The 66,301-nt window shown below is 40.1% G+C and overlaps 2 long non-coding RNA genes across 8 annotated transcripts; one reads left to right on the top strand and one right to left on the bottom strand.

Moving 5' to 3' along the window:
- The first annotated feature begins 14,450 nt into the window (after positions 1-14,450).
- Positions 14,451-55,059, top strand: LOC139005301 (uncharacterized). The gene is made up of 4 exons (XR_011470666.1): positions 14,451-14,563; positions 52,053-52,191; positions 52,650-52,715; positions 54,128-55,059. It is a non-coding gene; the product is annotated as an uncharacterized lncRNA (long non-coding RNA).
- Positions 40,977-49,870, bottom strand: LOC139005300 (uncharacterized). Of its 7 annotated transcripts, none has more exons than XR_011470661.1 (4): positions 49,818-49,870; positions 49,299-49,409; positions 48,490-48,669; positions 40,977-44,414 (listed from the first exon to the last, which is right to left on the bottom strand). It is a non-coding gene; the product is annotated as an uncharacterized lncRNA (long non-coding RNA). The 7 variants fall into 7 exon arrangements; XR_011470660.1 differs by lacking the exon at positions 49,818-49,870 and having other exon boundaries at positions 40,977-41,829; positions 41,920-44,414; positions 49,299-49,456; XR_011470663.1 differs by lacking the exon at positions 49,818-49,870 and having other exon boundaries at positions 40,977-41,829; positions 41,938-44,414; positions 49,299-49,456.
- Positions 55,060-66,301: the final 11,242 nt, after the last annotated feature.

The raw sequence follows: 66,301 nt of genomic DNA, 5'->3' as shown, positions 1-66,301 counted from the left end.
TTGCAAGAGGGATGTCCAATGGCCAGTTTAGGCCCAATCCCACTGGCAATCGAACAACCCCCGAGGGGTCCTGGATTGGAGAGGGTGCAGGCTGCGCTGAGGGACCCCAACCCCCGTGCACAAATTTATATATATACTAGAGACCCAGTGCACGAAAATTCGTGCACTGTAAGGGGAGGTCCCTCAGTCCAGCCTTGGCCCTCTCACAGTCCAGGAGCCCTGAGGGGTGGGAGGGGACCTGGCAATCAGGGGAAGGCGACGCCCATCACACCTCTGCTGCTGCCACTGCTGCAGCGCAAGCCTTGGCCAGCCCTGGTTACCTGAGCCTCAGGCAGCCCTGGGTGGCTGGGTAGCCAATGTCGGAGGCTTGCCTGCGCCTCAGGCTGGCCCTGAGTGGCTGGGGGCTGAGGGGACTGGGGGACTCTGGAGGCAGGACTACCTGCGGGGACTGAGCGCCACCATCTTGTGGCTGTGGATGCACCATCTTTGAGGGTGGAGCAGTCAATTAGCATATCCCCTCCTTATTGGCTGTGGGCACCACCATCTTTGAGGGTGGGGTAGTCAATTAGCATATTTCTACTTTATTAGATAGGATATATATATATATAACAATTTTCAGATGTTGGCCCAGAGATAATACAAGACAGTGATCCACCAAATAAGTAAAGTAACAATATGATTACAAGTGACCAACCATCCCAGTTTGCATGGGACTTGGGCATTTCCAAAAATTGCAACTTTCAGTGCTGAAACTGAAATAGTCCTGGATAAACCTGGGAAAGTTTTTCATCCTAAAAGACCTGTGATTTCACCAGCTGACTGCTTGTAGAAAGTTTCCATGCTGTAGCACAGGAATATATGCAAAAATCTCCAAATATTTGGAAATTGACCCATGAATCAAAGAAGAAATCATGAAAGATATTAGAAAATATTTTAATCAGAATGAAAATAAAAACACAATATATCAAAATCTGTGGAATGCAATTAAAACACTACTTAGAAATTTATAACATCAAATGGTTACATTAGAAAAACAAAACATTTTATATATCAACTAGAGGCCCAGTGCATGAATTCATGCATGGGTGGGGTCCCTAGGCCTGGCTGGTGATCGGGGCTGATGTGGGGGGAGCAGGTAGGGGGAGGGAGTGTGGGAGGTTGGCCAACATGGGGGAGGAACCACAGGAGGTTGGCCGGCTGGCTGGGGGGAAGGACCGTGGGAGGTTGGCCAGCTGTCCCCCCAATCGGGGCTGATCAGGAGGGCTGGCTGGCCAGGAGGAAGGACTGCGGGAGGCTGGCCAGCCAGCTGTGGGGAGGGACCACGGGAGGTTGGCCAGTTGTGGGAGGTTGGCTGTGGGAGCACACTGACCATCAGGTGGAAGCTCCTATATTGAGCGTCTGCCCCCTGGTGGGCAGTGCATGTCATAGTAACCAGTCATTTGGTCATTTGGTTGTTTGGTCGTTTGGTCACTTAGACTTTTATACACACACACACACACACACACACACACACACACAAACATATATGTATGTAGATAGATAGATAGATAGATAGATAAATAGATAGATGATTTCAACTTCCATTTTAGAAAACTAGAAAAAGAAGAGGAAATTAAAGCCAATGTAAGAAAATAAGTAAATAAAAGCTACCCTAATCAAACACTTACTCTGACCCAAGCATTGTATTAAATGCTTTAAGCCAGCATATTTTCTAATCTGATCGCTACCTTATAAGTTTGTCATGAATATTATCCCACTTTCTTTTTTTAAATTTATTTATCAATTATAGTTGACATTCAATATTACATTCATTTCAGGTGTACAGCATAGTGGTTACACATTTATATAACTTGTATAATGGTCTCCTCAATAAGTCTAGTACCCCCTTAACACCTTACATAGCTATTACAACATTATTGGCTATATTCCCTATGCTGTATTTTATATCCCCATAACTATTCTATAACTGCCAGTTTATACCTCTTACTCCATTCCCCTTATCCTGTTTTCAAATAAGGAACTTGAACCTTGCTGGGGCTCACTAATTTCCCAAGTTCATGTAGTTAGTTAAGAGTTGTGAATAGAACTCACAACTCCAGGCAATATCCTGCAGATTTAATTGAGCATATTTATGCCATTTAGCATATTTTATCTTCAAGTTTGATTTTTCTCTATTTTAAATATACATATATGTATACAATATGAGACATATCAAACTTTATATGTATGTATTTTATGCTAGAGGCCTGGCGCACAAACTTTGTGCGTGGGTATGGTCCCTAGGCCTGGCCTGCAATCAGGGCCATCTTCCCTGGCTGTTGTCACCCAGACCCACCCCCTGCTGCCACCCACCCCCGGCTTCCCATTTGTCATCAGGTGATCGGAGCCTGTCGGCCAGGGGGAGGGGCTGAGAGGTTGGCCAGTAGCTCCTGATTGGGTGATTAGCTCCTGTGTTGAGTATCTGCCTCCAGGAGATCAGTGTGCATCATAGCAACGGTTCATTCTGCCATTCAGTCAATTTGCATATTACCCTTTTATTATATAGGATATGTCATGTATATATACAATATGTTATATATACAATAGAAAAATATCAAAAGGTATATGTATGTACTTATATGTATGTATTTATGTACATATAATATAAAATGTATGTATACAACATATATGTGTGTATATAATGTGTATATACATATATGTGTATACACACATACACACTGATTCTTTATTAATCTCGAATCAGAAGGCCTCATTCTCCTAGCATGTGGGAGAACAGTTCAGAACAGTTCAGAGCATTGCTATCATCATCTCTGAAAATTGCTCTATCAATGAAATGATCTACCATGAAGGACATCTGTGGAAACAGTCTGTGACTAGAGCCCATGAATAATTTCCATTTGTTCCTGCCAGTCTTTCAAGCTATCTGCTCTTGAGTCACAGAGTCATGGATGGGAAGCTGAGAAAGTCACAGTGTACTCCATGGTCATCAATACTCACTCCAGTGTCAATATCTGCTCACTAGGATAAATCTAGCCTCTCCAAAATATCAGGCAATCAAAGTTGTGTTCTTTCCATGAAAAGCCAAATGCATCTCTCCAAGCACAAAGTATTAAAGAGCACTGGGTTCCTTGATTCCTACTTCTGGGACTGGTACACAATTACTGTGTCATCTTTGGCAAGTCACTTGGGATTCTCTGTTTTCTCCCTTAATATCCTCAGGACTTTTTTGTTTTGCTTTTATTGTTTTTGCAGTTGTAAAATGGAGGAAAGGAAGCATCTTCTATATCTTCTCACTGTCGATCATTTTCTATCCCTCTTTCCTACACAGTTGATAACCGACTCCCTTCTCAGTATGACTCTTGGATGATCAGTAGCCTCCATGAAAGTCAGATCATAATGTTCACCTCTACCAAATCCTCTGATGGCTTTCCATTTCTCTAGAATAAAATCTAAGTCCTTACAATGATCTTTCAAAGGCCCCACGGAATAATTTTCCCCGTCCTCCCTGCCCAAACTCCTCTGTTGCTTCCCTGACTTTATTTACTACTCTTCCCCCTGCATTCGTTGGTTAGGGCCACCATCACAAAATACCACAGCATGGGTGACTTCATGTTTCCTCTTCTTAGAAGGATGCCAGTAAAATAACATTAGGGCACAATCTAATGGCCTCATTTTAACTTAATCATCCCTTAAAAGGCCCTATATCCAAATATAGCCATGTCCTGATGTGCTGGGAGTTAGAGCCTCAACCCCAATATGAAATTTGGGAAACACAAATCAATCCATAACACCTTCACTCTTCTCCAGTGAATCTGGCCTTATGTATGTTTTTCAAACCCTCGCCTTTGTGCTCAAACTCTGCAAAGTACATAGTGTCTACTGCAATCTTGTAACTTCAAAGATGCCTCCACAACCTAATGAACATGTCAACCCTTGGCTAGAACACTATGTAAGATTTATCCAAAACTTCTTTTAGTCTGCTTGCTTCTAACTCCTTTCCAATCGGTTCCCTTTTGTCTCCTTAACTTCATATGTTTTTTTAGTTTGGCTTCCCTTGTTTCATTCAACCCAGTCAATGTATGATTTTTATCACTTTTATCACTTCACTTCTGGCATAGTTGCCATATTAGATTGTATTAATCCATTCATATTTAAAAAATGAATGTACCAGTTCATGTGCCAGTCACTGTCAGAATCTGGATATACAGAGAAAAATATTAAGATTAGGATGAATCAGGATTAATGAATATGGAAGTAGTATACATAGGCCACTGTCAGAACCATGAGAAAGGACATTTAAATAAATAGGCATCAGGAAATCTTCTGGAAAGAGATGGCAATAGAGCTGAGGTTTGAAGAATGAATAACAGTTAACCAAGCATTTAATGGGAAAAGAATCGTCTAGGCAGTGTTAGCATCATGTGTGAAATTGTGGATGCATGAAACAGCATGATAAGGACAGAATAAAGGGCATGCTGAGAAGTGTGGGATAATGAGGCTTGGTTGACATGGGGCTGGAGAATAAAAATCTTATGTGCTAAGATATTGAAACTTGGAAGCTCTAGGGAGCATGAACAAATTCTTAACAAGGGAATGATTTGGTCAGATCTCACACTTAGGAAGTTTAGTCTGCCATCACTGAAGAGGATGATTTATAAAAGCTAGTTCCAGACAAAGGAGACCAGTTAGGAAGTTACTGTAGTAATTCTGCTAGAGAAAAAGTAAGGGCCAGAATCAAGGCAGAGGCAGCAGAAATAGAATGGAATGTATGGCTGTACAATAAATTAAGGAAATTCAATCTGCAGGATGGGTATTGAGCGTAGACATGGGAGTTAAACAAGGTTTCTGGGTTTGGCAATGAAAGAGATAATGAGAAGGAAGAGAAACAAATTCAGCTGCAGACACATTGAGTGTCTGTGAGACATCCAAAAAGAATAGTTGCCTTTACCATTTTTTATAACACCAAAGTGTTTACAGAGTGTATGTTTGGACAAAAGACAACCTCAATTGGTTGTAAAGTTGAGGAAAGGAAACATCTTCACTATCAAGGCCTACCTAGTGGCCTTGTTCTACTTGTAAGAGTTCTATTTTTCTAATTACACCTTAAAATCTTAAGCAAAAGGAAGAATGCTAGAGTTGCCTTTTATATGAGACCAAGTGTAACTAAAAAGATATAGTATATCCACATCCCCTCCCCATCACTGCAGCATCCCCTATGGGGCAGATGTCTCGTGGATCCCAAAAATGTGGGTGGTGACTCAATGTGACAAGGCAAAAATATTGACCACACTACAGTGACCACATAATTATCTCGTGATCCCAACTATAACACAAAACATAGTTACTAATGCAAAGTATAGTAATTTCCAAATAACAAAGCACTTTCTTTTGACCTCAAAAATCTAGTGAGGCAAAGGGACAATATTTTTTGGTTTTCATTTTACTGATGAGGCAGCAGTTTCCTAAAGAGATTTAAGTGACTTCTCCAAGGTCATACTGAGTCTGTGGTGAATAAGACTGCTCTTTCCACGACATCACTCAGGTTCCCCCAAAGAGCACACTTACAAAGGATATATAATCTGTTCCCCATCACAGTTTAACAGTAATAGCAATTTAATCTTCTAAGTAATCAACCCAGGCTTTTCCACTTACCAGATGAAATTGCCGGTGGAAACTATAGAACTTGAAACTCTACCTTGCACATTTCTGTATTGATCCCATTTGATGGTTAGTGATATTAAGGGACTACATGGTATCATCTAATGTTTCACAGCCAAGCCCTTTAAAGCAGAGTAACCCACAACACAGAAAGCGCTAAGTTCTCTTCTTGGCTCTAAGCCAGTGGTTCTCAACCTTGGCTGCACATTAGAAACACTTGGGAATCTTTTTAAAATCCTGATTTCTGGGCCTCATTCCGGAAATTCTGTTTCTTTGTTACCAATGTTGTGGCCCCACCCCATAACAAAGAAACAGAATTTCCGGAGGATGAGGCCCATAAATCAGGATTTTAAAAAGATTCCCAGGTGGTTCTAACGTGCAGCCAAGGTTGAGAACCACTGTTCTAAGGGGTCATTAAATCCTGTTTTCTCTTTTCTGTCCAGAATTTTAGGACTAACCAGCTTTCATTCTAATCATTATGATCATCATTATTTTTTAATAGTTTTATTAAAAATTCCCTAAATTTAAATCTGGTCCAGAATACCTGGTGAGATCATATTCTTATTATAGTGTCATAAATTATCATCTGCAAGACACTTTCAGAAGTCATAGTTTTCTATCAAGTTCACTATTGTAGCATCATAAGTTGCTACATTGCATGACTTTTTAGAAAGTTAAATATATAACATATATATGACAAATCCTTCATTAATTACTTTCTTTTGATTTCTGTGGTTTCTCAGGAATGCAATATGCAAGGTTGACATAAATGTTTTTATTTAGTGTGATAAATTAAAACATGAATCTTTTGTAAAAGAGAGAAAGGAGAGTAATTTGATTCTCTACAGAGATAGCAATGTATTGGAGACAGTTTGAAATGTTTTATCTTACTCCTCAAAATTCCAGGCTGAAAAGAATAAAATTACCTCCTCCCTCTAAATGGTTTTATCCTAAGTAGCATTATATAAATGTCCACAAAAGGGGTGCCATGTTACACAGTCATTGCCTTTCCCTTAGCTGGAGATTTCAAAGATAAATAGATGAGAAATGGTGCCCCTCAAAAGAAATATCAAAAATTTATCTTGCCCTAACAGGTTTGGCTCAGTCGATAGAGCATCAGCCTGTGGACTGAAGGGTCCCAGGTTCGATTCCGGTCAAGGGCATGTACCTTGGTTGCTGGCGCATACCCAGTGAGGGGTGTGGAGGAGGCAGCTGATCAATGTTTCTCTCTCATCGATGTTTTTCTCTATCCCTCTCCCTTCCTCTCTGTAAAAAAATCGATAAAATATATTTTTTGAAAAATTCATCTTGACAAACTTCCTTATATTTAATAAATACAAGTTATATATTTTATTTTATATATACCCTTAACTTCCTTCTCTCTCTCTTGACATGGCTCGGGAAGCCCTTCATGCATTCTCTAACCTCACCTCCTTCCATTTTTTCCAGCCACACTGCCATCTCTTCAGTTCACTGAACACCATAAGCTCACTTATCATGCCTCAGGGCCTTTGCACATCCACATACTTCTTCCTGCCTACCCTCCACAACCACTATGGTCTATTTGAAACGGTATCTACTATTTCTTCTCTATCATTTTACCGTGTTTATTTAAGTACTTGTCAAACTTTTCAAAATCATTTTAAGAGTTACATTTTATCTGTCGCCCCAGCTCCATCTGTGCTGCAACAACTCTGTTTGGACATCATGTACAACCAGTGGCTAGTACTGTGCCTGGAGTGTCACGGATGCTCAAATATTACTTGTCGATTGAATGAATGACAGGAATTCCTACTCAAATTTTTGGTTGTTTTCTTATATACCTACAACTTCATATTATACCTACATATGCTAAACTCAAATATATTTCTATGAGTAAAGGAAACTTCACCCACAGCAACAGTCCACGCAGGCTATAAATAGGGGAATAATAACTGAGTTTCTTGAAACTTAGAATGCACTTTCTAATAACTTTCACATATGGTATTAAAATGGAGGATGAGGCAATGGAGGAAACCATCAATGTGACATGGTTCACAAATACAATCATGGAATGTGCTGACTATCAGAGCCCTGTCCTTGGTAGAATGAAATGTAGTTTCTGTACCACTGCTCTGCCTTCCTCAGATGATTTATTCCTTACGTTACAGAAAAGGAATTCTACAGAAAAGAAAAAACTACAATTTAAACTAAAAAAAAAAATAATTAGCTTTTCAATTTAAGTAGCATCAAATTTAATAAATAATTCTTTTGTTTGGTTTTCACTTATAATGAAGGATAGCCCAAACTTTCTCTTTAAATACAAAATTCATTCCTGAATTTTAGAAACCATTTTATAAAAGTTATTAAATCTGAGCTCTCAATAGCTTAAATTTTATCATCCTAACTTTTAAAAAATCCCTCTAAATAAGCATGGTCATGTTTTATGATGTATAAGACCTGCTAAAAAAAAGTTAATGCAACCCAAAATGTGTTAGGGGACAGAGCAGGGTCAGGGTGCTGGCAGGGAGAGCACTCACTGCACCCACAACCTCATGGGTGCTGATTCCACACAAGCTCAGTAGTGAGGATCCTCATTGCCTTCTCCTTCAACCACACACACCTGACTCGCTATCTTAGCTGGGCCCATGTTATGAGAAGCTGAGAGAAAATACAGTCATTATATTAAATGTAGGGTTGACAAGCTTTTCCTGTTAAGGACAAGATAGTAAACATTTTAGACTGTGAGTCACGCAGTCTTCATCACGACTACATAGGTGATACATAAACAAATACAAATAGGTGTGCTATAATAAAACTTTATTTACGAAAACAGGCTGGGGGCTAGAAATGTCCTGCGGCTGTTGTTTGCCATGTCTGTATTGAATGACCACCGCATAGATGGCTTTGTAAGAGGGGAGCCAGCGCACATCTAGTAAACACCTACGGAATGACAAGGTTGTCAGATGGTGTCATAACTAAGCTCCTCAAGTGACCTCAGTTTGGTCGCTGTGAAAACCAGAACGGCCTGCAATGAAGATTCGTGGCCACTGATCCATTCTCTTCTTCCAGGACGTAGGACCATGGACTCAAACAATCGGAGTTTGAATCTTGCCTCAGTTATTCACCAGCTGTGAGCTCTATGGAAAATTACTCAACCTTTGTGTGTCTCGGAGTCCTCACCTCCCTCAAGTGGTTAAGAAACAAACCACAATGGTGCCTAGAACGGTGTGCTGTGCTTCATGCATGTGGCCAGCTTCAAATGCAGTTCTGTAGACACGTAAGGTCCCAGAGAGTTCTTTCAAAGGTTCCACAAATATTTGATTCAAACAATTGCTGTTAAAATTTTTTTCACTATTTAAAGCATTTTAACAGAAAACAACATGTATGCAATGTATACCAAATGTAACCTGTTTTCTTCCTCTGTGTATGAACTGTGCTGTTAGTTAATCTTTCTGTGCTCAGACACTGGAGCAAAGTGTTTCCCATTCTTTCTGTTTATTTAAAGATTTTGCAGAGAATTTGAGATAAGGTGATAAAAATAATTATTACCATCTTTAACTACTTATCCATGGGAATCAGAATTGTCTTGACACTTGGCAACTAAAGCGAAAAATAATTGGAGGTTGAAGTGGATGTAAGATTCTCGTTTCTAATTTTGTGTTAATCAGAAAAATCATTATTCCCAGTGACTGAGTTCATAATAAGTAAATATTATAAGTTACATAAAAACCTTTATACTAAAAATGACTCACTATTGTTTTCTTTTATGTATTGAAGGCTTATGTAATTGTTCACTTGGAACGAGAAAAGACATTACCCTGCAAGAACATTTAACTAACACTTGACTAGACCGGAGCTGCTCCCTAGATCAAGGTTTTTTAGATTAAGTCTTGAAATTTTTAGCAAGAGAATGATGCTTATGCATTTTTTTTAAATCCCACCCTGATAATTAGGACAAAGCAAACAGTTACCAAGTGAAGGTCTTCATTCTCCTCCACTGTCCCACCATCATCATTAGTGCCTCATGGTCCTCATCTATATTTTTATATTTTTCCCTTTGAAGCTCCTGACAATCCTCTGAGTTTGCCAGGCAGGTAGTATTAGTCTTGCTTATGTAAATGAAGAAGCTGAATGAGACTTAAAGAGTATAAGTGATTTTCCAAGATCATACTACTAAGCATGATCTGGATTTGAGTCGAGACTCAAATAGGAGACTTAATACTACTGGTCCAGAGGTTTTTCCCACCAGTCTGGACACGGAAAAGATGGCTGGGATTTTGGGGTGGGACTTTGGGAGTTCAGAGGTCAACCTTGCCATCTCCGAGGCTGATGGAGATGCAGGCTCATCATGCATATCTTACTGCTTGGTTGTTCTCCTACATGCTGACTGAGTTCTCTAAGGATAAATGGGCAGCCTACACACTTGTTTTTAATATATTTTTCTGGACTCTGTCTCACTTTCTGTCGGTCGTTTGACATAACATTTTGCTAAAAACAGAAATCCACATATAGGTCTCAAACTCAATCCTGATTATGATCTCCTAGACTTTATGAGGGCAGGGGCAATAATTTAGTATTTATATCTACAGCACATGGATATATCAAAATCATACTTGTGAATAAATGCTTGATGGAGTCAAGCACTAATCTACATTCATTTTCTTTAGATCTCTCTCTCTCTCTCTCTCTCTCTCTCTCTCTCTCTCCTGCTATCAGTACTTGTGGGTTATTTATGCAGGAATGTTGTGAAAAGTTTCCAAGTGATTTTTTGAAATTTTGATCCTACCTCCCTCAGATTGTTTTCTGAATATCACCATCAGTGTAATCTCAAAGCTTCAACTAGATTTCTCCAGTGCCTCTCGAAACAAAACAAGATTCTCTTCGTAGGATTCAAGATCTCCACATTACAGGCATGTCTCATTAATATCTCTCTTGCATCCTCTCTGTTCCAGTCTTGCCATCCTCCCCACAGTCCTTCAGATGCAGGCACGTTCACCGCTGCTTTGTGTCTTGGTGGTTGATTGTCTGACTGCCAGGTTTCATTTCTCTCCATAAATCCAAATCCTACTCATAATTTCAGACCTAATCCAATCTTCATTTTCCATGAACTCTTCTCCAGTTATTTTAGTACTTTAGAACTTTCATAGCACAAATTTAGTACTTGATGACACATATTACTGTATGAGTTATTTCCATCTCAATGGAAACTGTAGGCAACCATGTAAATTATACCCACATTTCCCTACCTCCCTCACTGTAGATACCCACTAAATTAGAGTAAATGCTTAATAAAATAACTCATAGATTTATTAAATTGGAATCATCCTAAAGCGCAGATATTTTTTAAAAAAATCATATTTCTGAGACATGTCCCACCCATGGTCCATGCTTACCTCAAGGTAATTTTTCACTGTGTTTTTAATAAAAAAGAAAATTAAATTATAATTTTATAGTGTGTTTGTCTCCTTGAGCATTGCCATTGTTATTGATATTTATAAATAAAATCTGCCACTGAAGCATATATAAACACCCAAGAATGAATCATAGCAATATTTAACAATGGACTGCCTTCCAATTGATTAGACAAAATGAGTGATTCAATAGCTAGTCAAACTCCTTTTATCTGGAAAAATCTCTATCGATTTTCTTTAGCGCTACCAAGATTTGGTAAAGTCTAATGGTATTTCAAAAGATTTTAATGAGTGGGACAACATTCTACCATTTACATATACTGACTAGAAAGAAAAACTAAATACAAAAAAATATTCTCAAGTAAAATTCTCTGTGATTCTTCAATGCTTATGTATTTTTTAAATGACATTATGAATGAAAGAGATATTTTATTTGTATTTAAAAAATGAGAAAAAAAGGAGTTGCAGGTTTTTAATATCAGGGGACATTTTGTACCTATTCTGGAAGATGAATATGCATTTTTGTCTTGGAGCCAGTCTGCAAGTCAAGTTCCTTCAAAACAGGCAGAGGCTAGACTGGTCTGGCTGCAGCCCATGTGGAGGAGGAAAGGGTAAGGAAGAGGAGTCCACCACGGGAATAAAGCTTTATCCATTCTTAGATGCATGCATTCTTTTTCCACCTGAAGTTGATGTCACGGTAATTGGAAAACAAGAACTTGGTTGACTCAGCAGAGGCATGCTGTTGTATTCTGTCCTCTGAACCCAGAAATAATCAAAGACCTATTTCATCTCCTGGCTGACCTAACTTTTGAGTGGAAAATGAACTAGGAATCTAAGATAATTGGATAATTTAAGCATGTTAAAAAATCAGCATGCTCTTGAAATTGGTCAGACTTAGCTGATATTTTTTTGTTCTCTTTACTAGTAACTTGGATTTTTTTTCTTCTGTGTTCCAGACTACTCTGTCGCTGTGGGATTTAAACTATTGGATAAGAGTAAATGACTTAAACTGTAATCATATTTGCCAAAAGCACAGAAAAGATATTAAGGCCATAAACAACGTAGAATTATGCCCTAGGGTAGGAATTGGCTAGGCGAATTGGGACAGAACTATGAAAATTTAAATGTTTTCCTTGAATTCCTAATTGGAAATTGCTACTATGTGTGTTGTTGCTCATTAGTCATTTTTAAGCCTTGGTCCTGTAACTCTAAGACTACTCCTCTCTTGGGGCATGGAGGAAAATGTTGAGTGCACATGCTGTGTAGGGAAAAGGCACTGAACTGGGTGGAAGTTCAACGGCCTGGGTTCCAGTCTCAGCACATGCCTGTATAACAGGATGAGCATCTTCTCCTCTCTGGTCTATCATCTAGGCCAGGGGTCAGCAAACTCATTAGTCAACAGAGCCAAATATCAATAGTACAACGATTGGAATTTCTTTTGAGAGCCAAATTTTTCAAACTTAAACTATGTAAGTAGGTACATTGTTATTAACTTAATTGGGGTACTCCTAAGCTGGCCTTTGCTAAAAACATCCTCAATCTGATTGAGATACGTTCGCTGAGGTCGACCCCTTCCAACTCTCCCATCCACACTCGTCTTGTATACTTGTTTCGTCTATCTCCTTTCCAAAAATCGACTTCTGCGCATGGGCCACGAAGTTTCAATCGCACTGTACGTGTGCGCCTGCATGTGGTATTTTGTGGAAGAGCCACACTCAAGGGGCCAAAGAGCCGCATGTGGCTCGCGAGTTTGCCGACCACTGATCTAGGGTAAACAGAAGAGATTGACCTAGGATAGAATTCCAAACGGTGCTCAGTTAGTGTGTGTGGTGGCTAAGAGCAAAGCCTGCTTCAGATGTTCACACTCGCTAGAATGTTCACCATGCGCAACTCTACCCACCCCCTGATCTGCGCATGGCCCATTCCTTCCCATCATTTAGTTCTCTGCTGTAATGTCCATTGAGACAGACAGTTCTAATACTTCCTTTCCCAATTACTTCCTATCCCTTACCCTGCTTCACTTTTCTTCTTATCATTTATCGCTACTTAAAAATATATACATTTTGCCCTAGCTAGTTTGGCTTAGTGGCTAGAGCATCGGCCTGCCAGGTTCGATTCCAGTCAAGGGCACATGCCTGGGTTGCGAACTTGATCCCCAGTAGGGGGTGTGCAGGAGGCAGCCAATCAATGATTCTTTCTCATCATTGATGTTTCTCTCTCTCTCTCTCCCTCTCACTTCCTCTCTGAAATCAATAAAAATATATTAAATATATATATATTTAATATATATTTTTGCTAGCTCTCCTTCCCTAGAATATAAGCACTATGAAAGCACGGATCTTATCTGCTTCATATATGCTTTTAAAAGTACCAGGCACTTAATAAATATTTATTAAATGAATTAATGAATCACTGACTCCCTGCCTGGCAAAGGCAACAATATAGTGGAAGGAAGTACAGTTGCCTCCTCTGGGAACATCCACTTTGCCACAGTCTCCACCACTCCAACTGTTTTCCCAGCACTGAGTTCATTTCTTATGAAACTGCTTTTTTATATCCCACTTTTCCCATTGACTTCCTGTTTGTTCTATGTGTTTTTTCATTTATGACATGATACCCCTGGTCTAAAATGTTCCTGGGGGGGCGGGGGGAAGAGAAGTCTGTTGCTAAAAATAATTCGAAAACTCCTAGACAAGAGGACCTTTCAAATCCCTTCTAACTCTAACAACCAGTGAATTCATGCTTCACAGCCATTCAGATGTACAAGTATGAAATACAAGATGTGCGTATTCAACTTTCCTTCATCACCTCCTTTAAATGCTTTATTTTTTTTTAGTCAATCCCCACAGGAGCAGACCATGTGAGCCCATTAAGAGAACAGTTCTTTCCCACCTGCCACTTTGAGCCAGCCAACAATCTCAGCTACACCCTCCATTCTTGATTATTAGAGCCATTCCAATCCTGAGTGGCAGGATTTGCAAAGACAGCTGTTGGGCTTCACAAACATTTGGAGGAGGGAAAACGTGAGGCAGGTTGCTACATTCTTCCACTCCTTTCTGCTGAAACAGCTGTGGTCTTCGCATGTAAGACAAAGTAAACAAAAGCTGACAAGGCTCAGCACCATTCAGCAGCGAGCATTCAAATGGATGTTTCTCCATGGAAGTCACCAGCCCAGCACCAGAGGCTGGGCAAGGCTCGGTTCCCCGCAGCACAGCACGGAGGGAAAGCCAGGCCTTTGCATGCTCGGTTCACTTGAGCAAACACTACCCGTGATGTGCAATTCAACCCGAATAACACCAATGGGAGTCAAGTCCCCTGACTCACTCAGCATTTCATTACTGGTTATCGCACACACAGTGTTGTCAAGTTTCAGCAACCTGTGAGCGCGCCAGGCAGAAAGAGCCGTGTTTATCTCCGAGAGGCAAGCACTCTTCGGTTCAGCGGCATGCGTATCTGTGCATCTGTGCTGAACAGACTAATGGAGAAGTAGATCCCTGAATAGGAAGGTCAAGGTATGTTTAGAGGTGCTCTCTGATTCAACCGGCTGGCTCACTCCTTTTGTGTCCTCTCCCCTTGTATTCACTTATGCGGAAAACAGGGTATTCATGTTTTCTTTTTCTCACCCCCATCTCTGTTAACTGCCAGGGCCATCTGGCCATCTGAAACCGTGTTTGGTTGCACAGTTTTGAATCCAGGTGACAATCAAAATGAAGAAGTGATTGTCTCTTAATGTTTTCTCTGAAGGGATTAAAAAAAATTGTAAAGCCTTTGTTTGTGTTTGGTTCCCATTCTCCAGCTGAAACCCTGTACTCACTGAATTGCAAGGAATAAAGCCCGTGAGCCAGGGCTGTGCTGATGTAATGTCAACATGTGAGGCAGGGGCACTGTTTCCGAACTCAGCTGGAATTAAACAAGTGCTTTTAAACATGGGTGGGACTTGGACGTTTAACATGGTTATATTTTCAGTCTCTTCTCAGTTTGAAACTAAGATCCTTTGTTTTTGTGTGTGTCATTTAAGGCAGCTTGGTTGGCAAGTAAATGCACTGAAAAAATAAAAAAATAAAAGAACTCTTCTGTGCCTAGAATTCTGTAATGTAATATATCCAGTATATCCATATGCATGTGGTTTTTAGTCAGAGGTATTCCAGATGGGGTAAGGGATAAAGAAAGAATTTGTCCACAGGCCTCTTTTATCCTGTGGCGCCTCATGTCACCCACTTGTGTCTGTTTTTTACAAAGCCATTGCTTCTCCGAGAAGTATTGATTCAGTCTGGTTAAACCTGTTAAGTGAGAGGAAATGATCAATGGGTAACTTCTTCAAAACATCCATCTCCCCCCCAAGGGAAGCTGCTCATCTTTATCATCTCAGAGAGAGAGATACAGGAGTTTTGGGGAGAAGTTAAAATTTGACATATTCCCTTCACCTCCCCCTTCACCCCCCTCATGTCTATAAATGAAAATTCAAGTGAAGGAACATTGTTTTCTATATTGCTTTCTCTACCTCCTGACATCATCATCACCTTTTGTTGCTGCTGCTGTGTCTGAGCTGAAGGAACATGAGATGATCTTCCTCAAATATCTGGGTTTTCAATTCAGTTCATGTCTCTTAAGTGAATTGCGGTTGGCCTGTAATGACTCACTGCCCTGTGGTCCCCAGAAACATTATCAGCAAAGGGATTCACCTCAGGAGAAGACAAACATACGCATCGCCTATGGGCCCACCTTCCCAACCATCTCTTGGACTCTGGCAGCCTTTCCTGAGCCAAAGATTTCTTCTCTAAAATCACTCAGACCATTTTGTGACATTCAGAAATGGCTGAAATCTTATAAATCCCAGGTGTGTTGGGAGGAAAACCGCTTTGAATCAATGATTTTTATGATCTCCAAAATTCAATAAACAGCATTTCTTAAAATTAATGGAAGTCAACATATGGCAGGTTCAACATGGGATCAACTCAAGGAGAACTTATGACTAAAGTATCCCAAAGGCATATTATAAGACAGATTCATCCCCAATAAGTTTCTGCAGAAGAATTGCCCCAAAGTCAGGGCATCTATAAGGCAGTGCCTTGGCCATTGTGACTGACTGTTTTTTAATGAGAAGAATGGTCAGCTGTCCTTTGCAAAGGGAAATGTTGGTGCCAGGAATTATGCTTATATGTGGCATCTTTAATACAAGTATGAAATGTAAGAACTAGGAGGACTTTTTTTCAGATTAGGAACTTGAGCCATAAGAATGGAAACTAACATGACCTAGGCCATACAATTTGATAGATAGGTATCATTAAACACACACACACACACACACACACACACAACTAGTATCCTAGTAGATAATATAAAAGAACCATCTTTCCAAAAGAATCATGTAGACTCATAGTGGCGATTTATTCCATGGTTTAAGAATCCATGATAATGAAGTAGTTTGGAGTACTAAATTAATTCCTTGCTATAGCCTAGGATACTATTTATAACTGTTCTGATGAGTGTCATTTGCTTTATGTACTAAATACTTATTTAAAAACATCATTGCCTTATTCCATGTGCAAATTTGTAGGGAGAAGTTTGTGTATTGGGGGAATTTAATTCATTCCTACATTTTTTTTTCCATTCCTACATTTTATCCAGGAAATGAAAGCCAGCTGTGTTGGGACATTTATTATTTATTTTAAATAATGGCTTAGGTTAAGGTACGAGAAATATATTTATTGGCGATTGCACCTTCCTCTGAAGAAAGTGAAACTTTAGAGCTCCTACATCTCATCAGACCTTAAAACTTAGGACAGACTCTAATAAAAGGAAAATTGTATGGATGTTCTTTTATTTGTAGATGGCAGAGATGGGAAGATGCACTCAATTACACTAACAGAGTTCTCAATCAATGTAAATTCAAAGTGGAGGCCCCCCGGAGAGGCGGGGACATTGAGCAAAAGCACTTTCTAGGAGGTATACTGCCAGGTTCAGAGAGAGGTCACGGCCCTCCTGCACGCCAAGCAGGGATCCCTGGGTTCCATTTCAGGCAGCAACACTCCAGGGGTAAGAGGAGCACACTGAGCCCTGACCCTGTGTCTGCTCGCTAGCCTGCCTGTCTGACATCTCTGCTCTCTTCCTCTTCCGCACTCCCTGCACGACCTTCCAAGCCAAATGAGCTGTCCTTCTAAATATGACCCTAATTCATGCAACAGCTGGAAGCAAGAGCAAAATAGACTGAGCTCATGCGAATGGTATTAGCATTGGGTCCTTTTTAAAATATCACTAAAAGATGTTTGAAAAATTCGTCTAAAAACTTTTAAAAATATTTCATTCATAAAGATTGCTGAAGAATTTCTTAGGGAGTTTCAATTTAGCAGATCTTTGGGAGGTGTGAATATCCAGTTTATTATTTCTCTTTCTCCCTGTTCCCAGGCTTCAGGAGAATTAGAGTCCGGCCAGGAGCGAAGGCTCCCACCTAGCTACTCACACTTTTCCTTAGAGGTTGCAACAAGCTCTCCCACCAGGCTCTGTGGACGTTTTCTGGAAGGTTAGAGAGCCACCATATTTGGGAGAGAACTGGGCCATGCTTTGAAGACTTTCTGCCTTTATTTGCCCTTGAAATTATCTTCACTCTGATCTGTGAATCAAAGAAGTGATCTATTATGCATTTAGGGAAACACCTCAAAATCTGTCTGGAACATTCCCTTACTTCTTCACATACTTCTGTTATGACTTAGGGGACTTGGAAAAAACTTAGTTAAACAACTTAGTCATGGTGAGTTCATGCAGAACAACTCATTTCACACTAATGTCGATTTCTTTTCTTTTTTTCCTTTGGTAGTTAAATCAGGGTAATCCCCAATGCGTAGTGTACCATATTGCCAGCAAGGTACACACTAAATTGTTCCTGATAGAGAGTTGTTTAATGAACTAAAGTCAACTTGGGAAGAAGTGACTAATGTGTGATCTCCATCCTGCTCCTGAATGGAGATCACAAAACTGGGAAGAATAGGTAACATACTGAATGACAGGATCAAGCTTTTGTAATATCTTAGGAACCTGACATGTGGGCTAAATCTAATATGATAACATTTAGCAATATAAAGCAATTATGAACTTTTGCATTTGAATTAAAAAATTTAATATAGTTTTGGTGGTAGAAAAAGCCAAGTTTAATACTGGTTAAAAATATTTTGAAGAGTTTTACTCTCTATTCTCAAATATGATGTAACCTCCAAAATATCCCAAGTAATCTCTATCTGAATTAACAATAAAAATAACAACTATCATCTATTGAGTACCTACTATGTGCTAAGATAACAAACTTATAATGATGATATAAGTATTCCCATTTGCAGATGGAAAAATGGAGGAGGTTAAGTAACCAGCACTGGATCAAATGGCTAGCAAATAGCACAATTAAGACTTCAGTCCAGGTTGGAGGTCATTAATGAAAAAAACTTTCTAAGAATTTCGCACTGGTTATTCATGTCACATATAAAGAATGATATTCATCTTAGAATTAGAATTAAATAAAAATACTAAAGAGTGTCTAGAGGAAGTAGATTGGGATAGTAAATAGTCTAGAAGTCATGCAATAAAAGGCACAGTAAGAGAGATAATAAATATTTAACATGGAAAATGAGGATTTGGGGTGATATAGGAGTTGTCTTCAAATACCAAAGATCTAGGGTCAATTGGAAGGTAGTGGAAAACAGATTTTTAACCCCAAGTAAATTTCCAACAATAAAAGTTTCATTATAAGCAAGGAGAGAGAAAGCTCCAAAAAGGATGGAGCACTTTTAGTCAGTAGAAGTCCGCAAGCAGATGCTCAGAGTCATTCGCTAGGGTTGTACCTGAGGGAAATTCTGCCTTTGGAGACATTTGAAGGATTCTATGAACCAATAAATGGAGTCCCTTCCAATTCTGCAATTCTGTAATTCCCTTTTGTAAAACTAGTCTAGCCTTTCAAGGAGGTAACCTTTTCACAACAGAATAACGTGATTAATTTAATGTGAAGGACAAAAAAGAATGAACAATTGAGGGAAACATCAAGGTTTTGAGCCTCATAACTGGAGAAGTTGTTGATACCATTGAGAGATAAAGAAAATGAAGGAGAAGCAAGAAGTCCATTATCAGTGGAATATGATTAAGTAGAAATAAATGGACAAAATAAAGCCTGTCTAAGATTCCAGTGCTGGGTGTACTGAATGTATAATCCAAATATTCTTTTACATCACGGCAGAAAAATGCTGAAATCTTGAGGTGTATAAATAGAGAAAAAGCCACTTGAACTTGAGAACCATGAAATATTGTAACTCTAACTCATCTAGAGATCAGTTACTTCAAACTCTTAATGTTAGAATTGAAGAAACCACATCTCAAAAAAGCTGAGACATGCGCTCTACCCTGGTACCCTGGTTGCCAATCCAAGTCTGACTACAAATTTAAGGAGGAGGGATGGGATCCAGATTTTTAATAATTTAATTATTGAATAAAGATACCACTTACATTTCCATAATACACAAAGGTCCACTTAGGGATGGTATAAGGCAAGACCATACCACTGCTTTTTGAGAGTTTTAAAGTATGAATTCCACTCCTCAGCATGCTCTGGGATGTTTTCACAGTATTTTTAACATGGTCTTCATAGACTGATTTACCTCAGGAAAATTATACAGATTCTTAAACTATAGAGAACGAAGAAGTGCATGGCTGTGTTATTTAGTGTTAGTGAATTAGCCTGATGAGTCTTTGGGTTTCCTTTTAGATGCTGTTTTGCCAGTTTCTAAGATCACTCTAGAAGCATTTATGCATATGGTAGTCTTTAGTAGCATCTCTCCCCTCTGATGAAAAGATTCATTCTGTCCATTCTGTGCCACATGAGGGTCTCCGAGGTCCAGTTCTGAGTGAGCAGCTCTTTAGTATTTATATAAACATTTCCACTGCTACATTTTTTAATCCATCTGACAAGGTTAAGAGGGGGTTGAGTCAAGAAAAATTGGAACTAGTCCCATTTGATATTTATTTGCTGAGAAAAAAAACAGTTTTTCATAATCTTAAAGTTTTGGAAACTTGAAAACTTGACATGCAAGTTTTCTATGTGGCAGAGGTGGTGTGTGTGCGTGTTCATTTTTTGAGGGCCTCAAATTAAATAAAATTTTGGTTGGGGAATTGCCGAAATGACTCAGGTGTCAACTTTATAACTTCAACTTTAAATATTAAACCCAAACACAGGCTTCATGTTCCAATTCATACTGAAGCTTTATAATATATGGCGGTGGAGTATAGATATAATGATCTCTTGGGAGAGGGGGGATCCAATTAAAATTTAACTTTGCGGCCTTTTGGAAAGACATAAGCAGTTATATATCCTTCGAGAGGGTCTTGGGAAATACACTTGAGCTTTAAATGGCTACTCATTTGACTGTGAAGTTGATTTTCCATTCATCTGGGAGTCGGAGCATAAGAAAGAATTCAAATAACAACACTCTGATGTTTCCTGGTGTGTTACCAGGGAGAAAAGAGCTCCTGGAAAATGAATGCCTTACACATTTGCAGATATTACCAACCACTTATAAAAACAAGACTATTGTTATGCATAAAAGTCATTCCTTTTAAGGGAAGCCTAAAAGTGGATTGAAATGTGGCTGACATTTCTACCACAAGATAGGATATTTTTAAAATATCATGTTTAAGTTCTCTTAGTTAAAGAGGAAAGAAAAAAATCTATAACCCAGCACTCATAAGCAATTCCAGACATTTCACCCATAAAATAACTCACAGGAAGACATAACACTTCTAAACACAAAAGCCATTAGCAGCCTTTTCTAATTCTCTTTTTAGTTCAGTAAGAGAGTTATGGCCTATGTTTCACCATTCCATATATTATTTTTAAAAGGCAAAAATACGCAATAAATTGAACAGAAAACATACAAATTAATACATTCTATTTCATTCATTAGTTGGCTACTAAGATGAAATACTCCAACATGTGCAAGAGCTTCCTCACCCCCACTGCTCTGGGTGGTTCTTTTGTTTCCTTCTTTTTACAACAAGGGTCTGATGTACTTTAGAAAATATAAAAAGGAAAAGCCACTGCTTTGCCTCAGAGCTACCCCATCTCACTGCCCACCTCAAATTCTGATGGAAACCAATATAAGTGTTTCAGCCCGAGACTGCAGACAGATTGATGAAATAAGACCAATGAGGTTATTATATATCTGTATTTAGGTACTAAATGGTATTGCGTTTGGAATGATTTAATTAGAAGCTCATTATTTCTTCAGCAAATTTATTGAACAGTAGTATTAATTAAGGCAATGCAAGTTTACATAATAAATACACCTCAAATTCTCAGTAGCCAAATTTTAATACCATGAAGGTTTAATTTTCATTCAAGAAACAGTGCCATGCAAGTAACAGAGGATTCAGGGAGTCAGAATTCCCTCCATCCTGTGTCTCCACCATCTCCTATAGCCTCAGAGTCCTCTGCATTTATCCAAATAAAGGAAAAGAAGCTTTAGAAGTCTCCCCTGTTTGTACTTAACTTTTGCCCACATGCTATTGGAATGAACAAATCACGTAATCAAACCTAGAAGCAAGATGGTTGAGAAACATATTTCCTAGTGCAATAGCCACCTTCCAGTGGCAACCTCATGCTCTAGAAGAGGTTAGTCACAGCATCTGTAATACGATATTGTGCTGGGCATTGTGGAATTTTTTTTAACTTTTTATTTTTTTATTTTGTTTTATTGCTTAAAATATTACAAAGAGGAGTACATATGTCTCCTCCCCCCCCCGCCCTTGACCTTTCCCCAGCCTCCCCTCCCCTTGTGGAATTTTGAAAAATAAATCAAACTGGGATGAAGCCTTTCAGTAGCAGACACTTCTGCAAATTCTTCCAAGTATTTCATTTTCTTACCAATAATAATAGTTAATATATATATATGTATATGTATGTGTATGTGTGTATATATATATATATATATATATTAAAAGCTTGTTGTGCCCGGCCAGAAATGCTCAGTTTGTTGGAGCATCATCCCATACACCAGTTTGATTCCCGATCAGGGCACATACCTGGGTCATGGGTCGCGGGTTCAGTCCCAGTTGGGGCGCATACAGAAGGCGATATTTCTCTCCACTTCCATCTCCAGGTGGTATTTCAGGACTCATACCCTGGTGTGTGGATGTCCATATCCAGAGCCTTATCTCTTGAGCTCTGCAAACTTCTAATCACTTGAGACAGGGGCTCAAGTCTGTTTCTCTTAAAAGTTCCTACCACAAGGCAAAGCCCACACCAGACAATTCCTGAATGTGTGCTATACTAAACAGAACCTTGGCAGCTACTGCTGGGGCAGCTATTGGTCATACTTAGGACCCAATTTCAACTCATAAAAAACTGTACTTTAAAACACAACTACCTATAAAATAAATTTTATTGTAATATATGAGGTGCCTCTACTAAAATATTGATTAATCATTTAAAAAGAAAAGCTGAGCCTTGACCGGTTTGGCTCAGTGGCTGGAGCGTCGGCCTGCAGACTCAAGGGTCCCAGGTATGATTCCGGTCAAGGGCATGTATCTTGGTTGCGGGCTTATACCCATGGGAGTGTGCAGGAGGCAGCTGATCGATGGTTCTCTCTCATCGATGTTTCTAACTCTCTATCCCTCTCCCTTCCTGTCTGTAAAAAAATCAATAAAATATATTTTTAAAAAATTAAAAAGAAAAAGAAAAGCTGAGTCAATTAAAATGGATATGCTACTTTATTTGAGTAGATGGGGTATGAGCATTTGTGAGAAAAAAAAAAAACTCACTGAGAAAAGTACTCACAAGAGTAATCAAGATGCCCAAGGAAGGTGTGCACCACACTTTAACCAGATGTTCTACTCTATTAACTCTGCATGTCTACCCTCTAACTTGCAAAGTTTCCTTGCTTCACACAATCCATTACCAATTTCACTGCTTTTCATCCTGAAGCAAGGATTCTTCTAATTCTTGCTTGCTATGGCAAGTCTCCCAAGTTTTAGGAGCAAGGTTTTAAAAGAAGGCATTCCAGATGTAGAACAGTTCTTAGTTTGAGTAGATTCTAGTAAAAAATATAGTTGATGTGCATAACTAACTTGAATATGGGGTGGAATTAGGAATACATAACTTATAAAATGTGCAGATGAAACTCTATCAAAGGAGAGAGGTTACATGCAGTTTTGCAAAAAAAGTGAACTTTTAACTAAGACTTTTAGAAACATAAAATTAGCTGAGTTGACCAAGTGTAGAGAAAATAGAAAATTGCCATTGGGAAGCATATGATCTATTCAGCCAACCCACCAACAAATATGTTGAGTGTCTCTATGCAAGCCAGGGTATACAGTGCAGAGGGGAAAGGGGACTTGAAATGTAGAAGACAGCATCTCCCCTCATGGGGATTAGCAGCTAAGAGCAAGAACAGAAGAGAACACCTGGTGTGCACAGGGCATCCACCTGTGCCTGGCATCATGCTAAGTGCATCATTTGCCTCATCCCATTTGGCATTAATGCATGTAAAGAATTTATCCAGGTTCCTGGTGCAGAAAGAGCGTGCAATAGTGGTAACTGTGATTTAAATGCCAATTTTATGTGGAGGTTGTTATTATCTCTGCCTTCAAAATAAGGAAAGTAAGGCATGGTGAGATTAGGGGATATATCCAAAGCCCCTTAGCTGGAGAAATCAGACACACACACACACACGAAGTTCAATAACAATAAGTCTATTCTGAGAAATGGTGGCCTGAGCTCTGCTACCCTGCTCCTGACCTCCTCCATTCTAATTCTAACCAACTTCCAGTTACTTATCTTAAGCAGAGCATCTTCTGAGGTACAGTGATAGGTAGGTGGAGCTTGGAGGATGCATGCAAGACCTCCTATCTGTGGGGGTCCATCTGGAGAAAGCCAGAGATAAGTTGGTTTCCATGCACCAATAATAAAGAAGGAGGGGCAAGGATCAGAGCACCAGGCTTCCTAGAGAGAGTGAGACCCGGGGGGATCTGTGAACCCCTAAAGGGTGTGGCAGATTGAAGGGTGGTCTTAGGGGCACCTGATGGTCTCATTGACTTTGGAGGAATTCGACAGAGTTTGACAGATGGGCTTGGGGCCTCTATGCCCTTGAGGCTGGTCAACTGCCTTGCAGCTTTGTGAGGAAGGGACTTCCTCTTGATACGTTAGCTAGCTACAGATAGTTAGCCAACAGAGACTTAGATTACTGCATCTCCCCTACTTCCTGCAACTCAAAATTTCTCAATGCTAAGCCAGGAACTAGGGCCAAGGGTTAGCAGTGAAAATAATGAATAACTCAAGGGAATCCAGTAGTCCGATTGAGGAATAACAATCAGTACATCAAGATGAATATTCTTCTGCTAAAATAGAATGGCCAGAGGAGATAGAAACCACTTTAACAAAGAATAAAAGATGCATTTACAGAAATGAAAAAAATGTGAAAATAATTTTCTAGCACTTAATATTTTTTGTTTGTTTTAATATGTTTTTATTGATGTCAAAGAAGAAGAGAGAGGGAGAGAGATGGCAACATCAATGATAAGAGAGAATCATTGATTGGCTGCCTCCTGCACACCCTCCACTGGGGATCAAGCCCACAACACGGGCCTGTGCCCTGACCAGGAATTGAAATGTGACCTCCTGGTTCATAGGTCAATCCTCAACCACTGAGTCACGCCAGCCAGGCAAGAAAATGTGTTGTTGTTTTTCAATTTTAAAAATGTAATTAAGTTCGGGGAAGCCTGGTTTTAGGTAAGAAAGCCTCACTAAGGTTATGAAGCATACAGTAAACGGTAAATGCCAAATGAGTGCAGTAGTTTTGTTTCTCAAGTTGAGCTAGCTGACAATTAGACTCACCTGGGATGCCTGTAAAAAATTGAGATTTTTCAATGTGCCCAGCTGTTATAAGTCAGAAACTCTGGAAGTGGAGCCAAAGAAACCATTTTTGTTTGAAGTGGGCACTGGTTTTGTTTGATGAGCACTGGTTATGGGGAACAGTTGGGACTGGAGGCTAATGTTGAATGGATTAGATCACCAAGTCTGTAGGAGGTAGTTAAAAGGAACTGGAATGCTGAGAAGGGTGGGGAGCACTTATAGATAATGGCTTTCAAATAAGAAACAAAGATTGACGAATGCTTTGTTTGAATGATCCCAATTTTTCATGGAGTGTAATCACAAATATTTGTCATGGTTGTAGATCAAATAGCAACCTTTGTATGTACTGTATAAAGCTTTTATATGTATAAGTCTAGCCTTAAATACCATAATATACATCAGAGCAATAAGAAGTTCAAGTGCTGCAGTTGTGCAAAAGTTTAAAAAGCCTGGGTTCATCCAGTTCACACGTCCCTCACTCCCTGTGTGTGTTTAATAACTGAAATACACAAGATACATTTCAGCAGTTTTACTTTTTTAACCACAGAGGATGACAATGGTCCATTTCTCTCCCAATGTTCCATTCCAAGATGGACCACCATTTGGCAAGGTATGAGGGAACAATGATAGGAATAAATGAAGTGCTTAGAAGACAAATATGTAGTGGTGTATGCAGTTTGATAGAATCACCCTTTCATAATTTTCTCCTACATTTTCTGAACTACTCCCATTAAGAGGACAACACAGCACTTCCTGTCTCTTTCCTCTTCAAATGGCTCCTTCAGAGTTAATGATGTAAAATAACAAAGGACTCTTGGATCAAGAAAGATGGTTCTTGACAATTTCCAGTCGGCTATTCCGTTGGAGTAGGCTTTTTCCAGGAGGTGTGATGGATTTGAATGAATGGATTAAAAAATGTGCATCTCCACTCTTATTTACTTACTGCAAGCAGTCAAGCTCCATGAGGCTGACCTTCTACAGTTGGAAGACTCACACATGACTACTTCCTCAAGAGAAGTGAGCCCAGAAGCCAGAGCCCTGCACACAAATGAAAAGCACTCTGCCATCAAATTTGGGATGATATGCACAGGCTGTCCCCTCTCAACATGGCACAGGACACATGAGCATATCTGAGCTTCCGAGGGCCCTGCAGCAGCAGAGGAATCATTTTAAGTGAATAACTCAGACTTTCCAAATCTTATCTAATTCTTGTATTAGTTTGCTAGGGCTGGCTTAACAAAGGACCACCAACTGGGTAGCTTAAACAACAGAATTTGTTGTCTCACAGTTTTGGAGGCTAGAAGGCTGAGAATAAGTTGTTGGTAGTGTCAGTTCCCACTAAGGACTGTAAGGGGAGGGGCAGTTCCAGATCTCTCTCCTTGGCTTGTAGATAGCCATCTTCATGCTCATGTGGCACAATCCCTTTTAACTGCCTATGTCCAAATGGACACCAGTCATATTGGATTAGGGCCCATCCTAATGACCACATTTTAACTTGATTACCCCTACAAAGACCCCATCTCCAAATACGCCACACTCCCAAGTACTGGATGGTAGGACTTGTGTATGAATTCAGAAGGGGTGATGACATAATTGAGTCCATGATACCAGTGAACCCTTTTTACCAATGTCATCTTTAATAGCCTGCAGCACATGTTTTAGGAAATGTTACTGTGGTCTCACAGCACCATGCTCTGCCTCAGTAGTTCCCAAGTGCCATTTGCAGATTATACACCCAATCACTGGGGGTGCTTTATTTAAAATATATTTTTATTGATTTCAGAGAGAAAGGGAGAGGGAGAGAGAAATAGAAACATCAATGATGAGAGAGAATCATTGATAGACTGCCTTCTGCACTACCCTTACTGGGGATCAAGCCCACAACCCAGGTATGTGCCCTTGACTGGAATCGAACCTGAGACCCTTCAGTCCGCAGGCTGATGCTCTACCCACTGAGCCAAATCAGCTAGGGCTTAAAATTTTATATTTTTGTTTCTCACCTCTACAGATTGAAATCACTAGATCTAGGGAGTCTCAGGCACTTGCAGTTGTAAAACCTGCCCAGAAGATTCAAACGTTTACCAAATTGGATATCTCCAGTCAGTTAGCACTCCCTTACTCTTTTTACACTTGATTTGGGCCAGATATCTCAGAATAGCTGCATAAGAATTGAATTGTACCTCTTTTAAAAATAGTATGAACATAGGAATGTTTCTCATCTCTGTTTTTAACATATCTTGTATCTGCCTCCATCACGGTACAAACTACTTAATGTGCTTAAGGAAACCCTGTCTTATTTATCTTCTTATTCTCAGTGCCTTCCAGAGAGCTGGCATATAAGGAACATGCAGTATGTGTTTATTAAATGAATAAGTACCTGAAGCAATGCATAGGTATATATACAATTGTTTTATTGTAATAAAAATATGTTCTTGATGTTGACATATCTCCATGCTTGAGATATTTTATCTACTCCTACAATTTTAAAACATAAGCCTTGCAACTCCCCCACCACCACCACCACTACCTCCCCTCCTTGACTCCAGCTTCTGGTTTTTGGGACACATTCTAATCTCACTTGTTTATGTATATATGCTATCAAGGGACTCCTCTCTGCCTGTTTGCCCCACCCCATCCCCAATTGCCACCATTATTTCCAAACTAACATTTGTTCTGTCCTGTCCTTCAGTTTGAAGTGGGAGCCCTATTAAACATTTCCATAAAATGCTTTGGTTTTATAGAGACATTGATCATACTTGTTATAATTAGTTCAATGACTGCTTTCCTTGCCAAAATTAAGCTATATGTGGACAGACTTCATATCTGTTGTGTTCATTTTCGAAACTCTGGAAATTTGCACAAAGCAGAGCTCAAATGTGGATGGAGTAATTGTGGACTATTGGTGATGACATGCTTCTCTCCACCGTTCAGCTGGGAGTGTCTCCAGAACAGAGACTACATTTAATTACCTTTCTATTTTTGCCTGGAAGATGGAATATTTTCCAATAAATTTTCTTAAAATTGTTAAGGCTTTGTTTATGTGTATCTTTGTTTACTTATGCCCAGATGAAAGCATGGGGTAGCAACTTAGGACAAAGGTAGATGTTGATGAAAATATAAATAGACTAGAGGCCCAGTGCATGATATTCATGCACTGGGTGGGGGGTTGTCCCTCAGCCCAACCTGCACTCTCTGTGATCTGGGACCCCTCGGGGGGTGTCCGACTGCTGGTTTAGGGGGATGTCCTAAACCGGCAGTTGGACATCCCTCTCACAATCTGGGGCTGCTGGCTCCCAACCGCTCACCTGCCTGCCTGATTACCCATAACCACTTCTGCCTGCCAGCCTGATCATCCCTAATCACTCCCCTGCCAGCCTGATCAACGCCTAACTGCTCCCCTGCTGGCCCGATCGTCCCCAACTGCCCTCCCCTGCAGGCCTGGTCACCCCCAACTGCCTTCCCCTGGAGGCCCAGTTGCTCCCCAACTGCCCTCCCCTGCCAGCCTGGTCACCTTCAACTGCCCTCCCTTGCTGGCCCCATCTTGTGGTGGCCATCTTGTGATGACATGGGGTGGCCATCTTGTGATGACATGGGTGCAGCTATCTTGTGACCACATGGGGGCGGCCATCTTGTGCAAGGGCATGATGGTCAATTTGCATATTACCTCTTTATTATGTAGAATTTGTTCTTTCTTGCTATTACAGCCCAAACTTAAAATACTTTTAAAATAAAAATAAACCAGAAAAGAATAATATATTTAATGGAATCAAGACAGCCCAGATCACTGATATGCTTCTAATAAGCAGAAGGTAATAGCAAATAAATAACAGTTTACAAGTCAGTTTTCAGATTGCCAAAGGATTATTTTAAACACAGCTCTGGCAGGCATCTTCTTATTGAGAAACTGGAGCACCTGTAGAATGATGACTCTACCTATTCATTATTTATAAAGACAGAGAAACCCCCCAAAAGACACAGCATGCTGGGTTGATGGCAATGACCAGACTTCAATTTGGGTAAGTGATGGGAACTTCATGTGGTGTATGTCTTCAGCACGCAGCTCAGCTTTTCAACTCTCTCGTGATGTTTTATTCTTTCAGTGGCAACCTGCAAAGGACAAGTTGTTTCTTTCCATACTATTGAAAATTGGCTTTCTGGTAACTTGCTGTCCTTACTTCTAGGCAATTACATAAGATAAAAGTAACAGGCACCTATTTTTCTGGGGAAGGTGGAAATGTGTTGTTGTTTCTTGTTTCTTTCCAATATCCTCGGTGTAGCTGATCACAGAGAGTGGAAAATAAATCTTAAGTTGGAGCAAATTGCTTTCTTAGAAGGAAAGTTGTTGTGGTCCCATTTATTTTTCTTGAAGATTAAGTGGATTTTTGACATCTTTAATAGATTGTGATAATATCGACTGAGATTTCTTAGCAGTAAAAAGAACCTAAAAAGGGGGTGCTTTCTCTTAGCCAAAGGGTGTTTGGAGTAATGATGAATCTTCCATTCACATCAGGGCTTGGGGGTTCTGGCACAGAGAGGCTAAGACTAGAAGCACCTCCTGATACATAAACATGACAGCTTTAGAAAAATGGCTTGGCCTCTTCAGAGACTGAGCTCATTCTCATTTGCATAACCACCGAGACCCTGGCCCAGCAAGGCTGCCACCATAGCAGCAGATACCTGTGCACCAAGTTCACAGGCTTTCCATCGGTATCTGTTTATCTGTTCTTCGCAGTTTATAGTAGGGAGGAGCATGCTGAGTTATTCTTAAACCAAGATCATTCCTTCTGAAACATAAGATGCTGTCCTCTGATATTTGCTTTCCTAAGTCAGGAAATTCCCACTCTGAGAGTTCTAAAGAAAGATTTGTCAGGATCTGCACTGATTTCGGTGAGGCAGGAACCCTCCAACATTAAGAAGTGGCTTCTGACTAGTAGCAGAATGAACAGGAAAGCAATGAAAAGAGGCTTCCGAGATTCAGGCTAAAGGAAATGAAGAAAATTCAAGAAAAATTAGTGGGAGGACAAATTAGAACTGAGGGCCTAGAGGATCATGGGAGAAAAAGTGAAAAGAAGCAGATAAAAGTTTCTGGAGCCCAGAGGAATGGCCAGGCCCTATGAGAACAAGGATGGAGGAAAGAGGAGTGGGAAGCAAGTCAAATTGAAGAAAAGGATAGAAAAATAAGAAGAAAAGTTTGCAGAACTGTACACTGCGGGAGGATGGGGACAGAAATTTATTTGTTGTATTTAAGGTTTTTGGTAATGTTTTTCATCTCGGTCCTTTACAATTTTAGTTTAGAATTTCTTTCAATAGCTCTAAAGCAGGACAATTATATGGGAGTTATAAATGAAAAACAAAACCATCACAAACAAGTGGGAGTTCTCACACCCCTAATCAGAAAGGCCTGCACCATATTTTCAAATCTTGTCCCTAGGGACCATGGGAAGTTTTTAATGACAGTGTTTTCATAAAAGCCTACTCTAATACATCACCACCCAGACCAAAAGAGGGGGGGGGGGGGGGGCGGGAATAAGAAAACTGCTTTCAAATCCAAATCCTTCTTTGAAATTTAACGTTAGGTTTTAAGACAGTAGTTCATATAAATTTTAAAGCAAGGAAACAAACTAAAAGAAGCAGTACAAGAAATATTTGAAAAATGTGGGGTAGCAAAAAGCATAAACAGATATATATTGGTTACATCTTCTCAGAAAACACATAGGTTTCATAAGCATATGGGATCTGGGCCCAATGGTTATATGCCCAATGGAGACTCACTTCAAACAAACTACCTGGAAAAACACCATAGTCTATTAAGTGTTCAGATCCTTAGTTTCACCATATACTGGAAGTACCCAAACTCTACCCTCAGGTTGACTAAAATGGTATAAATCCCAGAAATACCACTGACATTCACAATGGCCAATGGCTCTGATCATTTATGTGATGACAAACATTAGTTTTAACAGCAAAGCCTTCCTTTGATGGATATCTGTTTGAAATTCTGCAGTTGGGACATGTTTATGTTCACATGAAAATAAATGTAAGCAAACCATTCAATAGTAAACATCTCTCCAGAAAAAAAATAAATCATCTTTCTCCATAGAAAAAGGCAGCTGCAAAATGAAGTTAATGCCTTTAGTTCATTATATGGTAAAATTATCTGGAAACTTTTTAACACTGTCCTAAGAAATCATTTAATTTGAATGATTTCAGGGTATATCACTCTTATAAAGCTTCTTAGGGCAGATGCATCTTTAAGGATACTGATTAGATAAGAGGAATAGATACTCTGTACATTGAAACCTGTCTCTACAAATGTGGAACAACTATATTCCTTTAATTTAATTAATTTAACCAATGGATTTATTTATACCCAGCCTTTTCTCCAGAAAGGATTTAAGGTGGATTAGCTAGCATGCCGGTCTGAAGGTGTAGGTACTCATGAAAGCCTCAGATTAATATCTGGAACATATAACGTGTCCAGATAGTTTTCAACTATCAGTGTGTTAATCTAAGCTCAGAAAGAGCTTTTAACTGCAGTGAAACATCAACTAGCTTGGAACCTGCATTTTTAGTAAGCTACTTTGTCATTTGGAGACCTGCACAATAAACCTATTGTTCCTTTAAAAAAATAAGAAAGAAAGAAAAGCAACCTTCTGCTGTTGCTTTTGTTCATCTTATCATCTTATCATTCGGCAGCCTACTCAGGATCATATGTGGGAAAGTATGTGTGTAAGATTGAGCCCTATATTCAGTACAGGAATTTCTTGGAAAAACAACCTTCTTAAATGGGTAGCTATGCAAAAAACAAAAGAGAAATTCTACTTTTATGATGAAACTGGCTTTTTAATTAGTGTGTTTCAAATCTAATGTTTAAAATGAAAAAAATTCAAAGCAGACCATCTATGTGGACATTCTCACACTCCATTTTTATGCAAACCACCTGCTCACCTGAGATTATTGGTGGGTTCTTGCAGTAAGAGGGAGAGAGTGCCATCTTTAAGATGATCCACTATGCTTCAATATCCCTTTGTTTTTAGGATTAGTTTAAAGGGTGACAAACAGATATATTTCTACTGACTTATATAAGTACTAGAGACCCAGTGCACAAAATTTGTGCACTCAGGGGAGTTCCTCAGTCCCGCCTGCACCCTTTCTCAGTCTGGGAGCCCTCAGGGGATGTCTGACTGAGGGCTTAGGCCTGCTCCCTGCCAGCCATGAGCCTGGCTTCTGGCTGAATGGTGCTCTCCTTGTGGGAGCGCACTGACCACCAGGGGGCAGTTCCTGTGTTGAGCGTTTGCCCCCTGGTGGTCAGTGTGCATCATAACAAGCAGTTGTTCAGCCGTTCAGTCATTTTGCATATTAGCCTTTTATTATATAAGATAACATGAACATAATGGGAATAAGAATATTCAAAAAGCTCCCTAAATGTATCAATATGTGTAATTAGAGGGTCCAAAACAAAACTGAAAGTGAATCTCTATTGAGTTTTCCTCTCAGCACTAAAACAGACTCATTCTGAAATCCTGTTCACTGGGGTAACTGCAGTTTATATTCAGATTCCATCTGGAAGATGCAACGGGCCAAACATCTCTCTATTGAAGAATATCATTACATAATATTTCTGTTGACAGAAGGGCTGGAGCATTTACAGATGTGACAAACAATTGGTCAGATGTTATTGGACATTTAGAAGCCTCACTGGGTTTCCATTAAATTTGGTGACAGCTGATTAATTAGAAACCCATTCTACTACTACCACTTATTTTCCCTTGAACAATTCCAAAGCCATCACCACCCTGAAAAATAAAATGAATAATTATGATCTCAATCGTATGTGAATAACTATTGCAAACACAAAAGTTTCTGCAGGGTTATTCCTGTCTTATACCATTCAGCTTTGCCACGGCCCTGGGTTCTGTTACTAAGGAAGAAAGTGGAAAGTCATTAATGGACTCCATGCTCAAAGCTACCCAAACATGTACATGTACTCATTCCCATGCATAGGGTTTCATCCACTTACTGTATCCAGCTGGAAGCCTGAAATCTCTGTGTGCTTTCCTTTCTATCAGGTTCAGATGTAGCTGCCATAAAACTGAAAGGCAAGTTATTGCTCCCATTATACCAAGTATAAAATGGTAGTGAGGAGAATAGAAACATTGCAATAAGAAACTGCATTTGGGAGAAGAGGAAAGGAGATACACAGCAGTTGCCGTTCCCCAGCAATGATCAGATTCTGCAGAGCAGAAGCAGCACCATGGCGGGACCACAGTAATGAGGAGGTTTACTGCTGACCCTGTCTCTTGTGGCCCCCACACTGGTACTCCAGGAAGTTCTTCTGTGTCCATTATCTTTCACAACCACAGCAGAGAAAGACCTTTGCAGAGTACTTCCTTGGTGTCTTAGTTTGGGATGTCATAACAACATCTCATGGACTGGGTGGCTTAAACCATAGCTGTTTACTTCTCACATTTTTGGAGGCTAGGAAGTCCAAGATGAAGGTCCAACAATGTGAGGACCCTTCTTGGCTTACAGATGGCTACCTTCTAGCTGTGTTCTCAGGTGGCAGAGAGGGAGAGAGGCAAAAAAAGAGTGATGAAGAGGGGGAGAGGGCCTCAGAAAGGGGGTGGGGAGAAGGAGGAAGAAGAAGATAGAGGGAGGGAGAGGGTAAGGGAGACTGGTCTTTCGCTCTTCTTATAAGGATACTAATGCCATCATAGGGCCTCTCTCCTCAAGGCCTCACCTAAACCTAATTACCTCCCATAGAGCCCACCTCTAAATACCATAACATTGAGTTAGGATTTCAACATATACATTTTGAGAGGACACAGCATTCAGTCCATAATACTTGGGGTTACCTAGCTTCAGGAGCCCACTTCCAGGTGGTATAAGTTTAGGAACCTATAACTTTATTTAAGGACTAGTGGTCCGGTGCACGAAATTTGTGCACATTAAAAGAGAATTAATGAGAAGAAATATTTTAATATTGCTATTTGCCCTTTCTCTATAATAGAAGTGTCAGAGATGAAAGAAAATTAGTAAAATGTATATAAAATCTCCCTCCTGTCAGAGTCTAGGGCGAGCTGGGGACATAGAGTCAAGTCCCTGCCCACCACCCTCACACACTTCGAAAACGCAGGAGACCCAGACCCGGCTGGACCCACCCCCATTGGGTGAGACCTAGACCCGGCCGGCCCCACCCCCGTCAAGCCCCTCTGGGTGGGGAGCACAGCCTCAGGTCCTCCAGCCAGGTGCCAGGACAGCGGGTGCAGCCTGAGGTCCCCTGTCAAGCCCCGCCAGGCAGGGAGCACAGCCTAAGGTCCTCCAGCCTGGCTCCCGGGCAGGGGGCATGGTCTGAGGTCTTCCAGCCCAGAGCTGGGGCTGGGGCATGGCCTGAGGTCCCCCATCAAGCCCTGCCGGGTGGGGGAGCATGGTCTGAGGTCCTCCGTCAAGCCCCGCTGGGTGGGGGGTGCAGTCTGAGGTCTCCTGCCCAGAGCCGGGGCTGGGGTCCCCCGTCAAGCCCCACTGGGCAAGTGGCATGGCCTGAGGCACCCCATCAAGCTCTGTGGGCAGGGGACACAGCTTGAGGTCCCCTGGCCCAGTGCCAGGGCTGGGGCGGGGGGCAGTCTGAGGTCTCCCAGCCTGGAACTGGGGTGGGGGGGCCACAGCTTTAGGTCTCCCATCAAGCCCAGCCCCCACATCCCCTGCAGTGTCATATCAGTGATGAATGGGACACACGCAGGCAGCGCAGTGTGAAGATGTTAGTGCTGGGGGCGGAAGTCCCTGCCCCTGACCCTGCTCATAGACTGGTAGTGACTGGGATACCATCACGGACAAATTAGCATATTACCTCTTTGTTATATAGCTTTTTACAGGCACAAGCTATTCCAGAAAGGCTCGGTGTTCCTTTGTCTATACAGTTATCTCAAAAATTCAGTAGACTTCCCATCTACTTGCTGCTGGAAAGTTTCTGTGCAGGTAACCACAGTCAAACATCTTATCTAAAAAAATTTTTTCAATCTGAATATTTCTTTCACCTACTAGGCTCTGTGCTTTGTCATTCCCAAGTTCTCCAAAGAAGGGCAGGTACCTTGGATCCATTTGAAACAAAGGTCTCAAGTGAGAAGACAACAACCTAAATCCCATCCTGCTAGTAGCTCACCATCTCCTGCTAAGGATGCTACTATCTAAATTGCTTTAGACTGGGCTGTGAAAGTAGTTGACTTCCAACTAAACAGTGCTCCAAATTACTGGACTTTAAAAGACCTAAATCACAGTCTTCAGGCAGAGAAGCCATACCTGAGTAATAAAGCTCTTTTTTTTTTTAACTCTCCTGCAGAATGGTTAACTCAGTTCAAGGTTCTCTCTCACTTCTAGAGCAGGCAGCACACACTGGTATATTGAAATTTACCAGTAATCAATCCTCATGCAACATGTTTCCTTTCAGGAAAAGTGGGAATTATCACGTGTCACATGCAATTCTGCCCAATGAGCTTCCCTTTCCATTTTCCTTTAAGGTTACTCCTACAGATACAGTAGCCCCCTACAAGCTGCCATCAGCCATAGTTTGGAGAGTCATTTGGAAACCAGACTCAGTATTTTTTTTCTTCTGCACTAGCTAGCTTGCATGAAAAGTACCTGATGAATCCTTAGGATTGAGTTGAGGTTGAGCTGGTGGAAAAGAAAGAGTAGGAACCCTGGGAGTGGCATCCACTTACTTATTCACCTACCAGAGTAAGGAGGCCTTTGAGCAATCCTTAAACCAATGATCAAATCAGTGGCTGATGGACTGCTAATTGGCCTGCTTGGCTTTATGACCCAGACCTGTGCTGTCCACTATGGTAGTCACCAGCCACATGTGACTACTGAGTATTTGAATGTGGCTTGTCTGAATTGAACTGTGATAGAGGTGTGATATACACATTATACTTTGAAAAGTTAGTACAAAAGTCATAACATCATAACATATCTCAATGAACTTTTATTGATTACTTTTGCTTGAGAAGCTTGATGTAGCTATAAATTCAGCCTACATTGTAAATAGCTGATTTAGACAGATGGAAAGAAAGAGAAGAATAAGAGAATTATCCTCCGAAGAAGAATCAACAGGACTTAGTGACTAATTTCACATAGGCTGGAGAAATAGAGGTGATGAAGAGGAAGCCTACATGATGAGGGAAGTAGGGAAATCAAGAGAAGGGCTGAGTTTGGGGGGAACAGGTGAGATGAAAGGGAAGATGAATATCAGCTACCTAATTGAATTGGAGGTAACAACATTGAATGTAAATGTGTAGCTTGAAATCAGGAGGATCTTGGCCAAAGATAATGACTTGGTATTCATCTGCAGAGAGGCAATTCAAATCTTGAGAGTCCATGGTTTCCAAGGAAAGATGAATAAAAGCAGTTTAGCAGATACTGTTGGTTTCCAAAATCCATTTCCCACCTTGACCTTCCTAACTGAATTCCCCTTTGGTTCATTTATCACCCTACTCCTCTAAGCCATGAGCTACAAGTTGTTTCCAAATATGGAAGGTGGATTTTGATTAGTCTAAGCCAATAATGGTGATTCCCATCTCTGTTAGGAATGTGCATGGGACATAAATACAGGCAGCGAGATTTGAGTTCACTCCTACGGAAGCCCAAGAGGAGATGGCCTCCTCTTTTCCTCCAGAAGTTGTCTGTCTCTGTCTTGACATGAGACCTGGAGCTGTTCTGCCATCTTGGGCCCCTGAAGAGTCAGGATTCGTTGGGCACAAGCTTTCTGTGATACAACCAGAAATCAAACCTTCAAAAATCATTCAGATTCAGAGGCCTGGAAGAGGACACGAAACCCATGAGACACAGAGAAGTCAGATGCGAGGAAGACAAAGAAATCAAGTTAGGCTCTGAAGTCAAGGTATCAGGGAATTGAAAAGAAGTCAGATTTTGAGAGGGCTTGAGCTGGGTTGGGGTGACCCATCCCAGCAGAGACTGAGCAGGCTGGACCTGGGAGCAACACTGGGAAACAGCCATCCTTTCTGACCAGCAGATTCAAAGAGTTGCACTTGATGGGATGCCTGAAGCAATTCTGGGGTCAGCAGAAGGTTGTTTCTGAACCTTTAAACACCTTCTCTTTCAAAAAAGTAACTTTCACATTGACTGGGCAAGTCGTTTAAACATCAGCCTCAATATAGTTATTCAGATTCACCCCATTAGTGTGAAAATATGGGTTGAAATGGACTTTGTTGTGTGAAATTAAGTGAGATCACACTCAGCAGTCATGGGAAGCATTCCAATTCAGACCTCGATGATGAGAGGCTTTGAGCCATGGGGAACTGGAAGTGGCATTCAGAAACAGAGAAGGGATCCTTTCTCTGGGATTTTCCCATTTGCAGCCCCAATCTCATGTGAATGTTCTTTCTCTTTCAGGTATCTTTTTTTCCTGTTTTAAGCATATTCTTCTCACTTCCCCTCACAGTTCTATCTCCCTGGGAGAGTGTATCTGGACCCTTGGGTGAGAGTCGCATGTGACTTCATGAGCTGTTGAAATTAACTAAAGCTTATTCTTTCCCAATAAATCTCCCCTGAGCCACATGCAGCAGCTGTGAATTCCCAGCGTGAGACGTGGCCGAGGTACTAAGGAAAGCTGGCTGTGTTCCTTAACCCTCCTCATTCTCCTCCCAAAGAATCAGTGGGCACTGACACCAGGACAGGCAAAGACAATCCTAGAGGTCTTCCAAGCACAACTCTTGATCTAATCCGACTCAAAGATTTGGTGCTTCAGTTTCCCAGGAGTTTCACTGGGTTGGCTTTGAGAAAAGGGGAGGCTGACAAAAGACACCATTCAGAAATATACTTTTTAAAAGTATATTTGGTACTATTCGGTATTTTCATGAGAGCTGAAAATACAAACCTTGCTAGCCATCAGGCAAGATTCAAGACTTCAGAAAATGTGAATAAAATTACCAAAGGCAGAGGCTAATCTGAAGGGGAAATAATATTGGGCTGTGCAGTGGGAGCACAGCCATTGTTTCCTAATTGAATGGTGCATCTGTGGGTGCTCACTCAGCCTTTTCTCTTCGGGGGGTGGCTGAGGGTGGAAGGGGTACAGAGAGTTAACAGTTCATAAGGCATTTATTGGCTTGAGACACCTACACTCTGTTAAACTTGTGTGTTTTTGCTAAAAAATATACTTCATTGTGTTGTAGCAAAACTAAATCCCTGCCTAGCCTGCACAGAGACAGGGTGATTGGATTTCAGGGTGAGGTGCCAGCTAGGGCTTTGGGGGGCATTGCGTGCCAGCTGCTCCCGTCCCTAGGCTCCTTCTACACTTTGCTTCTGTAAAAGGGATTCCGGATTAGTGGGTCTTTTGTTAGGGAGGAGGACAGGGAGAGAAGCATCTCCTTTGAGCTCCATGCACAAGGGCAGCCTAGCAGGCAAGGCACAAAGCTTTGATTTACTTCTCACTGGTTGACTTTTTTTAAAAGAAAGGATTCACCCCTTAAGTCTGGTCTGTTGGAAGCTTGTATGGCAATGGATTGGATGGCTGGCCTTTCCAGGATGTAGTTCACAGCCACCATGCCAGGGTTGCATTAGAGCTCTAAGCAGATAAAACATCCCAAGCTGTTCAGAAGGGTTTGTAGGAAGGGATGCCTCACTATCACATGGTGAGGGGCATTATTGGGGGTCCTTGTCTGAGCTGAACAGAACAAATGGATTTCTATTTGACTCTTTGAAGGAGTTAACATTACTTTTACCCACTTGGAAATCCTGGATGCCTACGAGTGTCTAAGTCCTCCTCGTTGGCGGGCTTGTCCAAGTGCAGTGACCTGCTGGACCAGCCCCAGCAAGATTCTCATCCAGTGAGCAAATCGCCCAGCCTCTGAAAGAAAGAGTGGCCTCTTTCATGGAGCCACTCCTCTTACAATGGAATTGCTAAAGGCATACGCACATGCACACTCACACGCACCACAACTTTTTTTCTTGGTTGTTTTCTAAAACTGGGAACAAAATTACTAAGCAAAATTTCCCAATGAACACTTCTCTCTTTTATTTTTTAAGGACAGAGAAAGACAAAGTGAAAAAGGAGCCTCCCTTGTCCTCCTGCCCTTCCCCTTACAGCCCAGAATCAAAACACTCATTCTGAGGACGGAGCAGGGGCAGAAAAGGTCAAAAAATTAGGCGTTTTTACTTGTTGGCTCCTAAGGAACTAGTGTTGTTCAGCAGCTGCTCTTGGTTCTTCAGAAGCCCTGCCTACAAGTGGATGAGGGTGTGTGTGTGGGGGGGGGGGGCCTAATGACACTGGCAGACGGGGGGAGTAGCATCTACTATTTTTTACACCTCAAGAAAGATGGACTTTGTTTCTCAAAAAGAGCAGAGATCTTGTTTCTGGGTAGCTGTTATCAGAAACTGGTTTTAACCAAACACAGTGGGACTGTGTGTGTGTGTGTGTGTGTGTGTGTGTGTGTGTGTGTAAGAGGGGGAAGGCTAGAAGAGAGAGGATAAAGTCACAATCTACTCAACCTTTTATTCTTTTTTTTTTTTTCGTAGAAAAAGCTAAAAAATTTCAGCCAGAAGAAAAGGAGTAAAATGATTGAGAAACACTTTGTGACTAAGAGAGGATTGCAATGGAAAATATGTAGAAAGAGAAATTAAACCAGCTGGCTTATTTAATTTTGGCTACCTTCCCCCTTTTATATTTTTTGACTTTAGTTTAAACTAGGGGAAAATGTACTCAGTAAATATCCAGTGTTTTTCCTAGTATTTAGCTCTAACAAACGCTTCACAGGACTTAGCTTAGCGGATCTCTGGGGAGTGGGCGTGAACATGACATTTCACCCCTGGGTCAGAGACCACTTCCTGCTCTGTCTCATAAGTAAAAGTTCTTGCTATTCCAGGGGTCTCTGGGTGCCCAGGAGTGGGGGCGGGGTAGGGGCTGAGGGGCGCTCAATACACTATTCATTCCTCACATTATTTTATTGTAAAAACACTTCCCCTCTTATTCTTGTATTATATATAGGAATTAAATCTCAAAATGTTATTCCAAAGTACCTATTACTTAATACATTCCCAGCTTATTAATTTATTCATGCATTCAATAAACATCATTTAAGCTCTGTCTACGTACTGGGCATTATGTTAAGTGCTGGGGAAACAAAGATAATTAAAATATATTCCCTGCCTTGTACATCTTCAAACAAGCAGAAGAGACAGATGTCTAGACTAACAATCACAGACAAGAGAATAGGGAAAACATAACCCTGCCGAGGGCGGGCGAGCAAATAAGGCTGCCAGGAAGTGGTGATATGGGAACAGAGTTTTGCAAGCTAAGTAGGAACATACCAGAAGGCCAAAGAGATGGAAAACATTCCAAGCAGAGAGAAGAGCCATGCAAGAGCCTTGCTTTCCTCTTGGGGGAGTGGGGGAGTCTGCAGCGTTGTACCGTGATTGGGTTCTAGGAACCTAAGACAAAAAACTGAGTGAATGGGATAGGATTGGTCCATGCATTTCAGAGTTTTAAACCAAGGAGCTCCCAAAGTCAGCATGTAGGGATAAAGGTAGAATTAAAGCTCGTAGAAAATCACACCCACACATCATCCTGAAGGAACGAAATAGGAAGACAAAATCCAGTAGTAGCAAAGCAGGGACTGGAGGCAGCACAAGTTTGAGGGCTGTGAGTAGGAGGAGAGCCTGGAGGGAAGCCGGTGCACAGAGCTCTCTTAGATATTTAGAGGCAGCCCAGGGACCTGTCTGAGGTGGAGGAGGCAGTGTTTAAGGCACAAAACTGTTTGAGGAAGAAAGACTAAACATACCATAATCAGAAAATTAAGGTCAGTCATCATGACTGATGTCCTGACGATTGAAGAGGATACAAAAAAGGAGTCAGTGGTACATGATAAGGAACCTTGAAAAGTATGCTCAGTGGACCGAACACCATCCTCCCAGCTGGGACTTCCCACATGGCGGCATGGGCACCACACAAACTATGCTTTAAATATTTTCAGAGGTCATGTACTTATTTTATGCAAATGAGAAAAATATTTTATTAGCACTAAACTATACAGATACAAAAATTGCTTAAGGTGAAGCTAACATAGACAATATCAGGTAAGTTGATCTGTAAAAAATCTTAAGAAAATACTGTAAGAGGGACTAGACAGATAAAGCAAAATTGAGACAATGATGCATACTAGTAGATGACTGAAGTTTGAAAACTTTGTCAGTAGCCAGTAGGAAACCCCTGAAAAATGTTAGGCATGGCTTAACATGTCTCATCCAATTAACTGTAAGCAATAAACTCTTTTTTAAAAAACAAACAAACAGTTATCTGTGTGTCTATTATCTTACCATACGGGAATAAAACAAAATCCTGGGTACATTTTAATACACATTAAAGAAACTCGATAAACAAAAATTTGTTGAATGAATGACTATCTCCACCCACTTAAAACATGTCTCTCTTTTACCATATTAGAACTGTTCTCATGTGGTTAAAAGCCATTTATATTAGCTATCTATGGTAATCATACTCTCATGCAACTGAGGACTCAATTTCTGAGAAATCCGAGCCCAGAATGACTTAGACATCACAAAGCGACACTGTGAAACTGTGTCCTGCCGGCAGTGCTGTTTCTTAGATCCAGAAAGAAATCCAACGAGGACTTTTGCCCCCACCATTACACTCATTTTACTGCATCTTCAGTGTGAGATGTTATTTTTGTATGCCAGGGTAGATTAGCTGCTGTAACAAATAACCCTAAATCTCAATCACATAAAACAATAAAAATTTATTTTTAATCGCCTCAATCCAATGCAGGTGTTCATAGTCGGACAGCTGTCCTGGCTGCTTCCATGACTCGGGAATCAAGGATTCCTCCATCTTGTGATGCTGCCAGTTTCAAAATGTGGCCATCAAGGTCACTAGAGAAGGTGGAGAAATTATGGAAAATGCATATCAGCCTGGACTGCCATCTCTCAGCAACAAAATTGCATTAAGGAAGAGGAACTCACCTTTGCCAGTCAGCTAACCTTTTTAACCAATGCAAGATGATACTCAGGACTGCATTCTGGTGATGGAGTAACTATGATTGGTCAAGTGACAATGTAAACCAATAGTTCTTAGCTGTTTGGGGACCATGAAGATGATAAAAAAAATATGGATTTTCTCCCTAGAAAAACATATAAGCATAAGCACACACAATTTTCATGGGATTTGAGGACCTTAATGGATTCCCGGAAGCCCATCCACTGAAATCATTAGAGGTTCTACAACCTTGGTATAATTTAGAGTAGTTAGCTAAGAGTTAATTTTGAATAGTGTAAATCATGAACCATGGGCCAACTTAAATTAACTTTTTCTGCTAGATTATGGTCTGATTTTTATTTTATTTTTAAATATTCATATTGATTTTTAAATAGAGATGAAGGCAGAGGGAAAGAGAAAAACATTGATGTGAGAGCAGAACATTGATGGGATGCCTCCCACACACCCCCTACTGGGAATCAAGCCCACAACTAGGTCTTGTACCCTGACCAAGAATGGAACCAGAAACCTCTCGGTGCACGGACGATGCCCAAACAACTGAGCCATACCAGCCAGGGCAAGATTCGCATCTGATTTTTAAAAACTTAGTTGCTGAAACTAGAGATCCAGAATATTAATAGTGTACCATCCAACTTGTAGATGTCAATTTTGCACTGAGCAGAAATCCCTATGTCTACTACTGCAAAAGACTTCACGTTGTGTCTTGTCACCCATTCGCCACTCTCCAATCTATTTCACATGACATCAGAATGATGTCTAAAAATTAAAATTCCCTTGTTTCATTCCATCCTAAAGACCTTTCAGTGGCTGAAGACCCAAATTCTGAGCATGACATACAAGGCTCTGAGTAAACTGACCCTACCTGTTTCTCACATCATGTACCACTCTGCTTTTTGTACTCCCTCCCAACTGGTCTTTCTTTTTCTTCCTCCCACCTCAGGGCCTTTGCACATGCCTTTGAATCTTCTTTGAATTGTTTTCTCTTTATCCTTTATATAGTTAACTGTTACTTTTCCTTCAAATCTAAGCTCATCTGTCATTTCCTCAGAGAAACCTTCACAGAGTTGCAAAGTAAGTCAGGTCTCCTATATATTCTTAGAGTATATTTGATTTGTCTGGATCATTCCCACCAAAAGGTAAGGTTCATGAGAGCTGAAACTGTGAGCACCTGGTGCTACAACTCAGCACCTGTCTTAGTGTGTGGAATATACTGGACATTCAGTAGCCTATCTAATAAAGAGGCAATATACAAATTGACCATCATTCCAACACACAAGATGGCCGCCCCCATGTGGTCAAAGATGGCCAGCAGGGAGGGCAGTTGGGGTTAACCAGGCCTGCAGGGGAGGGAAGTTGGGGCAATTGGCTTGCAGGGGAGCAGTTAAGCATCGATCAGGCTGGCAGGGGAGTGGTTAGGGGGTGATCAGGCTGGAAGGCAAAATCAGTTAGGGGCAGTCAGGCAGACAGGCAAGCAGTTGGGAGCCAGCAGCCATTGGATAGGGCCTAAACAGGCAGTTGAACATCCCTCAAGGAGTCCCAGATTGGAGAGGGTGCAGGCTGGGCTCAGGGGCACACCCCTCTGCATGAATTTCATGCACCGGGCCTCTAGTTTGTTAAATAAAAAAATGAATGAATGTTGCCTATGTTTTACTCTATATCTTGAAATAAAAGCTAAGTGATAAAGCGTTTGAAACCAAATTTTTTTCTTACTTTGAGAAGTGACTAGAATAAGTCTGGGTTTGGTATGACTTTAAGGAACTTCACAATTAAGCAATAACTTTCACTGCGCTGCATAGCAACCTCTGCTCTTCAATAACATCTAATCCAATATGAGAAACAAGCAATAAAAACAATTGTTCATTATGATTTAATATTAACACAAACTAGAGGGCTCATTGATGGAGTAAGAGCAGTAGAAGGGAGCTGTTATAAAGGAACTGGTAAGTTGCAGTGTTGGGCTAATCCTGGAAGGCTTCCTGGGGGAAGTAGTTCATTGGTTATAGTGTTAAGGCTCTTTGTGACACTTCTTTTTAAAAGTATATTTGGTACTATGAATGCCAACAAAAGATTTTCTCCATAAATCTTGCTCCTTGGCTTTGCTGTTTTGTTACCACAAGGATAAAGTCATAAGTTATGAGAGAGGCTGGCAAGGCATAGATCAGTCTGCATTTTAGTCCCCCAGCAGAGCACACAACTTTAAACTGTTGTGTCTCTGGTTGATTGTATTAGTTTTCAAAATATGTATCCACTGTCTCCATGTGGGAGGACTCGGCCATGTGATTGTCTTTGGCAAAGGACATGGCAGTGATACTGACTTGTGCAGAAGCTTTGGGAGCCTTTGTGAAGTCCACCACCTCTCTCTTTTCCTCTAACACAGGGCTGTCACGTTTGCAGGTGGGGTTCTTCTATTAACCTGGATCCCAAAGTGAAAGGAATGAGGCCACAATTGACCTAAGTCAACCTGTAACATGAGAAAAATTTTAGCTTCGCTTTTATAAAGGCACCAACATTTGAGGTTATTTGTTATTGCAACATAACCCAGCAAAAGGTGACCAATATGCTTTTCTTCACAAAAATCCTATATAATAAAAGCCTAATATGCTAAGTGACCGACCAGTTGGCTGGTCGGCTGGTCAACCAATCAAAGCATAATATGTTAATGATATGCTAAGGCCACTCAACCGCTCACTATGATGTGCACTGACCACCAGGGGACAGACGCTCCAACCAGTAGGTTAGCTTGCTGCTGGGGTCCAGCTGATAGGGACTGAGCAAGATCGGCCAGACACACCCTGGAGCCCTCCCATGGTCCCTCCCCAGCTGGCCAACCTCCTATGTCTCTCCCCAGCCCTGATCATGTACCAGTGGGGTCCCTCAGCCTGGCCTGTGCCCTCTCGCAATTCGGGACCCCTCGAGGGATATCAGAGAGCCGGTTTCAGCCCAATCTTGCAGGCCAGGCCAAGGGATCCCACTAGTGCACAAATTCATGCACCAGGCCTCTAGTTATATATAATTCAACTCAAACTTAGAGTTATATGCCTAATGAAAGAATAACCATGCCCTTTTGGATGAACTATCTGTTTTTATCCAAGTGCACAGCTTCAGAAAGGCACAAATGCATCCATGAAGTAGAAAGACATTCTCAACCACTGAGGCCAGTGGACTAATTTTTACACACAGATGCCAGCTTTCCTCTGCAGGAGGATACCATTCTAGATATGGAGGAAAACTAACAAGAGATCCCTGCCCAACTGGAGGTTACAGTTCGATTCCTGGTCAGGGCACATGCCTGGGTTGCAGGCTTGATCCCCAGTGGAGGGTATGCAGGAGCTAGCCAATTAATGATTCTCTCTCATCATTGATGTTTCTATCTCTCTCTTCCTCTCCCTTACTCTCTGAAATCAATAAGAATATATTTTAAAAAAAGATTCCTGCCAACTAGAGGGGGATTTCTTTGCCTGGGAAGGAAAATCAATTGAAAAAAAAAAAGAGCTTTATCTGCTGACTTATACTGGAATAATAATTTATACTCGAACCAGTCAGAGCTCACCATAATATCATTTTCAATAGTAGCATCTCAGAGAAATATAAAAGAAACATATTAAAGACAAAAATAGTTTATACAGATTGGCTAAGTTCTTGCTTAACATTCTTTCTTCCTCCTCTCCTCTTCCTCCAATTCTTGCTTAATTTCCCTTCTCTGTCTTTCTTTGTTATCCTTGCCCCAAATCTACTCATGGCCATCTTGGGAAGATGCAAGGATGATAGACATAAGTACATATAGATAGATAGTTATATTCCTATGCAAAGCAAAAGATAAATATAGATTTATTTCTAGGAGTTCAGTCTATAACTATAAAATATTAAAAGAACTTGTTTAAACCTAAATATCTAAAGCTTATAAACCTTCCAAAATTGACTTAAAATTTGAGGGGTTTGACACTATCTTCTAAGGATGCCAAAGTGTATTCCCATTTGTCTCAGGGTTGACTGGCCATAAACAACTTTAACTCAACTTCAAAAGGTGTCTTTGAGTGCCTGCTAGGACCATAAATTGCATCTTCATGTAGAATTTGCAGTTTAAAAGTACGGATTATCTTACTGAAGAGCCTTTTTGCCATGAGTTTTATATTCCAAGATCAATTCCAGTTAAACACCCCTCCAACATTTCTGAGTTTGAGTTGTATGTTACACATGACCAATTATCACTCCCTATTGTCAGGCAAGGATGCCCTCCCCCTAAATGTGCAGAGTTTTTAAATGCTTAAGAAAAGATGTATGTGAAAAGCTAGACTTAGCTTTTAGTCACTCACATCACATCTGGAAGCTGAGCACTGATGCCCAATGCAGACACCTCAGTGTTACGTTCCTGGATCACGTTTAAAACCAGGAGGAGGAAGTTTTATACTTATGCCATGATTTATGAATTGGAAACATTTTCTGATAATCTGAGGATTTAAATTGTTACTTTCAGCAAATGTTCTGCTTTCTTTTTGTAGTTTTGTGACATAGAAAAAAGAGTTGTGGATGAGGAGTTAGGAACTTAGGGTTATCTCAAATGGCTTTATATGCAATATTTGCGTGACTTAACAATGTAAATGGTTTACAATTTCATGATTGTGAATATGAAGAACTGATCCTTTTTCTGAATTGTTCTAGTCCAACCTAGAATGGTTATAATCATACTAGAGGCCCAGTACATGAATTTGTGCACTAATGAGGTCCCTCGGGCTGGCCTGCAGAATGGGGCCAAAACTGGCTCTCCAACATCTCCCAAGGGGTCACAGATTGTGAAGGGGTGTAGGCAAGGCCAAGGGACCCCACTTGTGCACAATCAGGGTCGGGGAGGGACACGGGAGGTTGGCCATCTAGGGAGGGACTGCAGGAGGGCTCCAGAGCATGTCTGGCCCAGCTCACTCAGTCCAAATCCGCCAGACCCCAGCAGCAAGCTAACCTATCAGTTGGAGCGTCTGCCCCTGGTGGTCAGTGCACATCATAGTGACTGGTCAACCAAGCAACTATCTGCCCCCTGGCGGTCAGTGCACATCATAGCGAGTGGTTGAGCGGTCTTAGCATATCATTAGCATATTATGCTTTGATTGGTTGAATGGCTGACCAGACAACCGGACACTAGCATATTAAGCTTTTATTATATAGGATTGAACTACATGAGAACTCAATGTCAATTATGTCTACATACTGAAGAGAGTTGATTTTCTGTATTGGCTCTATGGTTTAAAACCATCAAAAGGAAGGGGGTATTGCAAAATGCACCATTCCAAAATTAAACAATGCAGTCCATCAATTAAACAATGCATAAGGCATGTAATGATGATAATTCCTGGGTATGTCAACCAAGAAACAGGCAAGCTGGTTGTTAAGTTGCCTCACCATAAGAATAATGACTGTGTGAGTGCTTGGGTAGGTCATTCCCTCTCCCAGTTCAAACTCTGAGGGAAGACAAAATGAATTTGCTAAGCTGGCTTTTTTTTTTAATGCCAGAATGCCAAGGAAACCAGTGTCTTAGGCTATCTGTGCTATTAAAACCACAGCATACCCAATTTGTGGCTTTAGAGAACAGCAAGTCACTAAGGGTTAGAACTGAGTGGACATCTTGTAGTTCATTTTATTCATTTTTTTTTAATATTAAATCTTTATTGTTCAGATTACATTTGTTCCTCTTTCCTGCCCCCCCCCCCCCATAACTCCCCTCCTTCCAGTTCCCGCCCCACCCTCCGCCCTCACTCCCCACCCACTGTCCTCATCCATAGGTGCACGATTTTTGTCCATCATTTTATTCATTTTAACGATGTGATTTTGAGGCCCAGAGAGACAGGGGATAACTTGTCCAACATCACAAATCTAGCAGGAACAAGCATAGAAAGGGCTTTGCCCTAATCTGTTTACCGCCAGGCTAGGGTTTTCCTGTCTGCCATGTAACTTGAGAAACAGCCACCATTTCCCAAAATGAAACCCAGAAGTAACAAGCATGAAATGCGAATTTTTCAATTAGAATTTAAAACTATCCTTTTGAGATTTTAAATCTAATGGCAATAATAAAAATGAAGACCTACTAGAGAAGTTTAATGTATGTTAATTCCCCACCCCATATGCTACAGGAAAAATAGATTCCTGCTCCTATTTCAAGCTACTGAGAGAACTCCATAATTCTTTTCAGCTCAGAGGACCCTTGCATTACTCACAACCATTCTGAATACTACAGAAAGGATTGTATATAAGATACATAACAGAAAAAACTAACAAACATGATTTTACTGTAGTTATCTCTAAACCAGAAGCACTGACCTAACTTGACTTTTCTCCTTATCAAATAGTGTTAGGACCTTCATTTTCCTATTATCAAAGCTGAATTATACCAGCACAGTTGCTTAAATGTATACACCATGTGACTACAAAATATGAAACTAAGTCTTGTAAACATCCTTAAGAGATTCAAACATGCAAAAAAAAACTGTCGTTAGATAAAGTGGCCACCTGTTAGATCAAGAGACCACAAACTCAACGTTGCCACACACCTATGCAGTTTTTGCTGCTGTTGTAGTAGTTGCTCTTTTGGAAATTGCCTTCACAGCAATAACTTTACACAATTAAATTTAATCTTATTATTTTAGCCACACCTTGTGTTTCACCAAAAGCCTTATTACTTTTTTTAATCACCCATGTTTTCTTCAGACTCAGCTCCTGATTATTTCATCCTATTAAAAAAAAAAAAAAGGAATTTTACTTCAAAGGGCAATGATCTGTTACCAATCAAGATCACTTGGAAAGCATATTCACCAGGTTATTTAATATATTTAAAGAAGATCTGATTAGCGATGGCAAGAACACTGGAATGAGCACATGGTCTTCCAGTCTTTATTACAGGAAGAGACCCCTTTCACCAATATAAATGCCTTAAAGTTTAGTCTTCTTGACTTGAATAACCAACATTATAGTTTATACTCCCACAGGCATATCTCAAAATTTTTTCTATAAGGTGGTTTGAAGCCAAAGCAGAAAAACATTTTGCTATACATCCTAGACTATTACTTCTTATTCATTATGCGAAAAGGGAAGAAACATTTAAGTTGTAATGATTTTCCCCTGCTCAATGAAGCCATATGCCAGCAAATCTCAATTTATTAAGGCTAGGGGAAAAAATAAAATTTCAAATGTATGGGGTGAGGGGAGGAGAAGTTGGTTGAAGGAGATTATTTGTGGTTTAATTGTTCTCAGTAAAAAAGTTTCTGCGACCTACTCCAAAACAGCTATGCCAGCCAATCTGTGCTGGAGGTCTTTGGGGAGTTTGGGGAGGACAGAAGGCCCTTTGTTGCCCCGTACTCACCAGCCTAGAGCCTTCTTATCTTCTCCAAACACCTTGATGCCGCCTGAGCTGCAGACATGAGACTTCCTTAATGAGTAGGTTGCCCTTTCCACCTGGAGCTGTGGCTGCTGCCTGGACAGGAGAAGAAAAGCTGTGGACATCGCATGGGAAAGGATAGTTCCTCCTTTTTCTCAGAACTGCACCCTGAGAAACCAGGAAAAAGAAAAGGGGCACAGGAAAGCACTCCCACATTCCAATTTGGTGAGCAACAGAATGTAAGAAAGGTTATCAGGTGGGCTCCTGGAGTCAGGCTAGCTGGGATTGAATTCTGGCTTTGAATTTACTTTGTGAACCTAGAAAGGATCCATCAATTCTCTGTACCTCAGTTTCCTCATCTATAAAATGGAAATCATAGGATTTACATTATATGTCATAGAGTTATTTTATCATAAGATTATTAGAACAGTGCTTGAGCCATAGTAAGTACTCAATCAATATTAACTAAAACGATTACTAATGACTCATTTATTGAGAGCTTACCATGTTTCTGAGTGCCCAATATGTTGAGGGCCGCTAGTAAACACTCGGGCATCTTTAATTATGTTGGCTGAAACTCAGAGCATAGGCAGAGCCACGCCCTGGGGGCGGACCTAATCAAGAGATTGGGACGCCACTCAGTCTGACTTTCCCGCCCAGTGTTAAGGGGATGGATCTCATGATGTCGCCAGGAACTCAAGGCCCACCTAGGTGTGATGTAACTTCCTGTTATTCGAGTATTTAATAAACTCCTTCCTGTGCTGGCTCTCTCTGAGTCTGTCCCTCCATCAGAGGGCAGACGCCACACCCAGGCCCAGCTTTCACTCTCTTTCTGTCTCAGTCTTGTGTTTTTTCATTTTTCCTTAAACCTTGTTGCGTTCTAATCAAGATTCATCAACCCCTGTTTCTCTCTCTCTCTGTGCTGGTCACGGGAAGAGAGAAACCCCTTCCAATACCAATACATAGCACACACCACACTTCCCCTAAATTCTTTCCATGATTTTTTTTTATTGTCTAAAGTTTTACATATGTCTTTCCATGAATTTTTACCTTCCAAAGTGAAATCACATCTGAACTAGTTATTTAATGGTGATGTTTCCTTTCTTTGGTTAGTTCTATCATTAGTTGTATTACACATACGTATGTCATTTTAATTTTTGTAATGGCAAATTTTACATTCTTAGATACACATAAAATTTCTTAAATATATAAAATAAAAATTTAACAATCATCAAAACAAATGGATAGCCTTCATTTACCTTCACTACACTTGTGTTCTATTTAGTCTTCAGTGTCAACAAAGATAATTCACATCCTAAGAGAAAAGACACGTCAGAAACCAGAAATCATGACAAACCTTTCTGCCCAACTGCTAAGCATGTTTCTGAGCTAAATATACCCATGCTCTAAGGTGGTGAGAGAGATGGCACAGGGAGCCCAGGAGCCACAGTCATGGCAGCAATTGTTAAATGTTGAAGACTTTGCTGGAGACCATGAGGTGGACCAGCGCTGGGTGCTTCTGTAGCTGTCATGGATAGAATGGGAGGACCACTTAAGGCACTGCTGCTTCAGAGGTGGGGCCTCATCATTTTGTAAACGAAAGGGCAGCCATTTTTTTCCAACCCCCAGGTGGCTCTCTTCAAACTGCCTCAGCTCAGGAGCTTGAATCCAATTCCAAGTATTTTTCATTGGTGTCACAAACCACTAGAAGGACAACAGGACTCGCACCCAGGAACTAATGCTAAAAAACAGCTTCCCCAAAGTATCTACTGTCCTGGAAATACCACTTTGAAACCAGATTTTTAAAGACATAGAATTTTGGAAGGGACCCACAATCCTTTTCTGCAGCACCAGAAAAACAGCTTCTCTGTAATCCTCTAATAAAGATAGGTCTCATGGATTAATCTCCCTTAGGCAGGTGTCATTACTGGTATGTCAACTCCATAAGCAACCCAACTGAAATAATGGCAATCATAATATTATAGTAACCACCCACTATTGCATTATCAATGTATTTCTTTCATACGATACTTTATAAAGTGCTTTCTTATATATAAGGTCTCTGCCTTCCCATTTCTACCAGGATTTCTCACCAACTGATAAGTGAGCACTCTAAATAATTCTGAGGAATGCCCAATGGGATTATTTTGAAGGACCTAATTATAGTTACTGAGGAAGAGGCTCATTGTAATTAAGATTAAATTAGGATAAAATTGTTTTCAGATTGATAATTGTACCTTGGGCTTTAAGATAACCAAACTTAATGCCTGTAACCTCACCCATTCTCATACATCTGCTGCAGTGTTTTAGTGTATCTTAGAGACCAATCATAGTTTTGTGTTTTTTTTCCCACAATGGCACACAATTATAGTTATCTAAAATAGCTTATGTATTTGTAAACGACAGCACTGGCAAGAACTTCAAGCTTCTATTGAGAAAATTAACCTATATGCCATCATTGAAAATGCTACTTCCTCCCTCTGGGAAGTGTCTTATAAACTGCTTTATCACCGTATTGCCTTCTTTCATTGCAATCCAAACAAGATTGCCACAGCTCACCAATATATGTAACCCCCTGTTCTTCCATGGCACAAAACTAGATTGCATTTTTTAGCCTCTATTTTCCACCATAGGGGGGTACCTAGGACTGAGATCTTGACAACAGAACATGGGTAGAAATGATGGGCAGCCCTGAGCCACTAGAACCTCTCATTTGTGATCCTTGCTCTCTTTCCCTAGCTGAATAGAAAGGATCCTGAGGACCTAAAGTAAGTGATGGAGCCTTTAGATGGAAGGACCTGGGTCCCTGAAAGACTGTGTAGAACAGAGTCTACTCCACTGACCCTGCCATTACACGATGAAATCAATCATTGTTGTGGTAAGACACTGAGGTTTGGGGGTTTATCTGTTTCAGCAACTAACATTATCAAATATAGTCATTTTCTCACTCCCTTCTGTCTCTCCATTTTCATATCACATTTTCTTCTTTTCCTTGATTCATTCTGTAAAGAATTACTGTGTGTCCATCGTATGTGCTAGGAACAGAGTCCATTGCATAGTAACTATGTTCAAAGTAGCCCAACTGAACAATCAACCACCTTATAATTTGACAGGAACAATTATTTAGGTCTACTACTTTAGGAGAGGTGTCAGAAACTATAGTTTATCTGTTTTGGTAAATTATATTTTATGGAAACATAGCCATGGCATTCATTTACCTGCAAGAAGGCAAGAATGACCAAGAAGGCCTGCAGCGTCCATGTTATATTGTCTGTGTTGAGTAGTAATGACAGAGACTGATGTACAAAACCTAAAATATTTTCTGGTCATTTACAGAAAAAGTTTACTGACTCTTGCTCTAAAAGATTTTGGAAAGGATTTTCGAAGGAGATGACACATGAGGTGGGTTTTGGTGAAGTGCACTGTGGTTTAAAAAAAGGGGGGGTGGGGGAGAGAAGGCATTCTGGGGAGAAAGAATAATAGCCAAGCAAAAAATACATAAGTTTAAAGGTTACTCAGATACTCAGACAGCATTTAGAAAACACCCAAGGGTGAGTGACCCTCCCCTCAGAGCACCAGTTACTACTCGGAATGAGCCACAGGAAGAACCATACTGACAGAAGCTGTTTCAAAACAAGCAAACCTGTTGACCTCAGACCTTTCATTCTATCTAAGTGCCAACTTTTAATAGATAATATTATATCAACACTAAGTAGCTTCAAACTCAGCTACAGATAGATGAGCTGTAAGTCTTCAGCCATCACTTCATAGTATAGACAAACAGAATGTCCTGGACAATGATGCAGAAGGAAGTGTCACTCTCTCATTACTTTCACTCATTCTTTCCTAAAAATCTTACTGATAAATTAGAAGAGTAATTGTATTTAACAAAAGAGAAATGAATGAAGGCCCCAATATGAAAATAAATTGAAAACATGTGTTGAAAATATGCTCCTTGTTTTGATCTGTTCAGGTTGCCATAACAAAACACTGTAGGTTGGGGGGGCTTAGATTTTTATTTCCTTACAGTTCTTAGAGCTGGAGGTCTAAGAACAGGTTGCAGGATGGTCAGTTTGTGGTGATAATGCTCCTCTTGGCCTATAGACAACCACCTTCTCACTGTGTCCTCGCATGGCATAGGGAGAGAGCTCTGGTGTCTCCCTTTTCTTATAAGGGTGCTATTCACATCAGGAGGGCCCCACCTTCATGGCCTATTTAAACCTAATTATCAACTAAAGGCCCCTTCTCCAACTACTATCACATTGGGGATGAGGGTTTTGACACAATTCAGTCCATTGTATTCCTCAAAAAAATACAAATAATAAATATAAACATATGCATTGATCCTTTACCTAGTAAACATATTTTTGAGTACCTATTATGTGCATGCACTTCTCTAAATTTGAAGATGCAACAGTGAATAAAATAGACAAGATTTCTTCTCTCACAGAGTTTACTTTTTAGTAGCGGAAGACACAGTGATCAGGTCGGCAAATAACAGAGAAGGATAACTTCAATTTTTTATTAAGTATTCTTCTTTAGAATAGAAATTAAGGCAGACCTCACGAGTAGGTGTTTATGAAGTAACACTGGAATTGTAACCAGAAGCCAACTATGCAAAGATTTGGGGATAAAAGGTTCTAGGTGGAGAGAAAAGCAAGGGTTAAAATTTCAAGGTAGGAAAGAGCTTGGCCCATTTGAGAAACTGAAATAAAGTCTGTGTCTCTGCAGCCTCAAAAAGTCAGGGAAGGGGGATAGGAGAGAGAGAAAATATTTGAAAAGCTAATGACTGTGCAACTTTCAAATTTGATTAGAAATATCCACTCCAGGATTCAATACACCTAATGAATCTCAAGCAGAAGAAAAGAAGCCAAATAACACTGTGATACATCATGGCCAAATTGCTGAAAGCTAAGGATAAAGAGAAAAATCTTATATGCAACAAGTGAAGAGGAGACAACATATATACAGATAAACAATGATGGGGATATTTTCTTACTTTTTATCAAAAGCAAAATAGTCAGATGGCAATGGAGCAACACCTTCGAGGTACTGAGAAAAGGGATTATCAGTCTGGAGTTTTATAGCCAGCAAAGATGTCCCTTAATTGTGGGGATGAGACAGATGTTTTCAGATGGTCAAGGGTGATAGAGGTTATTGCCAGCAGAGCCACACTACAAAGAATGCTAAGGGAAATTTTTTAGGCTGAGGGAGGCTAGTGGAAGATAGAGTCTCCGATCTATAGGAAACACTGAAGTACATCAGAAATAATAAATGTGGAAGTTGTTATTTTTTCTCAATTATTTGATAAAAAGTTTAGCATTTAAAGCAAAAATGATAGCAATATGTTGTAGGGTTTGTAACATGTGTAGAAGTAAAATATTTGAGGATCATCGCATCCAAGGCTGAAGAGAGTGGATGGATGTATATTGTTGTAAAGCCATTGCCTTACATATAAGATGATGTCATGTTATTTCAACATAGACATCGCTGAGGAGGAACATATATTGTGGTCCTACAGAAAGCACTAGAAAAATAAAACAAAAGGATAAAATTAAAAACAATAACCTATAGTGACCATCAGCTTTTGACCATAAGCCACAATAAGAAATATCACATAGCTATCTCTATTAGTACACAAGAGCTCCACAACACTCTTTTTTTTAAATATATTTTTATTGATGTCAGAGAGGAAGGGAGAGGGAAAAAGAGATAGAAACATCAATGATGAGAGAGAATCATTGATTGGCTGCCTCCTGCATGCCCTCCACTGGGGATCGAGCCCGCAACCTGGGCATATGCCCTGACCAGGAATCGAACCCGAGATCTCTTGGTTCCTGGGTCGATGCTCAACCGCTGAGCCACACCCAGCTGGGCTCCACAACACTCTTATACACAAATACATATATATCACAGAAAAACAAATATTCAGACCTGGTCAGTGTGGCTCAGTTGGTTGAACTTGTCCCTGCACCGCAAGTTTGCCTGCTGATTCCTGGTCAGGGCTGGAGTTATGGGCTTGATCCCCAGTAGGGGGTGTGCAGGAGGCAGCCAATAGATGTTTCTCTCTCTTCCTTCCTGTCTCTGTAAAAATCAATAAAAACATATTTTTAAAAAATGTATTCAAAACATTATTTATGATTACTAAGTACGATAAGTATTTTTTATTCCTTTTAATTTTTTAAATAAATCATAACCTGCTGAATTAATTTTTTTTTGTGCTTTTTAAAATTTATTTTAAAGTATTGAGTATATATATACATATATATATAAACATATATATATACATATATCTTACCTAATAATAGACAAACATGTAAATTAACCATCCTTCCACTATGCTCACCAATCAGGAGAGTATGCAAATTAACCCAACAAAGATGGCAGTTAATTTGCATACAAAGGGGTGAAGCGGTGGAGCAAAGACTGAAGGCTCCGTCCGGAGTCGTGAAGACTGAAGGCTGCTCCGTCTGGAGCCTCAAAGACTAAAGGCTCCATTGGAGCCGCAAAGACTGAAGGCTCCATCCAGAGCAAAGGTGCCAGAGGAAAACTGGTGCCTGCCGAAAAACCGGTGCTGGCAGCCAGGGCAAGGGAAGGCCTATTGCATGAATCTCTTCATGCAACGGGCCTCTAGTCCTATCTAATAAAAGACAAAAAGGATAATTGACCGTACCTTTGCTACGCTTCCCATTGGCTAATCAGGGCAATATGCAAATTAACTGCCAACAAAGATGGCGGCCAATTTGCATACGTAGGTTCCAAGCGGTGGAGCAACGCCAAACGGCCCCAAAGCCAGCCGAGCAGCAAGGCTTCAGGGCCCTGGGATCAGTGGAGCAGTGAGGCCTCACACCCCCGGGATCAGCATGACAGGGGGTGGTGCCACAACCCCGGATCGGCCCTGCCCTGAGTGTAACCAGGGGCGGCACCCCAACCCCCAGATCTGCCCTGCTCTGTGTGTGACAGGGCGCGGCGCCACAACTCCCTGATCAGCCCTGCTCTCTGAATTAATCTTACTATCAAATTCTTATTGTGGATCACAACTTGAAATTGAAAAAATATTTTTATATAGTATCTGCTCTGAATCAGAACATACTAGTATGTTTTAATTTTTTTTAACTTTTGTTATGTAATTGATGTTCACCAAAAAATTCCATGCAGAAGATAAGTAATTCTCATTTTAGAAATGAGAAAATAGACTTGGATAAATGAACATTCTCAAGACTCTAAGACGAGTAGGTGGAAAAGGGAAGATTTCAATGCATATGTAAATATAATAAGTACAAGTGCTTTGTCATCAGGCACTATAGCACATTGCCTCCCCCTGGCCATTAAATTTGGGGACCTGAGCACCATGGATGGGTGCAGGTAACTATATGCATTTTTCTTGAGATAAAAGACTAGTTCTTGTCTGTAACCTGAAAAAAGCTTGAGCATGATAAATTTCTAACCTTCAAGATTTCATATCCTATACTTTCATTTGTATATACTATTGGTGAGTGGGTGGCAACAGAAATCTACAAAACATATAAATGAGAAACTATAATCTACTGAGCCTATATTTCAGTTCTATGAGTCTATATACCTATAATTTTAATCAAGGATCCAGTGTCCTGCTATTCTATAACTAAGCCACAAGATGGGCAGTTATCTAAATTGCTCAGAAAGCTATACAAAGACAAGGGTTCCTTTGTTTTTTTGAAATCCGCCCTGAATTTTTGCAAGGCCTAGTGTTAATTAGAGTCTCTTAATGCAATTTAACCATATTCCTCTTAATTTGTTGTAAATTATACAGATATAATAATCTAGCTTGCCTCAGAATAATAATTCTTTTCATAAATTTATAGAATTGAAAATAACTACTCAATATTTAGCTTTAATCTCTTCAGACTAAATAAATACAATCCCCTTAAATCTTACCAGTTGTCTTAGCTTTCTCTGTAATCATTTGGTAGTGCCTCACAGAAGACCCTCTCTGCTTTCCCAGCACACATTTTAAAGGGAGGAACCCTACAGCGATTGTGTTACTCTATTAAGTACCTGACCAATGCCAAGTATGGCTGGATGATCTGTTCTTGCCTGATGTGCTCTTGGTAACAGAGAATTGAGTATTACATTAACATTTTCAAAAGCATTATTGCCAGTTTTCTGGATCTGCATAAGCTGGGGCCATGTTGAATCTCACTCTTATAAACTGCCATAAGCTGACTAAACCAACACCATACATTCTCTGTTTTAAAAATCCACTCATATGCTTCTAAGGAATTTGGATTTCTTTTTTCCTAACTTGAATTTTCTTCCTCCTCCTTTTTAAACTGGTTTTCTCTATATGACATTATTGTTTTTATTGATTTTAAGAGTTGTTTTTATATTAAGAATTTCAACTTTCTGGTATTTGTCTATGTATTTTCTTTTAGGTTTGTATAAAATCAAATATATTGCCAGTTTTTTCCTTTGTTCTTTTTTTCATTGTTTTTATGGAAAATTCTTTTCAATCCCAATATTAATCAATAATTATCTATATATATTTTTTAACATTTATAAGATTTTACAATTTTTGCAATCAACTTTTAAATCATACAGCACCAATGTTGGTATTTATCCTAGTGCGAGATAATGATAAAAATCACACATATATGTGCAAGAAAAAGTATGCTAACTTTTCCAATTTATCTCTTCTCCATTGGTTTGTGGTACTTTTTAATGCTTAAATAATAACAACTGTTTCAGGGTTATCTGTTAATATATTACAAAACATCAATATACTATATCATATATAAAAGGCTCTTAAGAAATAAACCTCCTATAGAAATATGAACAAAGAGAGAAATAATTTTTATAAACATGTGAGAAACATTCATCTTTACAACCAAATAAATCAAGAAAAAATTATATACAACTTTTTCTATTGGATAAGCAAATTTTTTTTTCAAATTTTTATAGTGTTAGGGTGGTTGAGATTTTTTTTAAATGCATGCTTTCAATACTGCTATTGGAGCTCTTTTTCCTAATATTTTCTTCAGATAATTTTCAAACGTTTAGAAAATTTAAAAGTATAGTACAATAAATATCCACATACTCCTCATTTATATTCACTAATTGTTAACATTTTTCTCATTTGCTTTCTGTCTCTCTTTCTTCTCATCATATATGTACATGTTTACCTGTGTGTCTATTTATACACATGTTTATCTGTGTATTTATGTGTGTATATATATATATATATATATATATATATATAAAATATACACATATATTATACTTTTTATTTTTTGCTGGATCATTTGAAAGTTGGTGCTGACATCATGATTCTTCAGGCTCAAAAATTTTAACCTGCCCTTGCCCACATGGCTCAGTTGAGTGTGTGTCCTCCCATGCACGAAAGGTTGCTGATTTGATTCTCAGTCAAGGCACATGCTGGGGGTTACAGGCTCAATCCCCAGTAGGGGGCATGCAGAAGGCAACCAATCAATGTTTCATTCTCACATCGACATTTTTTTCTCTCTCCTCCCTTTCTCTCTATCTAAAAATATTAATTAAAAACTATATATATATATATGTGTATATATATATGTATATATATATATGATTTTAACCTGCAGCTAGAAGTGTTTTAAACATGAACAATATCTTTCTAAACCAATTTGAAGAGATGCATCAAAGCCTTCAAAATATAAAATCAACATAATAATTTCACACCTAAACATTTGTTCAAAAGATATGGCATTCTCATTCCTCAATTTGAACCTCTTTTTTATGGCATCCAGTGTAACATTAGTTCTTATTTATGATTTAACAGAAAACTACTCAAATAATTACACAGGAGATGTAAAATTAATTCTAGCTTTTGACATTAATGGAATACAAATATGTGATAGCTTTTTTACCAGAAATTTGTTCTTTGACAGATTTATCTATCTCATTAATGCATACTCAGAACTTTACCAAGACAGATGAGAAGTGAACTTGCACTCAAGGAGTTTGTTATCATGAGTGGCTCTTAAAGCCATTCCTAGAATTGTAGATTTTTCTTAGAAAGGAAAAGTCACTGAAGGATTTTAGATATAGGTCTAATCTGATTTGCATTTCAGAAAGATGATCCTAAAGACATTTCTGAAATTAGATTGAATGAGAAAAATACTTGTTCAGTAAAACAGTTGGGAGGCTGTTGCAGTAGTCCATGTAACTAAAATGACAACAGAGAGAAGTGGAGAGACTGAAGAGAAATTAACAGGAAGGAAGTAATGAGAAATAAAAGTTGGGCGGACATTTTAGTTAAGTAAAGAGAAGGACTGCAAGACCCCTTCCAGGTTTCCAGACTTAAGCTACCGGTTGATGGTGTTGCCCCCCATGACTAGAGAGCTGGGAACATAAAGTCAGGTGAGGATAGGGAGTACAATCCTGAGTTCAGCGTGATGCTCGGTAGGCTGGGGAATACACGAGGCTGGCTCTGAGGACAAGGTAAGAGTTATGGAATTAGACAAAAATATGGATTTAGAAGACATCAGTGTATAGTCAGGAGTTAGTTAATGCCATGGGAGTAAATGAGATCATCTAAGAACAGTGGGAAGGTAAAAAGAAAATCGAGGTTGAATCTCTAGACAACAATTTAAAAGTAAATAATAAAACAAAAAGATAAGAAAATTTATAAAATAATTTGCATAATCTAGAGAAGAAAGTCTTCCTAAAACCAAAATAGGACATCCATCCTACAAAATAAAGAGGTAATATGCAAATTAACCCTCACACTTTCATAAGATGGCTGCCTACAACCAGGCCAGCAGGGGAGTTAGTGAGGGACGACCAAACGACTGAACAAGCAGGCGGCGTGGGGCATCCAGGTCAGCAAGGGGGTTAGTGAGGGATGACCAAACGACTGAACAGCAGGCTGCATGGAGTGACCAGGCTGGTGGGGGGGGCCATGAGGGGCAACCAGGCCAGCAAGTGGGGGCAGTTGGGGGTGACCAGACCTGCAGGGGGGGCAGTAAGAGGCAACCAGGCTGGCGGGGGGGGGGGGCAGTTAGGGGTGACCAGGCTGCCAGGGGGTGCAGCTGGGGGCAATTAGGCTGGCAGGGGGCAGTTGAGGGTGACCAGGCCAGCAGGGGGGGCAGTTAGGAGCAACCAGGCTGGTAGGGAGGGAGCATTTAGGGGCGATCAAGCCAGTGGGTGGGGGCAGTGAGGGGCAATCAGGCCGGCAGAGGCGGGCAGTTAGGGGTGACCAGGCAGGCAGGCAGGTGAGCAATTAGGAGCCAGCAGTCCAGGATTGTGAGAGGGATGTCTGACTGCCGGTTTAGGCCTGATCCCAGGGATTGGACCTAAACCGCAGTTGGACATCCCCCAAGGGGTCCCAGATTAGAGAGGATGCAGGCTGGCCTGAGGGGACCCGCACCCCCCGTGCATGAATTTCATGCACTGGGCCTCTAGTAAATCATAAAGGAAATGATAAATATACTTACCTACATGTATCCTAAGTTTTTTCATGACAAACGACACCATTAAACAATGTTAAAAGACAAAAAAATGAAGGGTAGCAGAATCTGCCACCCCCAAATATGCCACTTTGTCATAGGATTATCTGGAGCTAAAGGCAATTGAAAACCAGCTGATAGATATAAGAAAGCTCTCTGCCCTTCCCCAGGACATAAAATTGTAAAGGTATCCCTCACTCTTCTCGCCCTGGAAGGACAGAAGTTGAGTACTTGAGGTAACCCTTATCAGCCCAGAGACAACACCAGAGAAATATATATAATAAACTTTACCAACTAGCTCTCATCTCCCATTAGTTTCCCCCATAGATTTACCCTCCCATAATTTGCCACCTAGAAACTCATTCCTTTTCCTTTGTCTTGTCACTTCTGTTAGAAGGTTTTGTTCTTTGCTGAGATGTTATACAAGGACAAATTCTAACCACTCCTTTGAGTTATTCATCACTGAGCATTCCCATTTATTTTCAAGTGTTATACTACTATAAGTATAATTGGTGGGGTCTATATTAATTGACCAGAAGAGATGACCAGATAAATTAATAAGTGAAAAAAAGCAACTTTCAAATTTATGGATGTAGGGTAAATAAGCATAAAAAACCTTTGCTTTTTGGAGAATTAAAAATGGGCTGGATGGAATGAGGACAGATTATTAACTTTTTCTTTATAAATCTTCGAATGGTTTCAAGCATGCCTTATATTAATAATTTTTGAAATTAAATTTAAAAATATGAGGAAAGCACAAAATGTAACTCAAGAAGTGTCAAGAAATTAACATACATCAATGATTCACCACTCTATATTTTACATTAAAACATAAGTATAAAATAGTAAGACATTTGCCGGGAGCCGGTCCATCCTTGCTGCTGGACACAGTCGCTGCAGAGAAGAAATGTCTGCACAGCATATGTTTCAAGGGACCTGGCATATATGGCATATTGTTCTTAATATGTTTGCTCCTCTTAGCGCTATGTGTTTTAACCAAGGTCATCTCTCTGAGAAAGGTTGTTTCCCCAGGTAGGGATCTTTCCCTGAGGTTAGGGAGGGGATACAACCCCTTAATTAAGTGCCAGGCGAGTAGTTAAGCTACATAATCTTTACTCCCTGGAATGGAGATAAGAAACGCCCTAACCTTTGTAATAGAAATTGACGGGATTAAAATCGGCTGGTATAAATACAGATGTAACAAGACAATAAACATCAGATCCTCATCAGTTCCTAACCAGAACTCCGACCAGAACTTTGGCTGGAGATCCTGGCTAGAGGTCCTGACTAGGCTGCTGATCAACTGAAGGCTGTCTTCGTGTCATTCCTTCTTCGCCGACTCCATCCACACCTTTGGGGACCCCTGGACCCGCTGGGATTGGACCCCAGCAGACATTGTTCAAATAAAAATGTCATAGCTACCCACTTAACAAAAAATATCACTTTCATGTCAGTGGTTCTACTTTGCACCTAAGTAGTTCTTGCAGGATTCAGACATGCCAGGGCATGCTTAGAGTCAGACCCACTGAGGGGCCAATTTGCATGAGGAATTGCGAGGCCTCCTTAGAAAAATCTAACTCCGACAAGATAGAGTTGGACACACTTTTGGTCAAACAGTGTTGGGAGGGGTGCAATGTTTCGGAGCACAGCATAAGGAAAAAAAAAAGAAACATAAAATCCTTAATGTTTTCTGAACCAGTTGAGAAGATAAGGCTGTACCATTTGGGAGCAGTGTAGGAGACGTGCACTGAGGTGGGTGCTGACACGGTGGGATTTCAGGGGCATTCGCAGGAAGCACACCGAGTGTCAGCACTCAGCAGCAGAATTCGGAGCAGCAGGAAGATGTACTTCAATGACGGGCACTGGCGGCAGCAGGGTAGCTCCTGCGTATTCTGTTTTATTCACTTAACATTATAAAATCTCTCTCTACATTTCTCTGCTCTTCTTAATTATCATTTTAAATGGATCAATAATGTGGTCCTACAGAAATCACTAGATATGATATATGTAGCTTATGAACCTCCTTTCTGTTTTTTACTCTGTGCTAGTACTATAGAAGTTCACACATATAGCTTTGATTTGATGTTCAATTATTTTCTTAGCATAAATTCCCAAGTAGGCACTGACTGACGGCTTCAAATGTTTTGGACACTAACATATGTAAAGTCAAACACCACCTTCTTGTTTTTTGTTTCCCATAGTGTTGAACCAATTTAGCATGCCATCAGCAATGTTTGAGTTATCAAGTTTTTGTCACAGATAAGACAGCCAGGTGTCACCTTTTCCCTTTAACAAATATTTATTGTCTACTATGATTGGCCACTCTTCTGGGTACAGGAGAACAGTAAACAAAACCCCAAATTCTCTGTCTGCATGAAGCTGAGAATTAGTGGTCATTTTCTGTATTGCTGCGGTTTTCATGTTCTTGGTACTTGTGAAAGTGATTGCCATTCTGTGTTTCTTTGCTGACTGTCATTGCAGTTGTGTGAACTGCATTTTCATGTCTTAATGGGAAGGCATATGAGGTGCCCCCCAGCTTCTGTTTTCCTCCAAGCTCCTATGTGGCTTCCTGATTCCTGGGATGATTATCTTTAGAAATCACTGCCCTGTCACCACCACATAAAGAAGTTACTCAGAGCGCCCAGCTGGCATGGCTCAGTGGTTGAGGGGCTACCCAAGGAAAAGGTCACGGTTCACTTCCTGGTCAGAGCACAGGCTCGGATTGTGGGTTCAATCTTGTGCAGGAGGCAGCCAATCAATGATTCTCTCTCATCATTGATGTTCTTGTCTCTCTCTCCCTCTCCCTTCCTCTCTGAAATAAAAAAAAATACATATAGAAGTTACTCACAGCTAAGAAAAATCCACCTGCCATGGAATTCTGTGTCTCCTGCTTGCAGACCTTTCATTTTTCAGGGGGTCTTTGGGAGCCTTCCATTTTTCCATCAGGTCTCCTTTCCCTGTAGAAGCAGTTTCTCTCCTTGTCACTAAAGTCGACTTTCTAGGATAGCTCTCCTAATTCTTTCCACTTCCAGGGCTGTGTCCTTTGTTTTTCCTTCCCTTTTCCCTTCTGGAGTAAAGGACACTGCTAGAGAGACAAAAGTCCTGGCTGATCACATCCTGCCCTGCCCTAGGACCATTTCTATTCTCCAGTCCCAGAGCCTCGCCAGACCCAGGCAAGCATCATGTCAGCCCCCTTCTCCGTGTGCACAAGCCCCATGCGATGGAAAGACCCTGCTGATCCCCAGGACACCAGCCCTGCTCCCGCCTGGAAGTGGGGCTTGCTGCTTCCACGGCCCCGCACATGGAAAGGAGCTAGTCCATTGCTTTCACTTCTCCTTTGAGGGCCTTCACCACAGGTGATAGCCTCTGTTTGTCATGTCTAATGTGATCCTTCCACAGCTGCTGACCTAAGTCATTTTGTTCTTGTTGTTGTACATGAGTTTACAATTTTTTAATGTAGTCAAATCAGTCAGTCTTTTCCTTTGTGATTTCTGCTGTCACTTCAAAGCAAAAAATAATAGTTTTTCCAGACATCTGATGGGAAATAATTTACATTTTCTGTTACGTTTTTGTTATCTGCCATTTTAGCCATCCAAATTTTTTTGATCATGAGGTATGAAATTGAGATACTAGTTGATTCTTTTTAAAAAGTGCTAATATCCTAAAGTGTATTAAATAATTATTTCCTTCACCATTATTTTGAGATATCTCTTGTTATCTATTATAACCTTAAAGCAATATGCTTATTTCTGGACCATGGTATTTTATTTACTTTCATGCCCAAAGGTTCCCCTTTATAAAATACTAGTTCATGTTCTTAGTTGAGCATAATACTGTTAAGTACCATGGGGCCAGATGGCCAGGATTAGAACCCTGACTCAGCAATTTTCTAGTCGTTGTGTGAACTTGGGAAAGTTACTTAATCTCCTTGGATCTCAGTTTCTTTATTTGTAAAATGGAATAATAAAAACACCTGTGAAGATTAAGTGAGGTATTTACTGTATGTAAAAGCTTTAAGCAATGCCTGCATAGTGTAAGTGCTCAAGAAATAATATGTATTAATTCAATATAAATTATAACCATTAAGTTAAAAAATTCTGTTAATATTTTTGAGTTGGGTTACATTGGACCTCTAATTTGATTGAGTAAAATAGAGGTCCTTCCAGTTTACCATTATTTTAAAGGACAATAGTACAACTCTCCACTTGTCTTCTCTAATGTTTGTCAATAAAATTTTACACTTTTGTTTATATTAAATAAGATATGCATCTCTGTTATAAAATACTTATAAAACAATATTTAACACATGTGAGAATGGTTGTCTTTGTTTTCTTACTGATATGAAATGGAACATTTCTAATAAGAAAAAAGAGATTTTGGAATAAGACTTGAAGGTCACTTTATACTGATGGTGTCTCTTACCAGCTTGAAATCCAGGACAAATCCCACAATCTTTCTGAACCCTGGTTTTTTCTTCATCTGTAAGACGGGGATATGAACACTGACCTCCCAGAGTTAGGAGAATAACTGAGATCACGTGTAAAGTGCTTGGCACTCATGACAGACGCTTAATCCATTTTCATTCCATCTAGAATATATTCTTTATTTATTAAGAAAATTGTTGTTCTATTCCTAAATCTCCAGTCTTTCTATTATCTGTATTCAAATAGATAGTTCTTAAATGTATTTACTTTGTGATTGAAATCCAACTGGAAAACTATCTCACAGCAAAAAAAGACATATTAGCACTTATAACTTCTCTCCAGCCCCTAAAAAATACACTTGTTTCATAATACCTATGCAATAAGTATTTGCTGAATATTTTATTGAGTTAATGAACTTAGTTAATTAAAAAAAACAGCACTTACGATTTGTTTGTAGGTAATTCATAATCAGCAGTTCACAGTTGAATACCTTTTTCTCTATCAAATATGGTAAAAAGATCTTGAAAATGTAGTGAATACACATACACCCACATATACACAAACATACATGTATTCATATATATTTATATATACTATTCAGAGACAAAGTGTTTCTATGAGGGAAAGATAACTTTGTTAATAGAAGGAAAATAAGACTTTTTTAAAAAGTGTTTTATTCTTATGCATTGGTACCTATAAGTTTTAAAACTTAATGCAATTGAAAAAATTAATGAATTTGTTTAACCACCAAAATTTTGTTAATCAGTACCACCAACACAGAAAAATGATTAAGTCAGCTCTTATGATTACATTTAATTTGCATTATTTTTGCTCACTATACGCATTTGCATTTTTAACCTATAATTCCATCTATCACATCTTGCCTAAAATAGCTGCTGTTTGAGTTACTTTTCTCTTGGTGACCTATATATAATATTGGCAAACATGTTAAGACCCAGGGGTGAAGAGAGAAAAAAAATGGGGAAAGTAAAAAGGAAAAGTATAAATAATATAGATGACCAAATTTAGATTTCACATATTTCCTTAGTGGTAGCTAGGGCACTGCACAGCTTTTTAAAGAGTTTTTTAGTTTTTATTT

This window comes from Myotis yumanensis, unplaced genomic scaffold, assembly GCF_028538775.1.
Source record: "Myotis yumanensis isolate MYYU_CA2020_CCGP unplaced genomic scaffold, mMyoYum1.0.hap1 SCAF_3, whole genome shotgun sequence".
NCBI lineage: Eukaryota > Metazoa > Chordata > Mammalia > Chiroptera > Vespertilionidae > Myotis > Myotis yumanensis.
The sequence above is the reverse complement of the archived record's forward strand: the minus strand, read 5'-3'. Positions and strand labels throughout refer to the sequence as shown.